At 39.4% G+C, this 72,089-nt stretch overlaps 1 protein-coding gene across 1 annotated transcript; it reads right to left on the bottom strand.

The window, feature by feature from the left end:
- Positions 1-3,963: 3,963 nt before the first annotated feature.
- On the bottom strand, positions 3,964-54,573 carry LOC126195232 (leucine-rich repeat-containing protein 9-like). Its single transcript, XM_049933757.1, has 8 exons — positions 54,482-54,573; positions 35,273-35,527; positions 28,821-28,961; positions 28,610-28,744; positions 28,325-28,504; positions 18,778-18,933; positions 4,217-4,354; positions 3,964-4,122 (listed from the first exon to the last, which is right to left on the bottom strand). Exons 1-8 carry the CDS (start codon positions 54,509-54,511, stop codon positions 3,964-3,966), a joined length of 1,194 nt encoding a protein of 397 aa, XP_049789714.1. The 5' UTR covers positions 54,512-54,573.
- Between the last annotated feature and the right edge of the window lie 17,516 nt (positions 54,574-72,089).

A 72,089-nucleotide genomic window follows, 5' to 3' on the forward strand; every position in this document is an offset into this window, starting at 1 on the left:
TGCTCTCAAGTACATATGGTAAGGATGCTATTAGTGAAAGAACATGTCATGAGCAGTTTCAATGCTTCAAGAATGGTGATTTTAACATCATAAACTGGCATCGTGGTGGAAGAGAGAATGTTTTCGAAGATGCAGAATTGGAGACATTCCTGAGTGAAGACTCATGTCAAACTCAAGAAGAATTGGCACAATTACTGGGAGTGACACAGTAAGCCATTTAAAAATGTCTCAAGTCTATGGGCATGATTCAGAAAGAAGTAACTTGGGTACTGTGTGAGCTGAAACCAAGAGACATTGAACGGCATTTTTATGTTTGTGAACAGTTGCTTAAGAGGCAAAAATGGAGGGATTTCTGCATTGCATTGTGACCGAGGATGAAAAATGGGTTCATTACAATAACCCTACACGTAAAAAATCATGGGGATATCCCAGCAATGCTTCCATGTTGACAGCCAAACCGAATATTCACAGCTCCCAGATCATGCTCTGCATTTGGTGGGACCAGCTTGGCTTGAAACAATCACAGCAGCTCATTATCGAATGCAATTAATACATTTGAGCAGAGCATTAAAAGACAAATGGCTGCAATACAGTGAGAGGTATGATAAAGTGAAAAGTGATTTTGCAGCATGACAACACTTGGCCCCACATTGCAAAAGAGGTCAAAACGTACTTGGAAACATTAAAATGGGAAGTCCTATCCCACTCACTGTATTCTTCAGACATTGCTCCATCTATCACCTGTTTACATTAATGGCGCATGGCCTGGCTGACCGACATTTCCAATCTCACGAAGAAGTCAAAAATTGGATCGATTCATCGATTGCTTCAAAAGATGAACAATTTTTTTGACACAGGATTCTTACACTGCGCAAAAGATGGGAGAAAGTAGTGGCCAGTGGTGGAAAATACTTTGAATGATACATGTGTAACCAATTTGTTTCATTAAAGCCTCAAATGTTGGGGAAAAAATGGCAGAAGCAAAGTTGTACTCATTGTATGATGACACAAAAGAAATTATTCAGATAGTTAAGGGAGATGAAAAGGAATGAAAGAGGAAGCTGCCTGGAAGAATTTTGCACAGAGCATGATTTAATTACTGCTTACACTTTGTTTAAGAATAATGAAAGAAGGTTGTACTTGCGGAGAGACTGGAGACACTGGAAGGTTTCAGATGGATTATATAATGGCGAGACAGAGATTTTGGAACCCAATTTTAAATTGTAAGATCTTCCAGGGGCAGATGTGGACTCTGATCACAATTTAATGGTTATGAACTGTAGATTAAAACTAAAGAAACTGTGAAAAGGTAGGAAATTGAGGACATGTGACCTGGATAAGTTGAAAGAATCAGAGGTTGCTGATAGTTTCAGAGAAAGCATTAACCAGTTGTTGACAAGAACAGGGGGAAGGAGTGAAGTACAAGAGGAATGGAATAGCGAAGGCAGCTGAGTATCAAATAGGCAAAAAGACAAGGCCTGGTATAAATCCTTGGATAACGCAAGAGATACTGCATTTAATTAATGAAAGGAGAAAATATAAAAATGCAGTGAATGAAGCAGGTTAAAGGGAATATAAATGCCTAAAATGTCACATTGATGGGAAGTGCAAAATGGCTGAACAGGAGTGGCTAGAGGACAAATGTAAGGATTTAGAAGTATGTTTCACTAGGGGAAACATGGACACTGCCTACAGGAAAATTAAAGAGGCCTTTTGAGAAAAGAGAAGCAGCTGTATGAATATCAAGAGCTCAGAGGGAAAGCCAGTCCTAAGCTTCAAAGGGAGAGCTGAAAGGTGGAAAGAGTATATGGAAGATCTATACAAGGTCCGTGAACCTGCACACAATATTACAGAAATGGAAGAGGATGTAGACAAAGATGAAATGGGAGATACAATAATGTGAGAAGAATTTGACAGAGTACTGAAAGACCTAAGTTGAAACAATTCCCTGTGGGTAGACGATATTCCATCAGAGCCACTAATAGCCTTAAGTTGTGAAAAGTCATCATTGCAAAATACTAACACAAATTTTCTACAGAAGAATGGAAAAACTTGTGGAAGATGACTTTGGGGAATATCAGTTTGGATATTGTAGAAATGTAGGAACATGCGAGGCAATACTGACCCTACAACTTATCTTAGAAGATAGGCTAATCCCTTAATGCCTGAATAAATGCCTAGATGAAAGATAAAAATCAAACATCATGGTACTTCAGAGGTACCTGAAACACTCAGGAGAGTACAGCACCTGTCAGAAACATTGGTAACTCCATGAGGAAATAGTGTCTACCAGTACTGGCGTTCAAAAACAGTTAACCTTCAAATTGTTTGCACAGCAGTAGTAAGATGTGAATGCACAACACTGGGCATTAAAGGGTTAAGGTAAGGCAGAGCTACATTTATAGCATTTGTAGACACAAAGAAAGCTTTTGACAATACTGACTGGAACATAGACTTTGAAATTCTGAAGGTAGCAGGGGTAAAACACAGAGAGTGAAAGATTACTTATGACTTGCACAGAAACCAGACAGCAGTTATAAGAGTTAAGAGGCATGAAAGGCAAGCTGTGGCTGAGAAGGGAGTGACATGGTGTTGTAGCCTATCCCTGATGTTAAATCTGTACACTGAGCAAGCAGTAAAGGAAACCAAAGAAAAATTTGGAGTAGGAATTAAAGTCCAGGGAGCAGAAATAAAAACTTTGAGGTTTACCAGATGAAGGTGAGGAACTTAGATTAGGAAACGAGACACTGAAAGTAGTAGATGAGTTTTATTGTATGGGCAGCAAAGTAACTGGTGATGGTCAAAGTAGGTAGGATATAAAATGTAGACTGGCAATTGCAAGAAAAGTATTTCTGAAGAAGAGAAATTTGTTAATGTCATATATAGACTTAAGTTCTAGGAAGTCTTTTCTGAAGGCATTTGTCTAGAGTGTAGCCATGTAGGATGTGAAATGCAGACAATAAACAGTTTAGACAAGAACAGAAGCTTTCGAAATGTTGTGCTACAGAAGAATACTGAAGATTAGATGGGTAGATCATTTAACTAAGGAGGAGGTACTGAATAGAAGTGGGAAGACAAGAAATTTGTGGTGCAATTTGACTAAAAGAAGGGATCAGTTGATAGGACACATTCTAAGACATAAAGGGATCTCCAATTTACTACTGAAGGGAAGTGTGTAGTGGAGGGAGAGGGTGGGCGGAGGGGGGACTAAAAATCATAGAGGGAGGCCAAGAAGTGAATACAGTAAGTGGATACAGAGGGATGTAGGTTGCAGTAGTTATTCAGAGATGAAAGGGCTTGCACAGAATAGAGGAACAAGGAGAGCTGCATCAAACCAGGCTTTGGACTGAAGATCACAGCAACAACAACAGCAGCAATAATTGGTTGTTAGCATACTACAAACAAGTTGCATCTAGTGGCTGATCTTATAAATAAATATGTAACTAAACTCTTTTATCATCCCTAAAGGTGCTCCTTCAACACGACATTTACAGAACACAATGTTTAAATGGATAATTCACAACATGGAAATGGTCCATTATGTTGCAAACCAAGAGTGTCCTGAAAAACAGTTTGTTACTTACATACCGATGGCATATGTGCCGAATGTTCACTAGAGCCACAGAAGGTCACACCATTTTTATTCATTTTGCTTATGTGGTTTCAGCACCTGTAAGCACTTGAAAATGATCTGGAATAATGGAAATTGTAACAAATAGTACAGTTGATGGTGAATATGATGTCATTTAATAACTTTAAAAACTGCATCCAAGTCAACGAACCATCCGTATTGTTTGACATTTTAATGTTAATGTTTATAACTCAAGCCAGAAGATGATCTGTCACTGTTCAAATATAAAACTTTGATTATTTCTTACTGTTATTTGGTTTTAATATCAGCAAGGATACTATCTAACAAGTCTTAAAGTTTCCTACTATAATGCATTGTGTTCTCGTTACGCACTACAATACTGTTAACTCTACAAACCTTTCAATGTGCGAACAGCAATATGAATTCATAATAGTATTAAAAATATCTACAATTTCAGTATCAGCCTCATATCCAATGAACTTCAAATTGTTTGCATTCTCCAGTTCATAATCCAGTTGAGTAAGTCTGATCTGTGAATCAAAGGAATGTTTACTTGGTGCAGAACAGTAATTTATATGTGTATGAACCTTCATTATTCTAAATTCTATCAAGTAGAGTGCTTACCTTTCTCATTGTTGAGAGAATGGCCATATACTCTGCAACTTCAGCATCCCAGTTTTTTACTTCAATAGATAAGTAGTCAAGTCTTGTCTTTATATCATCACGTTGCAAATTACATTTCGGTTCTTCACCTCTCTCAAGCTATAATATAATGAAGCTTTCAGTTTTGAGCCTTTCATTTAGAAAAAAAACATACAAAGGAAATAATAAGCACAACATTATTTTCTATTGATCTCCACTCCTAAATGTGAAGCACTATTACAACACAGCCAACAAACGTATGCATACATGTGGAAAGAGACCACTCAGAGGATACAGCATTGTTAATGTCTTCATACTTCTTGGGATACTCTTAAGACACTGTTGATGAAAAGTTATGGTTTTAAAACAATGAATATAACAATTAACTGATAGAAGGAAAAATTTACATTTTATGAAAGTATGATAGTCCTGGGTGGAATATGACCACAGAAAGAGTAAAGATAACCTCTACTCACTATATGGCCTGTACATTTGGAGCCCTGCACCTTGCTAAAACTGCAAATCTGTTAAATACATAATTATTAATATGACATGTTTACAATACTCGGTGTATAGATGAAGTACTGAAGAAGCTGCAGGTACCTTAAGAAGACTCAAATCATTGCCAAGCTTCTGGACAATATCCATAATATAACTAACAGACTAATAAAAACTTTCACAAGCAGGATTACATTTTCTGGATTGCAGGATAAGATTAATGGTTAGACAGACCAAACTAGAGTGTAGGAGCTGGAATGTGGAAATGGAGGATCAAGGACAGTGATGGGTGTATGGCAGGGTTAGTGCAGATTGAGACCAGGAGTGTCATGGGATCAAAGCACACGTTGTAAGGGCAGTTTCCATTTACACAACGCAGAGAAGTTAGTACTGGGGAAGAGGATCAAAATGGCATGGATCACACAACAGCCAATGAAATTGAGTATGTTGTGATCAGTAGCATGCTTTGCCACATGGTGGTCAACTCTCCTCCCACATCAATCCAATTTCTTACTTCATTATCATCTTACAATAGAGCAGTAACAATATCCTCCATTGGGGTTTCGATTATCTTTCACCGTGCCTAATAAAGGGACATCCTTTTGAAAAGTCTCTTAACCTCTTCCAAAATGTTCAATTCAATTCAATTCAATTTATTAGCGTGCTTGTAGTACATCATCGAAATGATATAGGACTTGTCAATAAACATTACAATTTAAAATACATATACATGAAAAATTTTAATTGAATTTACTTGTCACTTAGACATTAAAATTTTAATAGAACTTTTAGAACATTAACATAAAAATATACAAGTAGGATAACAACGTACAAAAAAAAAAAAAAAGAAAAGTTAGTGATTCTCACATCAAAGATTATTTACATTCTTACATTAACAGTTTCACACTTTCATAGAACTGCGCTTTTATTGTCAACGATTCACAAACTCTTCAATACTGTAAAAACTATTGCTCAATAACATGTTTTTTAATTCTCTTTTAAATATGTACAGTTTTGGTATTATTTTTAGTTCTTTGGGGAGAGCACTGTAGAGGATTTTGGGTTGGTATAGTACACTTTTGTGATACATAGCTGTTTTATGAATTTCTCTGTGGAAATCATTCCTATTCCTTGTTTCGTAGTTGTGAAATTCTCTGTTTAATGTAGAAAATTCCTCGTGTTCTTTTAAGAAACATATGCTTTCATGTATGTATAAAGATGGTAGTGTCATGATTTTTTAATTCTTTGAAAGCTTGCCTACAAGAGTCTCTATATCCTATACCTTTTATAATTCTGACTGCCTTCTTTTGTAGTCTAAATGAGTGTTTTGTTAGACTGATGTTCCCCCAAAACTGTACACCGTATCTTAATAAACTGTGCATGAATGAGAAATAAACACATAACACTGTTTTAATATTACATGAGCTTTCAAGCATTCTAAGTATATAACATGTTTGACTTAATTTTTTGTTCAATGATATTATATGCTTTTCCCATCTTAAGTGTTCATCAAACCATACTCCCAAGAATTTAGTGTGTGATGCTTGTTCAATCTTACACTTACTCAGTTCTACTGTAAGGTTAGATTTTATTTTATTTGTAATATGTCTGAAGTTGATCCACGTTGTTTTTTTGGCATTCACAATGAGTCTGTTTTCATTAAACCATCTGTCTGCTTTGTCTGTTGCTAATGTGACTTTTTCCTGTAAGTCAGCTTCACTATTTGCTTTAACAAACAAACTTGTATCATCAGCAAACAGTACTGCCTCTGCTTCAGATAGTTGACTTGGTAGGTCATTGATAAATATTAAAAACAGTAATGGCCCTAATACAGATCCCTGGGGTACTCCATACAAAACTCTCTCGAATCTTGATGAATATGTCCTATCTGCCTGGCTTATCTCCACCTTCTGATACCTGTCTGACAGATATGATTCAAACCATTTGTGGGCAACTCCACGTATCCCATAGGCATATAACTTCCTAAGCAGTAACTTATGGTCGATGACATCAAAGGCCTTTGATAAGTCTAAAAACAATCCACAATTTAATTCCTTTCTGTTTATGGAATTTAGAACAAGTTGCAAAAAATTGAAGATGGCTGTTTCGGTTAATTTATTTTTACGGAAACCATTTTGCGCATTAACCAATATTCTATTCTTAATAAGAAATTTGTATAGTCTCTGATACATTATCCTTTCTATTATTTTTGAGAAACCTGACAACATTGATAAAGGCCTAAAGTTACTAACATCATATTTATCACCATTCTTGTAAAGTGGCTTTACAGTAGACATTTTAAGTTTTGATGGGAACACCCCTGTCTTAAAAGATTCATTTATAATTTCCGTGAGATGCGAGGCTATGTTTCTTGCACTTTGCTTAATGACTTTGTCAGGAATCCCATCACACCCACATGACATTTTATTTTTTAACTTATTTATAGCATTTAGTACCTCTGAATCAGTTACTGGATAAAGGAACATTGTCATGTCATTCATGGGGATTTTTACCTTGCTATTGGAATTGCATTTAGTTTTAATTAAATTTATGGCTATATTTGTGAAATGTTCATTAAATATGTTGGCAATCTGAAGTGGGTCCTTAACAGTTTTACCCCCACTTTTAATGACAAAGCTGTGATCTTTTCTTTTGTGTCTACCTATATTTTTATTTATTACCTCCCAAGTTGACTTCATTTTGTTGTTACCTTTCTCAATATAGGTATCATTATCAAGCTTCTTAGCTGCAATTATTACTTTATTGTACAGGCTTCTATAACATTTCACATGTGCTTTCAGTACTACATTTTTCCTGGCTGATTTATTTAACTTTCTGAGAGTGTCTGATGACTTTCTAATCCCCTGTGTAACCCATGTTTTGGTTTTATGTTTAGTTTTGACTCTTTTTATAGGAAAGGCAACATCGAAGCAGTGTTTGTAGCTTTCAAGGAATGAGTCAAACTTTCTGTTGACACCACCACTTGATTCACTACCCCAGTTGTTATTTTCCAGAATGTAATTAAAAATTCTTATGCTGTCATCATTTATAAATCTCCTTTCTCTGTAATTGTTATTGATAACAGGGTCCTTGTAAGATGTGACATTTAAACTCAATTTGATACCCTTGTGATCCGAGAAACCAGTGTCAATTACTTCAGTGTTATATTCACACTTGTCCTTGTTTATAAATACTTGATCTATTATAATTTCAGACATATTTCCGCATCTGGTAACTTCATTTACAGTTGCCATCATATTATGACACAAAAACAGATTGCACAGTTGCTGTTGTTTACTACAATCATTCTTAAAGTTAACATTAAAATCACCAAGAACAATTACATTATGTTTAAGTTCTGTCATACTGGTACACACTCAGTCTATGAAATATTCTGGTCCCTCTTTATGTCACAACTAAATCCAACTACTTGCCACATGCATTATAACCCTGTGTAAACCAAACTGCACGATCTGTTCCATATGCTATCCTATCAGAGATCACAGTAATTTGTGAAAGCAATCATGTCACACTTGCACACTTCCTTTCAAATGAGTGTGATCACTGACCAGCTGTCCACACAAATGACTGACCACCACAAAATTGTACCCAGGAACAAAGTTGACCACCCACTCGCAAAGCATGCAACTGAGTGCAACATACTAAACTTCAACAGTTGCTTCACAGGTTCCACAAATACTGTTTCTCTGTATTGTGCAGTGTCTCCAAGATGGCCGCCGAGTAAGTGACGCCAGAAACCATTTCCAGAAAGTTAAGTGATTTAGACAGGAATATAATTTAGTTTAACGCCGACAACAAATTAAATACGTCCATTAGTGTATCGTTTAGTCTTGCCGTTAAAGGTTTGACTTTTCTTTGCGAATTTTTTCAGAAAACACGAAAAGATCGTAACTTTGCGAAGTCGCGCTTAAGCTTAAATTTTGTAAACGTGTTTGTTTCTTGTTTCACGGTAATTTAACTAGTTTCTCGGTAACAAATAAGTAAACTACCGTAAATAGCGTATAACTTCATTGTTTTAATACAGATTTCAGAAAAACAGCGTAACTTTATATCAGAAACCTGCTTATATACATTTTTTTTATAGGCCTAATTCTCGTAACGTTTTTGGAGAATCAAAGTTAAAGTATCTCGTTTAATTGTCCTTTTTTCATTCCATCGAGTGAAATATATAATAAATAGCGTATACCTTCATTGTTTTAATACAGATCTCAGAAAAACAGCGGAATTTTAAATCAGAAACCTGCTTATATATATTTGTGAATAGGCTTAATTCTTGTAACGTCTTTTTTGATTTTCGGTTATTTAATTGATTTATTCTAGCTAAAGCATTATTTTTGCCATGAGTGAGAAGTTCCTGACTTGCCGTAGAATCGTTAGTTCCGGGGTTTGGTGTGATGGATGCAGTAGTTTTTTTCACTGGGGGGACTGCAGTGGCGTGGGTGTCGGGGAAGTGGATCAGGCTCATCAGTGGTTATGTAGGATTTGCAGCAGAGATAGGAAGATAGTGGAACAGGAGAGGAAAATTGCTGCCCTTCAGGCTGAGCTAGATCAGGCTAGGGAAGATCTGGACAGGTTAAGGAGGGAGAAGGGCAAAGAGAGGTGGGAAGTGGCAACAGGTAGCAGAAGGAATAGGCCTAGAACTAAGTCTGACAGTTTTGTGGTGAATGTCAAAAATAAGTTTGACCTGTTGCTTCAGTTAGAAAGTGATGAGCCTCAAGCAGAGGTATGTGTAGACAGGACACAACAAACTTTCAATAGGAAATTGAAAAAGAATGTAGGAAAGTCATCAAAAAGGAAGAAAGTTTTGTTGTTAGGCAGTTCTCATGCCAGAGGTGTAGGCCAACTTCTGCAGGAGGAATTAGGACCAGAATACCAGGTCACAATTTTTTTCACACCAAGTGCTAGTCTGGATCAGGTGACAGAGGATTTAGGTTCACTCTGTAAAGCATTTACCAGGGAAGACACCGTGGTTATTGTGGGAGGGCCAGGGAACAGCATCGACAGAGATCCTGTTAAAGATTGCGTCGGCATCGAGACACACCAATGTTGAGTTTGTATCTGTCCTGAGACACCATGACCGACCTCATTTGAACTCTTCTGTTGGGAGAGTTAATTTGGAGTTGGAACGGCTGCTTGGGTCGGGTGCGGGGGCTCATATTGGTGTGGTTCCTGTTGATTCTCTCAATAGGTGGGACTATACCAGGCACAGCCTACATCTCAACAGGAAAGGGAAGGGGAAACTGGCTGGGGTAATAGCAGGAAATTTAAGGGGGGGAGGCACTGCCATGAATGGTAAAATACCAGTGGTTACAGGTGTTGGAGCAGCACCTTTTTTAGGATAGGTAAGACAGAAAGATGTCAAGTTCTAAGAGAGGTCAGGATTGAAACAAATCTTCAGTTTAGGAAAGAAACTAAACAGCACAATTCTAGCACATTGGATCACCAATCACAGCTGTCAATTATAAATTTTCACCAATCACCAGAAATTTTATCTCCACCAAGTTGTATCTCAGTCCTAGGTAATTGCATTGATGAATTAAAGTCACCCGACCCAGTTGACATAATCTGCCTCTCTGAACACCAAGTGACCACTGGTATAGCAACTAGGCCTAAGCACAATGAGAAACTCAGACAGGAGAGTACTGCAAATGTTAGAATAAGGAAAGGTTCTCATAAAAGTATAATTAAAAATAATGTAAGTATATTTCATCAAAATATTGGGAGTTTAAAGAATAAAATCGATGAGCTTCTGGTTTGTTTAGAAGATTTAGAAGCTGAGGATGAAATAGATATACTATGTCTGTCTGAGCATCACATTGTTACTGATATGGATAAGGTAAATGTAAGTGGATATAAGCTCTCTGCACATGTAATGAGAGAAAATATGGAGAAAGAGGGAGTTGCCATATATGTCAAAAGTTATCATTGTGCAAAAAGTATAGAAACAAAAAAGTTTTGTGTAGAGAAACATATAGAAGCATGCGCCTGTGAGCTTAAATTAAATAAAAGCACATTTATAATTGTAACTGTATATAGGTCCCCATCAGGAAATTTTCATCTATTCTGAAAAATTTGGACTCCTTGTTGTGCTATCTGTCAGACAGGGGGAAGCAAATTATTATTTGTGGGGACTTCAATGTAGATTCTCTGAAAGAGGGTAATAGGAAAAACGACCTTGAAGTATTACTCGGTTCTTTCAATTTGACACCCATTATTGATTTTCCTACTTGGGTGGTAAAAGATAGCAGCTCACTGATAGATAACTTCTTTATAGACCAAGATAAGTTTAACCAGATAAATGCTCAGCCTGTTGAGAATGGTCTTTCTGATCATGGTGCACAGCTAGTTACAATATATGACATAGCTCCATTCAGCAATACTAAACAGTCCTCCAAAGTAGTACATTCAGTCAACGATTTAACAATTGCAAATTTCAGGGAAAGCCTACAGCAGTTAGACTGGGATGAGGTGTACCGTGAACCTGATGCCAATTTAAATATAATTTATTTCATGACATTTTTGTAAATGCATTTGAAAACTGCTTCCCCAAGAAAATAGTTAAATATACTCGTAAGAAACCTTGTAACAAACCATGGCTTACTAAGGGTTTAAAAATATCTTGTAACCGGAAAAGGGAATGTATCTGACAGCAAGAAAGAGTAGTGACCCAGAAACTATCAAAAATTATAAAAACTACTGTGTTATATTAAGAAAAGTTATTAAAAAATCCAGGAGTATGTGTATCATGTCTGAAATCAGCAACTCTGATAATAAAATTAAAACAATTCGGAATATTATTAAAAGAGAAACAGGTCAACCAAGAGCAGAGGAAGACAGTATTACCATCAAATTGAATGAAAACTTTACGAACAAAAAGTCAGAAGTTGAAAATATTTTTAATAATCATTTTCTAAATGTTGTGGATATAAGTAGGATCCAGGTGTTCATTAGAAGATGCTAGGCTGTTAATGGAAGAGGCCATACCTATGCAATTTGATACAATTGAAATCTCACCCACTTCTCCCTCTGAAGTTAGGAAAATAATAAACTTGCTTAAAAGCAAAAACTCACATGGAATTGATGGCATTTCCAGCAAAATACTAAAAGCTTGTTCTCAACAGGTAAGTAAGATTCTCAGCCACCTGTGTAATAGCTCTCTGGAACAGGGCATTTTCCCTGATAGACTGAAATATGCTATTGTTATACCTTTGCATAAAAAGGGGGATAGATCTGATGTCAACAATTACCATCCAATCTCCCTTCTAACAGCTTTATTCAAAATTTTTGAGAAAGTAATGTATTTAAAAGTAGCTTCATATATCTGTAAAAATGAAGTACTAACAAAATGTCAGTTTGGTTTCCAGAAAGGTTTTTCAACAGAAAATGCCATATATGCTTTCACCAATCAAATTTTGAATCATCTGAATAACCGAACACCACCCATTGGGATTTTTTGTGATTTCTCAAAGGCTTTTGATTGTGTAAATCATAAAATTCTGCTAGACAAGCTCAAGTATTGTGGCATGAGTGGGACAGTGCACAAATGGTTTAATTCGTACCGAACTGGAAGAGTGCAGAAAGTAGAAATAAGTAGTTCTCATAACATGCAAAGATCAGCACATTCCTCAAACTGGGGAACTATCAAGAATGGGGTTCCACAAGGGTCAGTCTTGGGTTCTTTGTTGTTCTTAATATATATTAATGACTTGCCATTCTATATTCATGAAGAGGCAAAGTTAGTTCTCTTTGCTGATGACACAAGTATAGTAATCACACCTGACAAACAAGAATTAACTGATGAAATTGTCAATACTGGTTTTCAGAAAATTACTAAGTGGTTCCTTGTAAACGGACTCTCACTGAATTTTGATAAGACACAGTACATACAGTTCTGTACAGTGAATGGTATGACGCCATTAATAAATATAGACCTTAATCAGAAGCATATAGCTAAGGTAGAATATTCCAAATTTTTAGGTGTGTCCATTGATGAGAGATTAAACTGGAAGAAACACATTGATGATCTGCTGAAACGTTTGAGTTCAGCTACTTATGCAATAAGGGTCATTGCAAATTTTGGTGATAAACATCTTAGTAAATTATCTTACTACACCTATTTTCACTCATTGCTTTCATATGGCATCATATTTTGGGGTAATTCATCACTGAGGAATAACGTATTTATTGCACAAAAGTGTGTAATCAGAATAATAGCTGGAATCCACCCAAGATCATCCGGCAGACATTTATTTAAGGATCTAGGGATATTCACAGTAGCTTCTCAGTATATATACTCTCTTATGAAATTTGTTATTAACAACCAAACCCAATTCAAAAGTAATAGCAGTGTGCATAACTACAATACTAGGAGAAAGGATGATCTTCACTACTCAAGATTAAATCTAACTTTGGCAGAGAAAGAGGTGAATTATACTGGCACTAAAGTCTTTGGTCACTTACCAAATAGTATCAAAAGTCTGACAGATAACCAACAAGTATTTAAGAAGAAATTAAAAGAATTTCTGAATGACAACTCCTTCTACTCCATAGAGGAATTTTTAGATATAAATTAAGAAAAAAAAAAAAAACAAAAAATATTTAAAAAATAAAAAACAAAAAATTAAAAAAGTTGCTATATTAACTTAAGTATGTTGTTAAATTAACTTAATTATGTCACGTATTGGAAAATTTGACTCGTTCCACATCATTATGAAATATCGTATTCATGATCCATGGAACTAGTATTAATCTAATCTAATCTGTCGCTTTCCTTACAATACACCAGTCAATTTTATAACCCTTCTGGCCTCAACCTCTGCTAAGTGCCTTCTGAATGATGGGTAAGGAAACACAAAAAGTACAGGGCATTTTCTTCTAGCATAGACCTACATGTAAAGTACTTGTGGATAGCTAAAGGCACTGATAACTTCATACATTACTTTTGAAATACAGAAAGAAGCTCAGAGTTTAACATGTTAACAACAGTACGATCATTAGAGTTGGAGAGCTAGCTTGTTGTTTTGTTTTGTTCTTTCTCTTCAGTCAGTCAAAAATATATTTATGATTGTAGACTATATAAGTAAGACAAATATTTGTGATCATAATCTGTTCTGCTTAACAGATATTGTCAAACAATGGAGTGTTGCTATCTTCCAGGTGACCATGTCACCCCTCATCAACAAGGAAAAGACCAAAAAACATAACATCTACAACAGAAATGCCCAGTGTCTTCAAACGAGAACAGTAAGTTTTCATGTACTTAGATACTTTCATAAGTACCAAAGTAAACTGATTGAGAACAATTTTAAATAAAATGTGTATTTCTATACAACTTTAACCCATTAGCACTCTTTTTTGTTGATTGAGGACAGTCCACTCTTCCGTCAGTATTACAATTTATGCTACTCTCAACCAACAATGGGCTTTTGCTGTTGTAAAGTAAGCTTTCCGTCAACAATGGGTACCACTGTTATCACTCTGTTACAGTTATTCAGTTGAAGACTGTTAACAGAAGTGGAGGGGTTTGCAGAGCCTGGTGGTTATTCCTATTTTCATTTCTGTAGCTGCACTTAAGGTAAGGATCGCTGTCATTTTCTGGCTGCTGTGTAATATAATACTGTGATATTTTTTGGTACTCATGAAAGTGAAAATAGTTTATTAAATTTGGTGTCTAAGTACATGAAAACTTACTGTTCTCGTTTGAAGACACTGTTGTAGATGTTATGTTTTTTGGTCTTTTCAGATATCTTTGTCATGGCTTGCCATGTTTCGAAAACTGTTGAACAGGCAGTAGAACACTTATTTTCTGAAGAAATAGAAGCAGATATAGTAGCTCTTCCTTCAGCTGTGGATGTGCAGATTGATGAGGAAAATATTGAAAGTGACTTGTTAGAAAATACATATGTAAGCAATATTGCAGGGACTAATGAAATTTTACATGAGATAGACAATGAAGACATTCCTCCTGTGTCTTCTAAAAAAGTCTGTAAAGAAGAAGTTAACCCTTTAACTGCTCTGGACGTGTTAACGTGCGCGCCTTTGTACCTGTCCCTGTGTGTTCTGAACATGTTTACACACTCCACCAGTCCTTCTACCTGGTACTCTGAACATGTCTACATTTACTGGGTTCTTGATGTTTACTGACTATCATAAGTTGTCCAGTGAAAGAGATTACTGGTCTGGGGATGATGATCTTCATGTTCTCATAGTGAAAGATGCAATGATTATAATGTGCAATAAGCTCTTTGGACCATGTATATTCTCAAATTTATGATCTTAGCCTTTTTTCGGTCTTATTTGAAATGTTTTAAACTGCAACTGTATAATATGTCATGCTAACTCGATTCACCACTGTAAAAATCATAAAATTACTGTACTATGAAATGATGTATTGTTGTTTATGTGAATATACAAGGGTTGTTTCAAAAATAAGGTTCCCACATTTTTTAGACACAAAGAATATTTTATTTAAAAAAAAAGATCACACAATTGGAAACATTGATCTTTAAGCTATTTCTGTTGAGTAATCCACTTTTTCGTTCCCACCTAAAAGAAGTCCGCCGCCAACCCATTGAGAAACATGGAAACTTCTTCTTGCAACTCCTCGTCCGTCTGGAATCGTAGACCGCCTAGGTGCTCCTTCAATTTCAGAAACAGATGGAAATTGCTGGGTGCCAAATCAGGGCTCTAAGGGGGGTGGTCAATGACATCCCAGCCAAATTTCTCAATTAACTCCTTCGTTTGTTGCGACACAAGTGGACGGGCATTGTCGTGGTGCAGCGTTACGCCTTTGCTGAGTTTTCCCCTACGACAGTTTTGGATTGTCCATTGAGCTTTTTCAAGGTCTTGCAATAACCTGTTGAGTTTATGGTGGTCCATCTAGGCATAAAATCAATGAGCAATACATCACGCTGGTCCCAAACCACCGATGCCATGATTTTTCCTGCTGACAGCTGCTGCTTAAACTTCTGTGGTGGTGGCAATCCGGTGTGTTTCCATTGGTGCGATTGTTGTTTTGTTTCCAGAGTAATGTAATGGCACCATGATTCATCCCCCGTAACAATGGAAACAAGGAAGACTTCCTTATTCTCATTGCATTCACTCCAGAACTTCCGAGTACAGTCGATGTGCTGCTGTTTATGGACTTCTGAAAGCATGTGCAGTACCCAGCATGCGAACACCTTGTGGAAGCCTAGCTTTTCATTCAATATCCTGTCAATTGAAGCTTCAGAAGCCTGCCAGTTGCTGGATGGCGATTTGCTGATCTTTGAGCAGGATTTGCTCAACTTTCGCCACTACTTCGTCAGAGATCAACGGCCTCCCACTTCGTTGTTTGTCGTGGGCATCTGTACAGCTGTTGGCAAACTCCCTACACCATTTGAAGACGTGCTGAATGCTTCTACACATTTCCCCATACACTTCACTCAATTGCCGATGAATTGCTACAGGTTGTAACTTTCTTGGGTGCAAAAATCAGATGACCTCACGAATTTCACACTTGGCAGTTACGGCGATGACGGCTCCATCGCTTATGGCTGTCAGGCCAGTACTGACCATTGCAGAGTCACACTGGTTGTTGGAATCGGTGGTGGGGGATCCGGCAAACATGGTAGTGTTGCCAGATTTCGCATTGCAGCATGCACAGTAAGGGAACAGAGCTGGGAACCTTACTTTTGAAACAACTCTCATATGTTATCATAATTGTTCTATTGTGCTGTTGAGTGAATTCCATTTTTTGTAAATTATTTTTGATTTAATGTTCTCTGTTTCGATTTTAGTATGACTATATCTTTTCTGATGTACATTGTAAGGATGTTAACTGGGTGAGCTGGGATGTTTTGTTGTTTGGGAGGAAGGAGAGATGTAAAGTTTTTCTGGAGCTGCATACAAATGGAATGTATTTCGCTGAGTGAATACTGTAATTGATGGCAGCAAGGCATCGAGGACTATTAAAAATCAAAATTACATATGAAACAGTTTGTCGTCTATTTTATTTCAAGGAACACATCAACCTAGAGGGCTTCAAGATCTATAAGAGAATATGGGTTCTAGACATAAGACATTCAAGCAATGGATTGATGGAGATCCTTAAAAAACAAGATGAGTATTTTTTCTTTAAAACTACCACTAGACTCACTCAATATTTTTTACTCCATGAACATTTATTACAATTAATGGTCATCCAATTGTATGAAACAAAGGAGGTCGTTCAAGTGGTACCATTGTGACCAGGATACTTGTATGTTTGGATTTTTGACAGTATTTTTGTTTCAGGTGATCAAAAAGCATATAATTGTGTAACAAAGTGGAACAATTTTAAACCAAATATAGTTTGACTTAGTACATGTGGAGGAGTTTTGGAATGACCCAACACTATGGACATACATGGTTGTAGAATGTTGAACCATTATTACCAAAGTTGACGCCACGTACCCAATCCAGGAAAATAATAAGCTAAGTACCAAGCAAAGAATTTATTTTTGTATTTTCTCAGTGCAGTGTTGTGTGAACATTTTGACCAGTTTTTTAGCATTGATAATTTATGAACAAATTTACAAAAAATAGATCATGATCAGAACAATGAAAGAAATATGCTGAACCTACCAGCTTAAACTAGTGTCTTTTAACAAGACATAGCCAATAAAAACATGTTTCAGGATGTATTAGTCAATAGTCAACCAAAACAGTTAAATGAAATCAGCTGGACATTAGCATGTTAGATTCGAGCCCAGACCGTGGGAAACAAGAACAGTTGCTTGTAAGTGAAACAATGCTGAGTGAAAAATCCAAACAGTTAAATTTACAAGACATGTTTACTGCATTAATATCATCAAGGGAAAAAATAGTGAAAACTTGAAAAAAAAATAGTGAAACACTTGAAAAACTGTCATCAATGGAAAAAATTTGTGAAAAACATGAAAAGTCAATAGTCTCATAATGTAATATCACTAGAGCTGAACTTAATGCACCAATTTCTAATGTTAAAAAAGACTTGGTTGGTGCTTTTTCTACAAGCTGTAACCTTTACAAATAAGCTAAATGAAAAAAACAGACAGTGTTGCCTCAGATGTAGATGGAAAGGTTCAGAAGATAGCTGAGATAATAGTCTCAAATTTGTCAAACTTACATAGTGATGTCACTATTATCAAAAAACAAGTACAATAGTTAAAATATGGAGCTTACCTAAAAACATTCTGTAATGTAAGACACCCAAGCTATCTTACTATGCCACTAAATTGTTTCCCTGGTGACAAGCATATTCATCCAGTCGATTTTATACAACAGTGACATTATAACTATTCTGGATTAAATCTCACTTTGGCACAGAAAGGGGTGAATTATGCTGCTACAAAAATCTTTGGTCATTTGCCAAATAGTATTAAAGTCTGACAGATAGCCTACCAACATTTAAAAGCAAATTAAAAGAATTTCCGAATGACAACGCCTTCTACTCAATAGATGAATTCTTAGAGTTGAGGTAGTAACTGTAAAAAAATAAATAAATAAAAATAAAAAAATTATTTTGTGTGAAGAAAACTTATTTTAAAGTGGCACATTCCACATCATTACGAAACGTCGTATTCATGATCTATGGAACAACGATTAGTGTGTGTGTGTGTGTGTGTGTGTGTAGGGGGGGGGGGGGGGGCGGTCGCGGTCGCGTTTGTGCTTGTGTGAGAGGTGAATAATATCCAGCACTATTTTTCATTGTGCCTCTGGCACTCAACACCCCTTTGATCTGGTAATTGTATCCTTTCATATTGTTGTTATTCCATCCAGGATTTTCCATTGGTTGAATGTGTACCGTATTAGAACTGTAAGAGATTTCATTCAAACATTTAGCAGTGTTCTCTGTCTTGTTTATATGCCTACCAACAACTGCCTAACTATATGGTGAGTTGTCACCATCTCTCCTTCCAATTTATATTCAAGAAAATTTTGTAGTGTTTGTGTGTTGCATAAGATGTTCTAGAAAAACAATAAGGTGTCAAATAGTATGAGTAACTGTAGAGCAGATAACAAACCTGAGCAGCTAATGACATATAAATCTGGTACCATTTTCTGAATCTTGCTAATGCATCTCTATTTTCTTCTTGCTTTATCCAGATCTCTTTATAATAATCACCCAGGAGTTTGTACTTCAATATGCGGAACTGAAGAAGTAGGTTACTATAAAACAGCTGAAAATAAAAAAAAATGTTTTCAGCAGAGAAGGAAAGAACACAACATTAAAAAATGTACATGATTTTTAAATTTAACCATTTGTATACAATAACGTCTTCCAAAGAGGAATGTCTGCTTCAGTTAAAAGCTAACACTTCATTCAGATGTTAGATACATTAATTTTAGATCAGCTGAAGTTATAACAAAAAGATATATGTTTTCATCTCTCACTGTATTTATTGAGAAGTGTGCATCTGTTCTCTAAATATTAATAAATTTAAGCTTCTTGTCTGAACTGATCATCATCCAGTTTCACTTTCAGAGAAGGCTACACTCAAGACAAGTACCTTCAGAAAAGACATCCTAATACTTAAGTTTATATCAAAAAATTCCTCTTCTTCAGAAACGCTTTCCTTATTACAGCCGGTCTACATTTTATATCCCCCTTATTTTGCTCCCCAAATAGCAGAACTCATTTACTACTTCTGGTGACTCATTTTCTAATCTACTCCCACTACATTTCCTAGTTTAATTCAAGTACATTCAATTACCCTTGTCTTACTTTTATTGATTGTCATCTTACAATATGTTTTCTGGACACTATTCATTTCATTCAACTGCTCTTCCAAGTCCTTGCTTTACCTTATTAAGTTCCACAGGGAATAGACTACAACCTCTCTCCACTGTAGCATTCTGATCATGTTCTCTGAGTCTTATAGCTTCACTTTGGTTTCTGTATAAGTTTGTAGGTCTTCTGTGCAGGAAATGTACTGAATGAAACACTAACACCATAAGGTACATATATACATGTTTTATTACTATCACAAGTACTACAGAAACACATTTATACAACATAGAAGTCAGCAACAGACTAACTCATTCCAGAGGGAGTACACCTACCTTCACACATTGCAAAAGAACAAAGGTGTTATTACTGTCAATGACCGTACTTTATGGCATATTCCACATCTCCAATGGGTGGCGTCCCCATGGAGGCCTTCCTCCTAGTAGTGCAGAGCACCAAAGGAGGAGGTGTATCTTCTTTCCCTGGTTGAAGATGTAATCACCAACGTGTGGTGGTGGTTGATGGGTGTGGCCATAAGAGGATCATGGAGTGACATCCAGAGGGATGTGAGGAAAATGGGCCAGGGGTTTTAATGGCAGTTGCTAGATGTTTCCAAAGAGGTATATGTAAGATAAAAAAGGAAGCAATGCACTGTAGCAGAGATGCTGTTAGATGAGAGAGATGTAACTGTCACTTCTTTTTTAAGTCAACAAAAAGAGTGGAACCTGTACTTTGTCTGGATGAAGAGAGTACGTGAACATTTTGGTGCTCTTCTTATTGTTACAGTTTTGTTAATAAATCAAAGTTAAATGTCATAAAACATTTCTAATTCAAAACTTCAATTCATTATCCAGTCAGTAAAAAAAAAATGCTTATAATACAAGGTGTTGCATGCAGCAGCTCTACTTGGCAAGGCATTTTGGTTTGCCACTGTGTGTAGACAGTTTAACATGAAGTGTGGGCATCCTGAGCATGGTATCACCTTTAGGATCCAAGCAGGTTTAAGACTGAGCACCGATACTGTTATGGGTTTCTCATGGAGAAGTATGTGAAAGGTGTTGTCTCCTCTCTACAGGACCTTGTTGGGACTGGAGTATGGAGGCTGGGCAGACACCCATATGATGTCATCATGCATTATGACAAACTCACAATTTGCCAGGGCCTTGGGTATGAAGAGCTTGGAGGATCTGTGAGGTTGTGGCAGTGGTGTTCTAATGCATAAAATGTGCTGTTTCACTTGCCTGATTAGGTCTGTCAGCTCCTTCAAGACCAACAGTTCTGTCAGTTTGATTAACTCGTCTGGAGGGTTCAGTGGATTGCCATACAAGATCTCAGCTAATGATGTCTGCAGGTCCTCCTTAAAAGCCCAATGTACACCCAATAACACCCATGGTTGGGATTGTGTCGACTGAACCTCATGACATAGTGCTGCTTTTAACGCATAGTGCCATCATCCTAACAGTCCATTGCTCTGTGGGTAGTAGTCACTGGTGCAGTAACATTTAACCCTGCAAACGTTGCACAACTCCAAGAACAGGGCTGACTTAAACTGGTAGCCTTGCTGATGGTAGCCAGACATCTGAAGTGCAAAATCCATAGCTGCACAAACATCCTCACTGAGGTCGCTGCAGTAATTTCTGTTAGGGACACTGCTTCAAACCACTATGTAACATGGTCAACTATGGAAAGTACATATCTGTTGCAACTGACTCTGATACCAGGCCAGCAGATCCAGATTCACATGTTGCAGCCTACCTGCAGAGTGTCAAACTGTGTGAGAGAGAGGCTGGCATGGCTGCCCATTTTGCAGCACCACCTTGCTTTGTAAGCCTGTGTCCGTTGTCTGCAATTTCGTTTCAAATATACCCAGACAAAACGATCAGTGAGTGTCTTGGTAGAAGATTGTGTCCCAGGGTGTGACGAGGAGTGAAGGCTGTCGAAGAAGTGTTTCTGCACTAGAAGTGGAACTAATGGGTGGATTCTGCCTTGTGACACATTGCATCAGATTGGTTTGTCCTAACTGGGAAGAGTGGGGCATTCAAATTTCAGGCTGGTTGATTCATCCCACAAGAGTTTACAGATTTGTGGATCTTGTGTGTGTGTGCGCGAGTGTATACATGTCCTTTTTTCCCCTCTAAGGTAAGTCTTTCCGCTCCCAGGACTGGAATGACTCCTTACCCTCTCCCTTAAAACCCACATCCTTTCATATTTTCCTCTCCTTCCCTCTTTCCTGATGAAGCAAACTTGGGTTGCGAAAGCTTGAAATTTGTGTGTGTGTTTGTGCGATTTTTATTGTGTCTATCTACCAGTGCTTTCCCATTTGGTAAGTCACAGCATCTTTGTTTTTATATATATTTAAATAGTTTCACACTTACATCATTCAGCTGGAACTGTTGCATATCAAGTCTCAATCATAAACATGGTGGCAGTATTCAAAATGTCTGCTGCTCTACCATGCTCCAAAGTGACTTGAGTAGTGATGTCGGTCTAGGCAGTCTCTGTGTCAGTTGTGTTGGTTGTTTGTTTTGGTTGCTCATAGTCTGGCCAATGCCAGTCTGTGTGCACTGTGGCAGACCTGGCATTGTATGAATTTTGTGCAGTGTCATGTCTAATGCCCAATGGTTTAAATGTTGCCTGCCTTGTCTGGGAAATGCAAGGGGCACACGGGGCACGAGGGGGGGGGGGGGGGAGGGGGATGCATGCACACTGTTAGCAAAGTTCACAGCACAGACCTGTTGTGGTGAATAATCTTGCAGAGCATTACATTCTGACTGTATGTTTGTGTCATTGCCGACATTAAGGTGCGTACTGTCACAATAGTTTCCTGGAGAGCAACCTGTGGATGTCACTGCAGACTGCCAGTGATACTGGGTACTGACACTCCACTACTGGTTTCCCTGAGAGTGTTCATGTGAAATGTGGGAAGACATGAAAATGATGGAGAAAATCCATGCATAAAGAACAGTTCTCAAACATCAGTAACCAAAACTTGCCATGTGGAAGTTCCATCATCATCAGAGGTCCACGAAGTGCATGACAGGTCCAAAAAGACTGGTATTGGTATTGCTTGTGGGAGTAGTTGGATGACCAGTGTTGTCAGCTCCATCGATGGGTTCTCCCTGGGGATGGTGCTTTCTTCTGACTCTGTGTTGATCAGGAAGTAATGATTCATTGAGTGGTCTAACACATCTAATCTATCTACTGCTGTCATGCAGAGATGGAGCAAAACTAGTTTGACCCATATGTCTGAGCAAATACAAAAGGGTAGGGGTCTATAGATTGTCTGCAGTCGCGGTGGATAATGGCACCCCTTAGGGACATGACAGCAAGGGTCAGGAAGGAACATCAGGTGCACTCGGTGTGTGTTCTTGGGGGCCTCGTTCAGTACGCTGAACTGCAGCAGCCATTGAGGGAAGAGGGTCAAGCCAGCTGCAGATTGTGGTGCACATTGGAACAAACAATGCCTATCATCTGGAATCCAAGATCTTACTTGGATCTTTCCAGGAACTGGCAGAGAAGATTGAGAAGACCAGCCTTGCACACAGAGTTTCAACAAAGCTCACAATTTGCAACACTGTCCCTAGAACTGATTGTCTCCTTCTGGTTCTGAGTTGAGTGGAAGGAAGTTTTGTTAGTGGTGGGCATGACAAGACATCCTGTAGAACAGTATTAGATGCCTTCTCTGAAAACTATCCAGAACAGATGCCTTGGAACTCCACTCATGAAGGAAATATATTATATCTAATTTCAATAAATAGATCTGAACTCTTTGAGGATGTCCACATTGAGACCATGAGGCAGTTGTGCCAACAATGATTGCCAAAGGTAGAACTAAAAGAAGTTTAAAGATCTGATGTTCAATAAACCAGGTAAAAAAGCTGTAGAGTCATATCTCGGTGAGGAATTTGAAACTTTCAGCACAGGACAGAAGCATGTAGTGGAACTGTTATGGCTCAAGTTCAAAAGAATAGTTGAAAATGCAGTGGATAGATAGATATCCAGCAGAGCATGTCATAATGGGAGGGGCCCTCTGTGGCATACAGTCACAGAAAATACACTTCTAAAAAAACAAAAACTAGTACGTAAGAGATGCAGAACAAAGCACAGGGCTGACTGAAATGCATTTGGCTATCAAGAGAGCAATGTGTCAAGCCTTCAATGACTACTGTAGCAGAATAGTGGCAAATGATATTTCACAAGACCCAAAGAAACTCTGGTTGTACATAAAGGTTGTTTGTACACCAAAGTTAGTGTCCACTGACTCACAAATGAGACAGGAAATGAAACTGAAGGTAGCAAAGCAAAAGCTGACGTGCTTAACCCAAATTTCAAATGTTCAAGTACAAAGAAAAACCCAGGACATTTTTGCCCCATTTAAATCCCCATACCACTGAAAAGGTAGCTGAGATCACTATTAGGGTCAGTACTGTTGAGAAACAGCTGAAATCATTAAAACTGGACGAAGCTACCGGGCCCAATGGAATCCCTTTCAGATCCTACCTTGAATTTGTGGCTTAGTTAGTCCCTTTTATAATTATAATCTCATAGATCCCTCGAACAAATAACTGTTCTCAGTAGTGGAAGAAAGTATAGGTAACACCTGACTACAAGAAGGGTAGCAGAAGTGATCCACAAAATTTCCATCCAATATCCTTGACAGTGATTTGTTGTAGGATCATAGTACATATCCTGGATTCAAAACTAATGAGATATCTCAAACAGGATGACCTCCTCCACGCCAACTAACATGGAATCCAAAAACATCTATCACGTGAAACCCAACTTACACTTTTCTCACAACATATTGAAAGCTATGAATCAAGGCAGCCTGGTATATGTGGTATTTCTTGATTTCCAAAAGGAATGTGGCTTAGTATCATACCTATGTGCACATATCTATGCGCAAACAACCTTAACTGAGGCAACCAGCTCTGTCAGAGAGCATTTTACAAGACATGGACTGCACAGAAATCGGCTAGGCAAGAAAGTGCTGGACAAAGAAATCCTCCAAGCAATAAAAGCAGTAGGGGTAGACATGCACAAAAAGCTTGGACTAACTGCAATAGGTTCATTGCCAATGACTAAACAAATAGAGAATGCACCAACAGCACATGAGGAAGAAACATCTCTGGCTACATCTCTAGAAGAAATTAGGCCTACATCAGCATCAGAATGGGAACCATCATTGTTACTGTTGGCATCATCAGGAGCAGTAGTAGAAAATGTATCAGCTACAGAAACACCTCCACAAACTGCAGCAGAAATTACACCAGCAACAGCAACTACCAAAAGGAGGGAAGATAACTACAGCATAAGAAGTAGAATAAAGTGTTGAGGTAAGCGGAAAACAGTGCCTCCTCTCCGTCTTTTTTTTTTTTTTTTTTTAGTGGAACACAGCAAGGCGAAGAAGCCCATAAAACAGGTAGTGTAAAAGATATTATAGCTCCTAACCAAACTGCTCATTTTTTAAGGCAATAACAATCTGATCTTAAAATTTGCTACCTGAATACTCAAGGAGTAAAAGACAAAGAATTTATTGTAAATAATTTTGGACTAGAGAACAAAATTGATATTTATTGTCTGAGTGAACAGTGGGCAACAGAGAGTGAACTTACAGCTATAAAATTTGATAACTATAAAGTAGCAAATGGTTACTGCAGAAAAGTGCATAAAAGGGGTGGTGTGGCATTGTATACTAACCAGTCACTCATCTGCTCCAATAATAGGTTGGATCTATACTATTTGTGTGATGAACAGAATTTTGAAGCCACTGGTATAATTAGTGACAATTTTAAGTTAGTGATAATAGCCTTATACAGATCACCTAAGGGTATCATTAGCGTATTTTTAGAAAAACTGGACATGCTGTTAGGTGTATTTAGAAAGACAAAATGGTTACATTATGACATTGTAATAGGTGGAGATTTGAATGCAGATTTTGATGTAACAACAGCCAAACATAGCGTCACTGATCTCAAAAATCTAAGACAGTACAAAAATGGTTGAAATGGCTCTGAGCACTATGGGACTTAACATCTGAGGTCATCAGTCGCTTAGAACTACTTAAACCTAAGGACATCACACACATCCATGCCCGAGGCAGAATTCGAATCTGCAACCACAGCGGTCACGCGGTTCCAGACTGAAGTGCCTAAGACAGCACAATCTGCACTTTATCAATAATAGACCCACAAGAGATGAAGCATGTCTTGACAATGTCTTTGTCAGTTTCAATAGTGCAGAAGAATCATGAGATGTGACAGTATTCCCACCCTCAGATCATGATGCTGTATCATTAAATTACATAAGTAGGTTCTGTGATGATAGGAGTAACATTAATAAGTCTGTCTGAAAAATGATAAAGTTGACAGGTTTTGTAAGTCCCTTACTAACAGAGACTGGTTTGGCCAATGGTCTGGTGACACAAATTATAGTATATGTAAAGATCTGTCAGCAAAACTAATATTCGAAAGGTTTTTGAAAGCATTTTTGACACAATTTAATTGCTGCATTCTGATAAAGAAATGCAAAGTAATCGACAAAGGCTCCAAAGGCAAGGGTATAAACACACAAAAGCCATGGTATACTCAACAACTACCAAATCTGAAAAATCAAGTTATGTTGTTGGATAGTACACATCAAAATCTGAAGACCAACCATGCCAGATCAGCCTATGTACAATGTAGGAATAAGTACAAAAAAGCCATTGTGGAAGCCAAAAGAGCACACAGCTTTGGCAGTATTGAGAATTCCATGAATAAATACAAAGCTGCATGGAAATTAATAAATACTGTTACTAAAGAAAAAATACTGTTACTAAAGAAAAAAAAATACTGTTACTAAAGAAAAAAATCAGTATATGCCCTCAGAAATTCAATGATTTCTTTATTGAATCAGTAGAAGAAGTAGGAAATGCTATCACAAAACCTGTCATTAGCTCATATCAGATTCTTTCAAAAACGTCTGTAAACCACTAGCAAATACAAGTATGTTTACCTTCTCTGAAGTCCCACCTAGTCTCGTCCTAAAAACCATTAAACATCTTAAATCATCTGAGAGTGTAGACATATATGACATTCTTGTAACACTCTAAAAAAAAGTAATAGATTGTACTGTGTACCCTTTAATAGCATACTGCATAAATAAGTGTATATCTGAGGGATATTTTCCTGATGAGCTTAAAGTGTCCAGGGTAGTCCCAATATATAAAAAAGGATATACTGACTCACCTTCAAGTTACAGATCAACTTCCATAGTCCCAGTTCTTTCTAAAGTGTTTTAATGTGTGATACACTAACAGTTATCCATGTAATTTGAAAATGCACGAATAATTAGCAAATCACAGTATGGTTTTAGGAAAAACTTGTCAACTGTTGATGCTATAGACTCAGTAGTCAAATACATACATCAAGTGTTTGAGGATAAAGGATTTGCTCAAGTCACCTTTTGTGATCTAAGTAAAGCTTTTGAGTGTGTAAAGCATAAAATACTTCTAGAAAAAATGGATTACTACAGCATTGTAGGTAACAGCCTTAAACTATTAAAATCATACCTACAGGATCACAAGCAAGCTGTTTGTGTAGGTAAAGAAAAGTCCAATAGTGACCTTGGACTTTTTGCAGATGATGCTGTTATCCATGATGGAGTACTGGCTGAAAGAAGCTGCATAAATATCCAGTCAGACCTTGATAGGATTTCAAACTGGTGCAAATATTGGCAGCTTGCTTTAAATGTTCAGAAATATAAAACCGTGCACTTCAGAAAACGAAATAATGTAGTGTACTATGACTATAATATCCTATGACTATAATATCAATGAGTCACAATTGGAATCAGTCAACTCATACAAATACCTGGGTGTAGCACTTTGCAGGGAAGTGAAATGGAATGATCACATAGGCTCAGTCAAGGGTGAAACAGGTAGCACACTTTTGTTTATTGCTAGAATACTATGTAAATGCAACTAGTCTACAAATGAGACTCCTTACAAATGACTAGTGCAACTGATTCGAGAATACTGCTAAATTGTGTGGGGGACATCCCAAAACAAATTAGCAGGGGATGTTGAACATATACAGAGAAGGGCAGCACGAATGGTCATAGGTTGGTTGATCCATGGGAGTGTGTCACTGAGGTGTTGAAAGAACTGACCAGCAGAATCTTGAAGATAGATGGAGACTATCTGGAAAAAGTCATAGATGTAGATGTACGTGAGTCTTGTTTGACACTGTTTCCAACTTTTGACCAAGTTAACATTCCAAGAGTGAAATATAGCATGGATTCAGTGATGATTTGGGCAGCCACATCATGGTATTCCATGGGCCCCATGCTTATTCTGCAAGGTCACCTTACTGCAAAAGCTTATGTGACCATTCTGGCAGATTAGGTCCATCCCGTGGTACAATGTTTGTTCCACTGTGGTGATGCTATGTTCCAAGACAACAGGGCTCCTGTTCACATGGCTTGCATAATCTAGGACTGATTTTGTGAAACAGAGGGTGTATTGTTGCCTCTCTCCTGGTCACCACAGTCATTAGATCTCAGTATTATCGAGGCTTTGTGGTCTACTTTGGAGATAATGGTACATGATAACTATTCACCTCCATCATTGGTACCTTAAATTGCCACTACTTTGCTGGAAGAATGCTATAACTATACAGGAAGTAGTCCAAAGATGAACACTAAAATATCACAAAATAATATTACCAATTATTAACCGATACAAATAAATATACATGTTGTTTGAATCTTCTAAAACTAGACAAATATCATGAGGAGGAGGATTCATCAAAAAACATAAAAGAAATTGTGTTAACAATATTTTGTTACTTTCAAGAAGTTACCGTCACTCTGCTTCTCTCTCTTTGATCAACTGGATATCCATCCAAGATTTCCAGCTTGTTTAAATGATAGATAATATATGAGCTGTAGTTCAAGAGTTCAGTCATTGGTTGCATGTCATGCTGAGAGTCTGCAAGTATTAGAGATGTGAGAGATGGAAGTTCTGCCAAACTGATTATTTCCTGAAAGACAAAAGATACATTACCTGCAGATTGACATAAAGAATTATATTAGCAGAATTGGTATGAATGATAAAATTAGATAATTTAAAGTAGACACAAAATTACCTTCAGGGAAAAGATTGGATTGGCAGCCAAATTCAAGGTATGTAAATTTTTGTTTTCCTTCAATGATGAGCCTATTTCCTTGATTTTATTATTATTTAGATACAGTTCACACAAATTCTTCTGAGATTCAAGATTCTGCAACAACTGAAAATTAGATGTGATCATATGCTAGGTTTACATAGGAAAATTAGGATTTCTTTTGAGTACTCACCTTAATACAGGAAATTTCATTTCCTGATAACCACAAAGTTTGCAATTTCTGCACGTGCTTAAGATCAGGTATTTCTTGGATCACATTGGAGTATAAGCACAGTTTCTCCAAATGATAGCACTCTTCCACAGCATTTACATTCTGGAAATGTATAGATGCAATAAAAAGAAAAAAAAAACATGATTTCAGAATACACTAGACAGTAACACGAGACTAGTAATATTTTTTTCAAACTATCTGAAAAGTTGATGTCGGTTTGAAGTCCACCACAAGAAGGATTTTAGGAAACAATTTGCTGTGGTCTGCTATTTTTGCACCCAAATAAACTGATTACACTGGTTTATATCAGTAATAATACTCATGCAAAATATACATGCAGTTGTTTTATGGCAAATATCGCTGTTGGTGAGTATATATCTTTTTATAAGCCCATTATTGAAAAAATAATCTGCTCTGATCATACTACATAATTTTACATCTTTCTTTATACTTATGCGAAATTTAAAGATGTTTTGACCATGCACAAGTTACCTTAATTTTTTTTAATAAGAAAAATAAGACTTCAGTAACACTGTTGAATTAAATAAATAGTGACACAATCTTACATTCAGCCTGAACAGTAATTCCAAAGGTGCAATACCATGAAGTTACAGTGTTGTCACAGTTCACTGTGACTTCACTCATGAGAAATGATGTGTAATTTGTGGCAATCTTACTAACAGTTATTAGCCGTATTGAGACTTACAATTATTAGTCCTTTCTTCAATATTCTCTGATAAATTATCTAGTATGGAAACAACAATTACTCAGCAGGAAACCATAAAGCACATTATTAATCTATTATTTTAAGATTTCATTAACATTGTGTTGATGAGCTGTTACAGACGTTTCACCAGCAACAATAGCAGCAACAGTAACAGTAACTACAGTACCACTAAAAAGAGAGAAGAGAGCTATAGTGGAAGAAGTAGTTTCAAGTGTTGTGGGTAAGCAGAAAATAGTCCCTCTTCTCTGTCTAAATGATTTTTAAGTGGAAGGCAGCAAGGTGAAGAAGCCCAAAAGATAAATACTGTAAAAGCTTTTATACCACTCACCAAAACGGTTCAGTCTAAAATAAATACCGGTAACAGTTATGATTTAAAAATTTGCTCCTGGTATCTGAACATTCAAGGAGTAAATGATAAAGAATTTTTTCTAAATAATTTTGGATTAGATAATAAATATGATTCTTTTAGGTTTCCATGCCTCAATCTGTAAAATCAACACAGAATCCTTGTAAGAGGGATTTGTTTTTCGGACTGTTTGTCTGTCTGACTGTTAAGCATCCTTGTTCTAAGGAACAGATAGACGTATCAAATTCAAATTTACCAATATTATGAGAAGGAAAGTTGCTACTCACCATATAGTGGAGATGCTGAGTCACGATATATGGTGAGTAGCAACTTTCCTTCTCATAACATTTTTACATTCCATCCTGGATTTTCCATCGTTTGAAATTCAAATTTATGTCACATATTAAGATCTATGTTGCCTTGGAGGTGTAAAAATTTTATGCTTCAATCTCATTTCAATCAAAGGATATGGCAATTTATGTCACACATTTTGATATTTGAAAACTCACTCATAAAAACTTATAATGTGATTCCTGTTGACTTAGAATCATGAAATTTGACAAGAACTTAGGTTTCACACTGCAAGTACAGGAAAAAAAATCCAAAAATCATTAATTTTTAATTGTATGATATGAAAAAAAAATTGTCGTTTTTCATCCATCTGGTGATGCAATCAAAAAATTATATTTTCACACTATCAAAGTCATTCACCAAACCCTTAGGGTACTTTCTGTTGACCTAGAATCATGAAATCTGTCTGTGGATGAACTATCTATATACATAATTAAGTTTGCATGGAAAACCTCAGTGCGCGAGTCGTACTTGCACTTGGCCAATTTCTTTTTGTTGTAGAGAACACTGTGCTACTGAGAATGATTTGTAGTTGTCAAATTTGGTAACTATAATATAGCAAACAGCTATTGTAGAAAACTGCATGTAGGAGGTGGTGTGGTAATCTATGTAAACCAGTCACTCAATTGTTCTGTTATTAGAGTGGATCTAGATTTTTTGTGGCTAGAACAGAACTCTGAAAATCCTTACACAGCTCACCTAAGGTGATATAGTTACTGACAATTTCAGATTAGTAATAATATCCTTGTACTAAGTGTATCATCAACATATTTCTAGGGAAATTGGACACACTGTTAGATGTATTCAGGGAGACTAGATGGGTGCATTATGACATTGTAATATGTGGAGGTCTGAATGCAGATTTTGATACATCAACATGTAGTGTCACTGAGCTGTAAAATTTTCTGAGACAGTGCAATTTACATTGTATCTGTAATAAGCCCACAATAGATCAAGCACATCCTGACACTAGTTTTATCAAATTTAAACCTACAGAAGAATTACGTGATGTGACAGTATTTTCATTTTCAGATAATAATTCAATATTTTTAAATTATATATGTAGATTCCATTCTGATAAGAGTAATATCCCAAAAGCTGTGATCACCTGAGCTGTCACTGATGAAAAAATTGTCTGGTTTTGAAAGTATCTTGTTGGTAGAGATTGGTTTAGCGAATGTTATTGTGACATACGTTATACTTTAAGTATGGTAATGATTTGTCAGGAAAGATAATATTGAATGTTTTTTATACAATTTGTGACAATTTAATGACAGCATTCTCATAAAGAAATGTAAAATAACTGTCGAAGATTTCAAAAACCAAGACTACAGACAGAAACTATGGTATACTAACTTCCTGGCAGATTACCACTCTGTGCCAGACCAGGACTCTCACCACGGACCTTTGCATTCTGTGGGCAAGTGCTCTACTGACTGAGTTACCCAGGCATGACTGATGACCCATACTCACAGCTTTTTTTTTCTTTTGCCATCACTCTGGCAAGAAAGGAGGGGAGTCAAGCCTTGAAGCTACGTCAAGTATTTGAGGACAAAGGCTCTGATCAAGTCAATTTTCAAGGTCTAAACACAGCCTCTGAGTGTGTAGGGCATACACTACTTGTAGAATGAATGGGGTTTTATGGCATTAGAGATAACAGCCTTAAACTATTAAACTCATAGCTACGGAACTGTAAGCACGTTGTCTGTCTTGGCAAAGAAATGTCAAGTATGGAACAAGGTAGGTAGGAGTTCCATGCCACTTTTTTCTTTTTGATTGTGACAATGATTAATGATCTGCCATCATTTAGTAAATAAAGTACAGTTCTATTTGCAAATGATATTAATTTTCTTTATAGTAGTCATGGTTACAGTAGCCTTAAAACTTGTGTTGCAAAGGCAATTGATCAAGCATCCAATTGGCTTAAGGCAAATGGAGTCTTGCTGAATGAAAACAAAATGTAGTGGATGGTTTTTAGTCTAAAAGATAAGCTTCCGCCAGATGATCAAAACTATATAAAGTTTTTGAAAATATATTTAAATGACAAATTAACTTGGGGTCAAAATCTACAGTATATTAGTGGTAAGTTGTCAAGAATAATTAATTAGTTAAAGCAACTTATTGACTATGTACAAGAAACGTATGTTGGAATCTCCTATTTTTCTTTCTTCCGAATCTTAATAACAAATACCATTACCCCACAAAGAAAAACCCCTCCTTCTTCCCCTCTGGAGCGCAGAGCAGTGGTAGAAGGAGGTCTCTGAATGTCACAGCTGCTGATGTCCTCCTTGCACAGTTTGCTTGACCAACCGAGCCATTGCTAGCTGCACAGCACAGCTGGGCCATTTTGTAGCAGAGTGGTTGGCCATTGGGATGAAGGGGGAAGCAGTAAGGTGTTGTCCATTTCTCTGTGTGCACTTGCTGGCAGCAGTCATTTCCAAGGAGCTCTGGTCATTACAAAACCATTGGCCCGTAGCTGTGACATCAACCTTGGGTAGTCTGTAGTGGTGACTGAGTTGTCTGGATATAAAACTGTGGTCAAACTGCTGTTTCTCCTGCTGTCCTTCAACCACAACATAGTTGTGTACCAGTCTCACACTTATGTCATTTGGCTGGGATTGTCGCACAGCAGATCTCACCCTGAGCATTGTGCCAGCACTCAAAGTGTCTGTTACTCTGCCATGTTCTGATATGCATGAGTAGTGATGTCAGTCCAGGCAGCTCTGTTGGTAGTTTTATCCACGTTTAGCCTGTTCTGTACCTGTCTGTGTGCATTGCAGCAAACTGACACATGACGTAGAACTTTTACAAAGTGTCACGTCTAATGCTTCACAGTTTAAATGTCATATGCATTGTCTGGGAAACATGGAGGATGCGCGCTCACTGTCAACAAAGTTCTCCTTACTGATCTCTTTCTGTAGTGAATTTTGCAGTTCAGTATGCCCTGACTGCAAGTCTATGTTGTCTGCTGATGTTTAGGCTGGTGGTGTCAGATTAGTTTCATCTGGATCCACCTCTTGATGTCATGGTAGACTGCCAGTGATACTGGGTACTGATCCTCCACTATTGGATTGTATAAGGATGCCTCACACCAGATCAGGGGAGAGATGAAAGCCATATAGAAAACTGATGCCTGAGATCAGTTCTGGTGCTCACTTCTGTGCTGGTGCTGATCTGGAATTATTGATTCATTGAGAAGTCTAACTAGTGTGACTCACAGACAGGGCAAAACTAGTTTGGGCCAAGTGTCTGATCTATGACTGACTTTGCTGAGCACTGCGATCCAAATTGCACATTGCATTTGGATGGTTGCAGGGCATGGAGTAGTTGTCTGCCTGGCTGTTGAAGTGAGCTTGAAACCAACATAGGCAAAGTCAAGTCGTCTTGCCTATGTGAAGATTGTTATTGTCAGCCATGGGCATAATTGGCGCAACTGGATGAAGGACAGAATCCTTGTGGCATGGGCTAGTCATATCACTCTTGTGAGTACACAAAATCGCTCAAATGCTAGCAGCTGTGGGCCACGTGTCCTCTATGACAGTGATCACTCTAGTCTGGTATATCCATATTGTTGTTGCTGGAGGACTGCAAGAAGACTATCAGCTAAGACTAATTTGTAATCCACTATTTTGGAAGGTCATTGGCATCTGTATCAGTGGTGGTAGTTTGATGAGCCAATGATCCATAGCATTCAAAGCATTATGTCTGGCATGAGAGACGAAGTAATGTAGGTACGAAGATGTCTTCAAAACTAACACGGTGTTCTGTTCCCAAAAGTGTCCCCATAAATCACTCGCAACTGTTGCTCTGATGTCTTTGCAAACATATGGTGCAACATCTCTTTGGCAGCAGCAAATTTTCCATAGGCTAGAGGTGCTAGTATGCCATCACTGATAATGTGAGCATGTTGTCCCATGTTGCTTAATAGGGCAACAAACTTGCAAGTGTCATCAAAGATGCTGTGGCTCCGTACAATGAAGTCTTTGCTTGCAAGCTATGTTGCTAGGTGTTCTGACTAGAACAGCAGTAGTTTGAGATTACAATATTATTGCATATATGACCCCAAAAATTTTGTTGTTGATGTTCTGAATCGTGTGCTCTGATAGTGGTGATGGACGAGATCCCTGGGATAACGCACAGTGTAGATAGCAAATCAAGAATATTCTCACATGGCCCAACTGGCTGGGCCCTGAAGGAGATTACGAGTGGAATCAATTTGTCTGTGACAGATGTGATAAGAGTAGTAAAATCAAAAGATGTGCTGCTTTGCAGGCTTGAAACAGTTGATGGAACACTGATTTCCTGGTGGGTGCGAAGAAAGAGTGAACTCATCACTGCAATCACTGAGGAAGTCAAAAGCCATTACACATAGTTTGTGCACATGTGAATCTTTATTGCAGTCAACAGCATGGCACTGAAGCATACAACTTTTACATTTTGCATATAACATAGACAGATCTGTGTAGTGAAAAATACTGTATGGAAGAACCATGAAAGAGAGACCTTTTTGGACCTGTTACCCATAAGGGCAGCAATCGTAGAATGGTTTCCATGTCAAAGTGTGCACAGTTCATCAAAGTAGACTTATTAAGTTGTCCTAAATGCTGCTGTTCATTGTGGGATCACCACTGGAAAGTTTCTTGATGGGAATGCTTCACTTACTGCTTACGAGTAGCACAGTCAATTTTCTGTCTTCATACATGCTTATCTCACAACCTAGTGGAGTCACTTTTCATAAACTGAGTACAGATGGAATCCAGATACATGTTCTACCACTGGGCCACTTGTGAACAAACATTAACATTAAGCAGACAATAGTCAATAACCAATATTAATTGTGCTATTGCTAAATACATAAAATAATTTAAAAATTTAAACTTCTCCATAATGGCATCTGAAGTGATTTCTAAATTAAGTAATGCTCTACCTAGTACTGACTCAAACACCATGTGCTGAAACATTAATATAGTAAAAGGAAAACAAGCTTACTCGCAGTTTACATTTCATAGCAAACAACTGTGTAAGATGTGGTAAATGTTGCACTCCATTCAGGGAATCAAGGGGTATCCCAGTAATGTACAAAGTAGTCAACTGTGGATACTGAGACTGAAAATCAGTCAGAGATTTTATTGAATCATAGAAATGTGACACCATTGTTAACATTTCATTATCTTTTCCTTCAGTCACTTCTTTCTTTTCTTCTCCATGACTGCTTAAATCTTCACTGCGCTGTTTGGCAACTGCCTGAAACAGAAACAAACAGGTAATTTTAAATTCAAAAATTTAGCTTTATTTATTACTTAATTTATTACTTAATTTATCATGTTTCTGTGAATATTGTTCTTCTATCTGAGATCCCTATTTTCAAATTTGACTTCATAAGTATGTAATGTAAGGAAAAAATACTTTTGTTACAAATTAAAACAATTCCAGCCCTCCGCCGTGAAAATGAAGCCTTTTTGACCTAGGTTTCGGCCAGCTCTGAGAGTGCTTTCATCAGAAATAAATCATTTAAAATTGGCATGTCATGTATAAAATAAATATGAAGCGATAGCGCTTTAGTCACAAAATATTAAAAATAGAAAACATAGAGGCAGGCCACTAAGGGCTGCACCACATGTCGAGCTGTGGTAGCATCAGACGTGACATGCCAGTTTTAAATGTTTTATTTCTGATGAAGGCACTCTTAGAAGTGGCTGAAACCTAGGCCAAAAAGACTTCATTTTCACGACTGAGGGCTGCAATTGTTTTAATTTTACCTTGTAATGGTCGCTGAAAATGCAGCCATGTTTAAAGCTTTACTTTTGGTACAGATTATGTAACTGATATGACACTTGACAATCAGTAGCAGCTGAATTGGAAAAAGTAGTTGTTTGTCGCAACTAGCGTTTTTTTCTGTAGAATACATGTAAATTTGATCTACAGGGAAAAGTTAAGTGGGCAAGAAGAAAAGATACATCAATATATGATCAGAAATGCCTATCAAATGAAGCAACAAGCTTGCTGTTTTAAATGTAGTTTATTTATTTCTACAAAGCATCAACAGTCCCCTAGAACTTAGAACTACTTAAACCTAACTAACCTAAGGACATCACACACATCCATGCCCGAGGCAGGATTCGAACCTGCGACCGTAGCAGTCGCACGGTTCCGGACTGCGCGCCTAGAACCGCGAGATACTGCGGCCGGCAGCTAAGAACTGACAAACTTATTTGTGCTCTGTAATACAGTTATTAAATTTAACTGATTTCAGTGGTGTTGCGTGTCATTTGTGGCGAAATAACGACTTAATAAACTTTTGCAATCGTTTGCTTGCTGTGTTTTGTAGAGTTTTCAGTGTGTTGAAGTCTTTCAGTAAATTTCGTGCTTTAGTTTTCAACTGACGTTTATTATTCTTTCTAGTGAAATATTTCAGTAAAATTTTCATTTAGTGTTTTAACTTCGCTTAGTGTTACAGTGGTCATTTTAATTTTTTGGTTTTAGCTAATAATTTTGTGAAGTTTTGCTGGTATTGGTATCGGCCGTGTTGTAGTAGTATTAATACAAGTAGCTGCTTTCTTAGTAGGCAGAGAATTTAGAGATCATTATTGTTAGTTCTTAAATAGTTCTACTGGTGTAACTGAACTTTGGTAATGTAGACGTATAGTTTTTTTCAGTAACTGTAAAATTTTACCATGAGTGAAAAGTGTGGGCTCTGTCGTAGGTTTGTGAGTAGTGGATTATGGTGTGGGATTTGTTCAAAGTATTTTCATTGGGGGAATGCAGTGGAGAAGCCAGTGGTCATTTTAGGGAGATCCTCTCCTGGGAATGTAGAATCTGTAGTAGAAACAAGTTAATAGAGGAGCAGGAGCGTAAGATCTGTGCCATTCAGGTGCAGTTACAATGCGCAACGGAGGGACTAGATAGGTTGAGGAGGGTGAAGGGTGGTGGGGAATGGGAACTGGCTGTTGGCAAGAAGGTAGTTAGGAAGAGGAGGTATTCAGACAGTTTTACTTTGCATACATGCAATAGATGTGACCAACTGTCAGAGTTGAGTGAAGAGGAGCCTCGTGTAGCTGTAGATGTAGGTAACTTGCAGCAGTCCTCAGCAATTAGGAGGCCTAGGTTAGTTGTAAAGTCTAGTAGAAAGAAGGTTCTGCTGCTAGGTAGTTCCCACGGTAGAGGTGTGGGCCAGCAGTTGCAGGAAGTGTTGGGGAGTGAGTACCAGGTCACCAGCATTGTGAAGCCTAGTGCAGGGTTGGCTCAGGTGACTGAAAGCACAGGGGAGTTTGAGTTATGTAAGAATCTTACGAAAGAGTATCAGGTAGTGATAGTGGGTGGAGCAGGGAACAGTCTCGATAGGGACGGGGAATATGATGTCAGTGGTGACTTGGTTAAGATAGCTACTCAAACTGGTGGCACTAATGTGCATTTCGTGCAACTGTTTCAGCGTCATGATCGGCCTCACCTTAATGCAGCTGTTAGGTGCAATGTGGGGCTGGGGAGGGCACTGATGGCGGAGGGCATGGATCACATCTCAGTGGTGCCAGTTGGGTCTATCAGTAGATGGTGTTTCACTAGGCATGGCTTGCACCTCAATAGGTATGGGAAGGGGAGGCTGGCTAAGTTTATAGGTGACACTGTAGTGGGGGGTGGTGGTGGTGGTGGTGGTATCACTCATGGAAAAATTCCTGTAGTAGTTGGTGTTAGAGCTGCACCTTTTTTAGACCGAAGTCAGCTGATAGGTATACCTGCTTAAAGAAAGTGCCTCTAACTAAGGGTCCACCTCCAGAGGATGTAATGTTTCCAAGTAGAGAAGGAATTAGCATATTTCATCAAAATATAAGAGGTATTAGAGATAAAGTTAGTGAACTGCTAATAGATGTTAACTCTGAAATTATTGGTATATCAGAGCACCACTTAAATAATTTGATAATTCAGAGGCTTCCTTTACCAGGCTACAGATTAGCTGGCTGTTTCTCAAGGAGTTCCTTGCGGGTTGGGGGAGTGGCTCTGTATGTAAAAAGCAGTATTTCATTTGAGTACATAGACGTATCACAACACTGCATTGAACAGATATTTGAAAGTTGTGCAGCATTAGTTGAATTTAGTGAAACTAAACTTCTAATTGCTGTTGTTTATAGGTCCCCTAACTCCGACTTCAGAGCATTTTTGCTTAAGCTAGAGAGGGTTCTTGATTCACTTTGTAGGAAGTACCAGAAAGTAGTTATATGTGGTGACTTAAATATTAATTTTGTACATGATTGTGAAAGAAAAAGGATGTTGGTAGATCTCCTAAATTCATATGATCTGATGCAAACTGTGTTTTTTCCAACTAGGGTGCAGGGGAACAGTAGCACAGTCATAGACAATATTTTTATTCATTCTTCATTACTAGATGGGCATTCTGTTAGTAAAAGCGTGAATGGCCTTTCAGACCATGATGCACAAATTTTGACACTAAAAGGTTTTTGTACTCAAACCAATGTCGTATATAATTACAAACTACGTAGGAAAGTTAATCCAACAGCAATAGAGAATTTTTCAAAACTTGTCAAGGAACAAGAGTGGCAAGATGTTTATAGTGCCGATAATATAGATGATAAATACAATGCTTTCCATAACACATTTCTCATGCTCTTTGAGAGTTGCTTTCCATTAGAACATTCTAAAAGTGGTACTAGCAGTAATGGACAGCCCGGTTGGCTGACTAGTGGGATAAGGATATCACGTAGAACAAAGCGGGAATTATATCAAAATGTTAGAAGTAGTCACAATCAAGCTACAGTAGCCCATTACAAACAGTATTGTAAGGTGCTTAAAAATGTTATTAGCAAGGCAAAAAGTATGTGGTATGCAAATGGAATAGCCTATTCACAGGATAAAATTAAAGCCATATGGTCAGTTGTGAAGGAAGTGTCTGGTCAGCAGCACAAGGTTGATGACATAAAGTCAGTTCGCAGTAATAATATTTCTGTTATTGATAAATCAGATATATGTACAGTATTTAACAACCATTTTCTGAGCATTGCTGGTGAATTAAATAAAAATTTAGTTTCTACAGGAAATCATATAAATTTCTTAGCAAATGCCTTTCCGAGATTGACATCTGAAATACTCCTCTGTGATACAGACAAGAGGGAGATTGAGTCAATAATTAAATCACTGAAGACTAAGGACTCTCAGGGTTATGATGGAGTGTCTAGTAGAATATTAAAATACTGTGCTGCACATGTTAACCCTGTATTTAGCCATATTTGTAATTTTTCCTTTAGGAATGGTCAGTTTCCTGAGCGATTAAAGTACTCAGTAGTAAAGCCCGTTTATAAAAAGGGAGAAAGGGATAATGTAGATAATTTTAGACCTATTTCTATGCAATCAGCGTTTGCAAAAGTTATAGAAAAGGTTAATTGATCATTTTATATCAAACTATTTGCTATCAAATGTACAGTTCGGCTTTAGAAGTCGTTTGACAACAGAAAATGCTGTATTCTCTTTTCTCTGTGAGGTACTGGATGGGCTAAACAAAAAGTTTCGAACGCTTGGCATATTTTTTGGTTTAACAAAGGCATTTGACTGTGTTGATCTCACAATATTGCTCCAGAATTGGACCATTACGAAATATGGGGAGTAGCTCACAATTGGTTCACCTCTTACTTTAGCAACAGGCAGCAAAAGGTCATTATTCACAATGTTGATAACGGCTGTGATGTGGGATCTGAGTGGGGTACTGTCAAGTGGGGGGTGCCCCAGGGATCAGTGTTGGGGCTGCTCCTGCTCCTTCCTTATTTATATAAATGATATGCCCTCTAGTATTATGGGTAACTCTAAAATATTTCTGTCTGCTGATGACACTAGCTTGGTAGTAAAGGATGTTGTGTGCAACATTGACTCTGTTTCAAGTAGTGCAGTACATGACCTCAGTTCATGGATTGTAGAAAATAAACTAACGTTAAATCACAGGAAGACTCAGTTTTTACAGTTTCTAACACACAATTCAACAAAACCTGACGTTTTAATCTCACAGAACAGGCATATGATTAGTGAAACTGAACAGTTCAAATTCCTAGGTGTTCAGATAGATAGTAAGCTGTCGTGGAAAGCCCATGTTCAGGATCTTGTTCAAAGACTTAATACTGCCATTTTCACTATTCGAACGGTATCAAAAGTAAGTGATACTTCGACACATAAATTAGTCTACTTTGCTTATTTTCATTCACTTATGTCGTATGGTATTATGTTTTGGGGTAACTCTTCCCATTCTAGAAGGATATTTTTGGCTCAGAAACGGGCGGTTCGGGCAATAAGTGGTGCGAGTTCACGAACCTCTTGTCGACCTCTGTTCAGGAGCCTGGGTATTTTGACATTGGCCTCTCAATATTTATATTCCTTATTGTCATTTCCTGTTACCAATATTAGTTTATTTCCAACAATACACAGCTTTCACTCGGTTAATACTCGGCAGAAATCAAACTGCCATTTGGATCGGACTTCCTTAACTCTTGTGCAAAAAGGTGTGCAGTATACTGCTGCATCCATTTTCAATAAGCTGCCCCTCGAATTCAAAAATCTTAGCGGTAATCCAAGCACTTTCAAATCGAAACTGCAGAGTTTCCTCATGGGTCACTCCTTCTATTCTGTCGAGGAGTTCCTTGAAAAATTAAGCTGATTCTCATTTTATTGCTGATAGTGTTTGCTTAAACTTATGGACTGATTTTCTTTCAGGTTCATGAACATTTATTTTTATCTGTTATTACTTTTATGTTGTAAGTTCATGTACTGACACGTTCCACGACCTTGGAGATTTGCTCCTCAATTTGGTCCTACGGAACTTGACATGTAAATAAATAAATAAATAAATAAATAAATAAATAAGACAGTGAATGAAGGACTTCAAAGCACATGCAAAGTTTGTCATCCCTACTGTGCACTGATGTTGACTGGCCATTGTCACCTGAATGTTTAAGGCATCACCAAAGCATCATCCCTTATATAACAAAGAGTTTGCTTTAGTGGCCACTGTGACATTAATTTTGTATCAGTGATGGATCCAGTGCTGTGCTAAGTTGGAACCCAGTATCTCTGTTCACAAGATTTGTCTAGGTGCAAATTTCCACTGCTTCTTAATTATGCTGTCCCAGTATGAAGACATTGATGAGAGAATTTTAGTATTTTTGCAATCCATATTGTGCCCTGTACTGAGACAATGCTCAGACACTGCAGATTTCTCTGCTTGGCGTAAATGCATGTGTTGTTCATGTTCTGTATTCCACAGTATGACAAGTTTGTCCAATGTATGACTTCCCACGGCTACAAGAAATTGTGTAAGCACGGAGCAACCACACATGAAGATTGTCCTTTGCTGATCCAAGAAGATCTACAAGTTTTGTTCACAGGAATATGACACATTTAACTTGTGGCATCTCTGATGCAAAGTGACACTTCATTGATTATTCTCTTTGGCTCCGCATTCTGTCTCTGTTCACTCCCGCCATGTTTGACATCCATTTCTGTATTCACTCTGTTCAGTGCCAAATTAATTCTTACTCTACAAGTGTGTTATTACAATTCTACGACACATAATATGCACAGTGGTGGCCCCGTCTTCAACATCATGCACTTGGGAATTATTTTGTGCTTACTTTCATCAGTAACGGACCCCGTGTATCAGCCCACATTGTCTTGAAAACAATGAATCTACCAGTTTCGTTTTGTGCAAGTCCGTTGCACCCTAGCAACTGTGCTTGTGTTTTTAATAGTGTTCCTAATGTACAGTTGGTTAAAAGTGAACTATTTTCTGGCCCCTGCTATGCCAGTGCCGACTTAACCGTTGCCTGCCCAACATGGCCACCATAAAATGCTACTACACAGCAGGAACTGCCACCCGGACAGTGCACGCTGCTCACCGACATGGTGAATGATAATCGTGTGAAGAACATTGTGTTTCACCCTCCGGTTAAGCAGTCGTCTTCCGGCTGGTTTGATGTGCAGACACAGTTCGAGAACTGTACTCCGAAAGCTCATAAACATGAAGTCGCACATCCTTACTTGCCTGACGTCGTCGCACCCCCCTCCCACCCTCCACCTGCACACGGTCTTGGCAACACCATTCCCCTCAGCCGCACTGGTTGCCACCACCATTGCCCTGTGGTCACATCAAGATCGCTTACTGCCCGCTCCTGTAATGGCACCAGCTGTTTCTTCCACGCCAGTTTTGGGATCAGTCCCCCCCCCCCCCCCCCCCCCCCCCAGCTGTATTGCAACCGCCTTCCGCCCACTGTTATACCGGCACCAGCTGTTATGGCTGTTCTGCACCTGCTTCCAGGCCTGCAGTTGGGACACACTGTGCCATCAGTTGCACCAGCCCACACCTCTTCGTGTGCTGCTTGTGGCTGTCTCCCCCCACGCAGACCTCCGGTGTTGCATAGCCCGCTGCTACTGCACTCCCGGCATCATAGGCTCCCTCAACTGCTGACACGGATCTTCGCCTGCCTGTGCTACAACAACATATGTTACCCGGCAGATTTCCTAAGCTGCCTGGGTTGCAAAAGGACAACCCTAAGGCATGGTTTATCCTGGTGGACCATCTACTGGATATCCACGGGATCTGGAAGGATGATCCACATTTCATCTACCTGGTGAGCCACCTCCACGACCACCCTGACCTAATCAGTGATGTGCTGCTCTCATTGCCCATTTCACCCAAGTATGCAATAGCGAAAACTTTGCTTATCGAGTGCCTTTCTCGCCCTCTGGCTGAGGCCATCCGCAACATCATCTGTGATGAGCATCTCAATGATCGCATGCCTTTGCAGCTCTGGTGGTGACTTCATACATTGATTGATGGCCAAGCACTACTCAACGCTGTGCTGTGGACTCTGTGGATGATCAAACTACCATCAGACCTACAGCTTCATCTGCTATTATACATTGCTGACCCTCTCAAGGTCCACCTACATGTGGCTGATTGGGCCTCCTGGCAGCCTACAGCCTACCTGTCCCCTCCCGACAGCAGCTGACCTCGCCCGAGCAGCAGCCCGTGCATTCTCGAGCTACGATGCAGCCAGCTGCGTCCCCCGCTTGCCCCACAACGCCACGCCTCCAAGCTTACCCACTTTGCTGGTACCTTGCAACCTACAGCAACCTACAGGTATGCCGCTCGCAACTTCTGTGAACCTTGTACGTAACCAAACAACTTCGGTGGGCATGTGTTAGGCGCCACGTTCCACCACGATCATCAACGGCACCTACCTTCTGACGCCGCACTGCTTGCACCAACGGCGCGGCGCCTCGACGTCATGGAGTTGTTGTCAGGCACGCGCTTTCTCGTCGACACCGGCGCTGATGTCAGCACTATCCCGGCTAAGCATGCAGGCAACACGATTTCTCCAGCTAATCTCGCACCGATTGCCACGAATCACTCTCATATCGCGATCCTAGGCTCCATCAAGATGTCACTTCGTCTGTCCCCGGTCGTGACATTTCATTGGACATTCCACATCGCCAATGTGGACGAACCTGTAATCAGGTTGGACTTTATACATCATTAAGAGCTTTCGCCAGACCTACAGGCTGCTACGCTATGCCACGTGTCTGGTTCTACCATACTGTGCTCGAACGGGTGCAGCACGTCCTCGCTCTCTGCGTCCTTTGCAACGCTTTCCACATGTGCTCCTCTGCTCAAAGATATTACGGCTTGCGTCTCTGATTCATCAGACGTCTGCAAGCAAATCTATGTACTACGCACTCATAACACAGAGTTACAATCCCGGATTGCTACCGCCTCTGCTGAATTGACTCATGCACAGATTACCTTATGCTACCTCTCTGCAGAGTCACTCCTATCAACGCAGCCTCCATCTCCTACGGTTTCTTCGCTCTGCCCCACTCCTGTGTCGAGCTGCACCTTTCCTGCAGCCGGTTCTGTGCAGATGCAGTTGGATCAACAGGATGCAAGCACCCCCACTTTGTGGAATCTTTCACAACTTGCGGCTATCGCGCTGTTCCCATAGTCGCTGTCTCCCGCCGAGGCCCCGCCCAAGTCACTCTGGCAGGGCTCGGATGTCCATGTTCCCGCTTCGTGGGATTGCTCACCTTCTGTGGCTACCGCACCACATGCTCAGCCATCACCCCATTTCGTATTCGTCATCCCGGCACTCCAAGGTCAGTCAACCACTACCGCTCATGCCCCCCCCCCCTCCCCTCTTGCCCCACCACGCATGCCTCCCTTCACGGGTCTCAGCAATCAGCAATGGCACCTGCCACCGAATCCACCTGCACGTCACATTGCTCGATGTCTTAACGCTTCAAAATTGTTATGAGTGAAAGAGATAGCTCAGGATTTACTGGCTTCGGGTGTGCTCCAACCTTCTGACAGCAACTGGTCGTCCCCCATCCACCTGGTGCTTAAGAAAAATGGTTCGCTCTGCATGTGTGGCGACTACAGGTCCCTTAATTCCAGAATTATTATAGAGACAACTATTCAATTTCTCATATACAGGATTTCACACAGTTTCTGCATGCCTTGAAGTTCTTTTGTCTTGGACTGGTCTAAGGCATATAACCAATTCCAATGCACCAACCGAACATCCCGAAAACAGCAATCATTACACCTGACAGCCTTTTCGAATACTGTTTCATGCTCTATGGTTTAACAAACGCTGCACAGAAGTGGCAACGTTTCATTGATTCAATTTTGCTACCACTTCCTTTCGCTTTTGCGTATTTGGATGACGTACTTATCTTTCCCTCGTCTGTGGAGGAACACCAATTTCACCTTGACGCAGTTCATGCAGTTCTTGCAGCCAATGGCGTGGTTATTAATGACGACAAATCGCAGCTCTGTTCCGCATATGTTACTTTCCTTGGCCATACGGTCCCGGCCAACAGCATCTGCCCTACTGACTCACGAATCGCAAACATCCTCGCTCTGCCTCTCCCCGAGGATTATGCACAACTACGCCGTTTCCTAGGGATGGTGAACTTTTATCGGTGACATGTACCTTGGGCTGCCTCCGTCCAGTCGGCTCTAACTGACACCTCTCCGGTAAAAATACAACCGGAAAGCGTAAACTGGACTGGACTAGACCCCATGCTGGACGCTTTCGACAATTTGAAATCTGCCATCGCGCAGGCTATCACTCCCGCACACCCCGACCCGGAGGTGGGGATTTCTATCACTACTGACACTAGCAAGTCAGTGGGAGGTGCTGTCCTCCACCAGCATATTGTAGACTCAACGCAGCTGCTGCGTTTCTTCTCAAAAAAGCTTATGAGGAGTCAGTGTAAATGGTCAGCTTTCGACAGTGATCTCCTTGCAGTAATGAGGCAGTCAAACATTTCAGGAGCGACATCAAAGGACTCACTTTCACCATCTATTCTGATCATAATCCTCTTGTTGACACAATTCACAACCCGGCAAAAGATCTCCCACCATGCTGCTTCCGGCACAATGACTTTATTTGCCAACATTCTTCGGACGCTCATTACAACTGCGGTGCGGGAAACGTAGTTGCCGACTACCTTTCCTGAATTTTGATGATCTCCACCCCATTGAACTTAGAGGAACTGGTACGGCTTCAGGCCGAAGAAGCGGACACACAATGTCTACCCTCGGTCGATGGTTCTTTGTTCATCATCAAACCTACTGCCCTGCACGGGTCGTAAAATTCTGTCATCTGTGACGTTTCTACTGGTTTGTCCCGCCCCTTTGTGCCTCCCCCCCTTCGGCGCAGGATTTTCAACATGTTACATAATCTTGCTCACCCCGGAACGTGGCAACAACATGCCTCGTATCCGAATCTTTTGTCTGGCCAGGCGTGCAGTACGATTGCTGTTCGTGGTAATGCACTTGCATTCCTTGTCAACAGAGCAAGGTGAGCACACATGTGCAACCACCTTTAGGTCAAGGGGCTGTCTGCGCCATGTGCACATTGTCATGGTCAGTCCTCTTCCCCCTTTCGAGGGATACAAATACATCCTTTCCACAATCGACCACATCACCTATTGGGTTGAGGCAGTTCCCCTGGTGGACATTATGGCTGACACAATTGCTCGCGCATTCATTTCGGCGTGGGTGGCTGGATTCGGTTGTCCCTTGTCACTTACCAAGGGTCACGGCGACCAGCTCGGGTCGTCACTTTTTGCTCGCCTGTGTGAGTTGTGCGGGGTGGTGAAATTTCACACAACTGCATACCATCCACAGGCCAATGGACTAGTGGAGCGATGGCACAGAACACTAAAAGCTGCACTCATGTGCCATGGCGGGCTTTGGTCTGAGGCTCTGCTGTGGGTATTGCTGGGAATCCGCACCACGCACAAGGAGGACCTCAATGCTTTGTTGGCTGTGGTCCTGTATGGTGAACCGCTCATCCTGCCTGCAGAATTCACCGAGCCCACTTCTCCGACATACACCACCAACCAGCCAACCCCCATCGAACAAATGCGTGCTTACGTGGCCCGCCTTCGCGCACACATGTTTTAAAAAACATGACACCTATGTAAGTCTGAGCATTTATTAGAACATTGTGATTAAAAAATAAGAAAACTATATACTACATACTTTTGTTATGTGTACGTGTATATGTCCAAGTTGCAGCAAAAATATAAGTTACAGTTTAAATACATTGTCAACAGTCCTTTGTTTTCAAATGGAACCTAATTTTTTTCCAGCAATGTTGTGCCAACTTCTAAGAAGCATGGTGTCAGTCAATCAATCTCTTTATTCATCCGTTAACAATATACATTGTATGGATGTAGTCAATTACAGTATAGTTTCTTATCTTTAATTTGTTTCAAAAACTTGGATAATAAATGCAAATATTTTATATCAGTATATATACATAATATTACTTTTCCATATTCAGATATTCTTCAATGCTATAAAAACTATGTGTTAGTAGAAATTGTTTAAGATTTATCTTGAATTTATGAAATTCTTTAATTTTCTTTATTGTAGAAGGAAATGCACTAAAAATATTTTGGGCTGGTAGTTTACACTTTTTTGGTAGAGTGCTCCTTTGTGGGTGTCTGTGAAAATCATCCCTGTTCCTTGTTACATGGTTACGAACCTGATTATTTAATATTGAAAATTCCTGGTGAGTTTTCAGAAAGCATACACATTCATAGATGTGTAAGCTAGGAAGAATCATTACTTTAAATTCTTTGAATATTTCCCTGCATGACACTCTGCAGGGAACCCCTTTCATTATTCTAATAGCCCTTTTTTGAAGTTTGAAATGTTTTGCCTTACCTGCATTTCCCCAGAAGATTACACCATATCTAAGCAAACTGTTCATATAATTATAATAGGCACACAGCAATGATTCAGTGTTGCAGCATTCCAGAAGCATTCTTAGCACATAGCAGCATTTACTTAATTTTTTACTCAAAACTTCTAGATGCTTTTCCCACCTCAAGTGCTCATCCACCCATATACCGAGGAATTTTGTGTATGGAGCTTGTCCAATAACATAGTTCCCTAACTCAGCTTTTACTCTTCTTCTAGCTTTACTTTTAATATTACTGAAATTCATCAGTACCGTTTTATCCTTATGATCAAAGCATTATCACTAAACCATTTTCCTGTCTCATTTGTTGTCCTAGAGACACTCTGCTATAGATCATCCTCAGTGTATCCTTTTATAAAAATGCTAGTGTCATCAGCGATCACCGTTTCTGCAACTGTCAGATGGTTTGGCAAATTGTTTATGTACACCAAGAACAACAGAGGGCCTAACAAGGAACCCCGGGGCACTCCATAGCTAGTTTTTTTGAAATCTGAAAGATACTCTTTGCCTTCATGACATATTTATACTTTCTGTTGCCTATCAGAGAGATACAACTTTAACCACTTGAAGGCAAGTCCACAGACCCCATATAAGATTCTAGTTTCATAAACAATAAGTCATGGCTGATTAAATCAAATGCTTTAGATAAATCTAAGAATATTCCACAGCTTAATTCGTTCTTATCCAAGGCATTTGGAACCATTTTCATGAATTGGAAGACTGCCGTTTCCATGGATCTGTTCTTTCTAAACCCATTTTGAGCATTAGTCAGTATTTTATTTTTATTCAGGAAGTCAGCTAGCCTTTCATACATTGCTCTTTCAATTACTTTAGAGAAACCCGACAATAATGACACTGGCCTATAATTATTTATGTCAGCTGTATTATCCTTTTAGTGAAGTGGCTTTACTATGGAGAGTTTTAGTTTTCTACATCTACATCTATATCCACACTCCACACGCCACCTGACGGTGTGTGGCGGAGGGTACCTTGAGTACCTCTATCGGTTCTCCCTTCTATTCCAGTCTCGTATTGTTCATGGAAAGAAAGATTGTTGGTATGCCTCTGTGTGGGCTCTAATCTCTCTGATTTTATCCTCATGGTCTCTTCGCGAGATATACGTAGGAGGGAGCAATATACTGCTTGACTCCTTGGTGAAGGTATGTTCTCAAAACTTCAACAAAAGCCCGTACCGAGCTACTGAGCGTCTCTCCTGCAAAGTCTTCCACTGGGGTTTATCTATCATCTCTGTAACGCTTTTGCTATTACTAAATTATCCTGTAACGAAGCGTGCTGCTCTCGGTTGGATCTTCTCTACCTCTTATCAACCCTATCTGGTACGGATCCCACACTGGTGAGCAATATTCAAGCAGTGGGCGAACAAGTATACTGTAACCTACTTCCTTTGTTTTCGGATTGCATTTCCTTAGGATTCTTCCAATGAATCTCAGTCTGGCATCTGCTTTACTGACGATCAACTTTATATGATCATTCCATTTTAAATCACTCCTAATGCCTACTCCCAGACAATTTATGGAATTAACTGCTTCCAGTTGCTGACCTGCTATACTGTAGCTAAATGATAAAGGATATTTCTTTCTATGTATTTGAAGCACATTACACTTGTCTACATTGAGATTCAAAAGCCATTCCCTGCAACATGCGTCAATTTGTTGCAGATCCTACTGCATTTCAGTACAGTTTTCCATTGTTACAACCTCTCGATATACCACAGCATCATCCGCAAAAAGCCTCAGTGAACTTCCGATGTTATCCACAAGGTCATTTACGTATATTGTGAATAGCAACGGTCCTACGATACTCCCCTGCAGCACACCTGAAATCACACTTACTTTGGAAGACTTCTCTCCATTGAGAATGACATGCTGTGTTCTGTTATCGAGGAACTCTTCAATCCAATCACACAATTGGTCTGATAGTCCACATGCTCTTACTTAGTTCATTAAATGACTGTGGGGAACTGTATCGAACGCCTTGCAGAAGTCAAGAAACACGGCATCTACCTGAGAACCTGTGTCTATGGCCCTTTGAGTCTCGTGTACGAATAGCGTAAGCTGTGTTTCACACGATCGTCTTATTTGAAACCCATGCTGATTCCTACAGAGTTGATTTCTAGTCTCCAGTTTTGATGGGAACACCCCTGTCCTGAAAGAAGTATTAATAATGTCAGTTAGGTGAGTATCTATACTGGTAGAACTATGTTTGATTACCTTGTCTGGAATTCCATCAATACCACAAGACATTTTATTTTTTAGTTTATTAATAGCATTTGTAACTTCACATTCTGTTACTGGGTACAGAAACATTGTCTTTTAATTAGGTTTGATGCTATGTTCACATAATGTTCATTGAATATATTGCCTACCTGTTGAGCATCTTCTATAACTTTGCCCTCACTTTTAATTTTGAAATTATGGGTCTTGGTTTTACATTTTCCTATGCTACTGTTTATAACCTTCCAAATCGATTTTGATTTATTGCTATGTTCACATAATGTTCATTGAATATATTGCCTACCTGTTGAGCATCTTCTATAACTTCGCCCTCACTTTTAATTTTGAAATTATGGGTCTTGGTTTTACATTTTCCTATGCTACTGTTTATAACCTTCCAAATCGATTTTGATTTATTGCTATGTTCACATAATGTTCATTGAATATATTGCCTACCTGTTGAGCATCTTCTATAACTTTGCCCTCACTTTTAATTTTGAAATTATGGGTCTTGGTTTTACATTTTCCTATGCTACTGTTTATAACCTTCCAAATCGATTTTGATTTATTGCTTCCATTATTAATGTATGAATCATTGCTTAGCCTTTTTGCTGCCTGTAAAACTTTCCTATAGACCGTTCTATATTTCTTATAGTATGGTTCTACTGTTGTATTTATTTTAGCATGTTAGCATAGGTTTCTAAGGGTGGTTGCTGATTTTTTAATCCCTTGTGTTACCCATGTGTTTGTCTTCTCACTGACTTTAATTCTTTTGAACGGGAATGCTACATCGTAACAATATTTATAATCAGTGAGAAAACTGTCATACTTTTTGTCTGCATCATCAGTTTGTTCTATGCCCCATTGCACACTTTTTAGCATACTATGAAATACCCTTATGTTGTTTGCATTAATAAGTCTTCTTTATACATATTTTTCAGTGACTGTGTATTTCTTATTGTTCTCATTCCTTATCATTTTTAAAGCCATATGGTAAGAAAAGCCTGTATCTGTTACTTTAACACTGTATTCACAGTTTTGTTTGTTGGTAAATATCTGATCAAGTGTTGTTTCAGTCCCATCCCCATATCTGGTAATTTCTCGCACTGTAGGTTGCATGTTGTATGTGTTAAACAGATTTAATAATTGTACCTTGTTCTTATTATTTTTGTTAAAATTAATGTTAAAGTCACCAAGAACTATTGTGCATTTTGACCTGCCTCTCAATTCATTTAAAAGATCATCTATATAATAAAAGAATAGGGTAAAGTCACCTGATGGGGACCTATAGATGCAAGCAATGATAGTCTGAATAGCTTCCGCTTGCTGCTCAATGTAACACAATGCCACATCTAGTGCTGCCAAACCCCCAGTGTGAGTGATCACTAGTACAGTTTCTTCAGGTAGTTACTTATCATCTCTCTCTTCAGTGGGTTCACTAACCATTTCAAGAATTGCAAGATCAGTCACTTCAAACTGTTCATCCATTCTGAAATATCACTTACATTTGCACTTTCACAGCTAGCAAGCTTTTTCATCAGTTCTGCCAATGGTAGGTCATCTGTCTTTATTGTAGCTATCTGTTTCATTCTGTAAAATTTGGTTCCAAGAGACTATGACTTGGGCAATTTGTGTGTAATTTGTGTTTGGTTTTTGGCAATTTTAGAGTCTGAATCCACCCTCCCCCTGCAGAAAAAAATTTCTGTCGATGCTCGTGGCTCTGGATACACCTGCTAATAATCAGTATCAAGTAAATGTTCTTTGTTTCTCCAAATGATAATGATTTAATACGGCTGTCTGTCTGGTGGTGAAGAATGTGAGTTCGGTTGGGGAATAGTTTTGAGATGGAAGAGAGATCAGTCGCAGCCTCTTTCGGCAAGACTACGTGTTAAAAATGTAATGGATTGTTGAGGAAAATCTTTGGCCTTCTACTGTAGTCATTTCTGACAGCGAATTCCATCTTGGCATTCAAACACATAGCAGGCAACTGAGATCCACAGCTTTAAAAATGTTCATTAATTCAGTCATTTGATAGTGGTGATCATCAAAGGAGCCTGTGTGGAAGTTAGCCTTTTTTTATTTCTTCGATAAATTTCTGACAGCTCACAGCTGCATGGTGTATGGCCAATCTGTTTGAGACCATAATCTGTATGCTATATGCTGTCCTATAACACGAAGAAACAGTTTTGTGTTTTATCCAAAAGCAGTATACAAGAGGAATAATATATTTCTGTGTGTGTGTGGGGGGAGGGGGGGGGGAGGGCTTCATACTTTGCAGTACAGAGAATGGAAATATGTCATTGCAATGTGAAATGAAGATCTTTGATGTAAACAGTATATACAAAACGATGGTACAGATCATCTCATTTGTTTGTTTCTGTTACAACACTGACATCCACAGGCCTAGGTTGTATAGTCTGCTTTGCACATAGACCATTACGTAATCAACAGCAACAGACTGAATGTGTATCATAATAATGGGTAACAGAACGAGGAGAAACACCCTCTCACAGTGCAATCAGTTTCGTACAAATTCAGCTGCTTTGTAGGATTTTGTCTTCTGTTTATTGTTCACCATTCGATTATCAAGTACAAAATATTAGTGCATGACTTTACAGCTAACTTCATATAGATCACATTGGCCACTTGCCTTCGTATTGCTACACTGGTCTACTCAACAAATGATACAGAAGCGCTAAAATAAATTTTACTCAACTGTATTACAAATTCCCTTAGTTATTCTGTTTAGGAACTTATACACAGACTGCACTAAATACATACTTCAGAGTGTTACCAGTAGAAACTGGTTGTATCTTCGCTAATGTGCGGAAATTCGATGTCTTTCGAGACACTTTCAAAGGCACTGGGTTACTATCAATTCGTTTTGCAATGCCATCACAGAAGAACGTATTAGAACAGATTCGGCCATACGGTGAAGTATCATATAAAAACCAAAAATAACTGTGGTTGTCCTATAAACAAAAAAGGGACTCTGAACTGTGAACGTATCGTAAAAAGCGAAATACCAGTTCTTAGTTCAAAACTAAGAGCCCAATTGACTCCAGGTACCAAATGCAAATTGCTGTGGCGTCTACAAAGCGCCTATACTAAATCCACAGCACTTACGAAGGGAATTTGTCTGTCCTAGCGGTGTAATGACATTCAAAATTTACAAGGAGCATAACAGACAAATCTACGCCGTCCTGAGATCACGTGACAGGATAGCGATGAATGTTGACAACACAAAATCTGTGCTGCGCATCTGAACACTTTTCGCATCTGAATGCTCACCCCAGACATTTCTACTCGATGGGTACGTCCTAGGATATGCGTTGGAATATGATAGACTAAAATATTGCATCACACAACTTCACTGAATGACCTAGATTTCCATTAGTCTTAATTCAGACAAGAAGCTGTCAGGTTTCGTATGTATTCTGGCTGTCCAGCTGTTTCGAATCAGGAGCTTACGCTGTTTGGTCCACGATTACATAAAAAACGGGTTTTGAGTGAGATATGTTAACAATATAAAGCAAACAGTGTCTTTCGACAATACATAGGATAACAATCCACAGCAGATCAGTGTGGGACGCACTATATATAGTAAGCAGATCAAAATCTTATAACTATTTGTAACTAATAGATGAAATGTGATCTAATGAGGTAGATGAAATGTGGACTAATGAAGTAAGATTCGAAAATACAGTATCACGTCAACGATCCATAATTTCCAGTGCTTTAAAGCACTACACAATCACGCTCACATAATTCTAAACAATATTATTAATTTCAATGCGAAACTGCTAACGGTTTATTTCCCCTTGAAAAATTGGGCAGTACGGCTAATTCTGACTACAGTATTGCATGGCAAAAATTGCTTTTCTTTAGTTTTAAGGGGGAAGATACGATTGTGACTTTCTCAGAGCTGAATATCGTACGAACTGACTGCGGCAGAGTGAGACAAGGCGATCAGTGTCTTCATGGAAACATGTCTGCAGCTGCCTATGGAACCACGATTGAACCCAGACGCGCACCTCTTTGTCCAAAGCAAATCGACGGCCAGGAATGTCTTCCTTCAGGACTCCAAAAACATGGAAAATGCATGGGGAGAGGCCCGGAACGTATGGAGGATGCGTGAGGGGTTTCAAGCAAGCCCTGGAGAAAGACAGTCGTGGCTGTCGATTTGCTTCGGACGAAGGAGTGCACGCCTGAGTACAATCGTGGTGCCTTAGGCAACCGCAAACATTTTTCTATGAAGGCACTGACCGCCTTGTCTCTGTGACAAATGTACTAACAATTACGACGATTCCTTTTGAAATAATAAACAGTTTAATCCACTTTTTTCACCATTTGCCCAGTATTCATTAGACTGCTCGTTATAGATAGTTGATTCATATGATCGTCTGATTCTATCTTCATTCCAGATTCTAAATAAAATTTTAAAAAAATAATTGAAAAAACAAAAAGGTTCCAGCGACGACACAAAATTGAATATTGGGTCAGTTTATCGTGACTGAACTAGGGCTGGCGTCATCAAGTGAATAAAATTAGAGGCCTTTATTATTGTGAAAGCATATTATCTTCGCTAAAATAGTAAGTCGAGTCGATGCAGCAATTTCCACTCTCTGATATTCTTCCCTACTAGAATAATATGAAGCAGCGAATGTTCCTCATAGATGTACTTAATAAGCATTTACCTGCAGTGGAAAATCAGTTTCTTCCGCCATGCGCAATTTAAATCGATGTTGATAACGCCAGGCAATTTGTTGTACAGCAACTATTGACAATTGACAACACGTAACCAATTTTACTCGATATTTAACTTTGGCCATAGATACATATAAAATCTACCACTGACGTGCTGAGCCAGTGATCTCTATGCCACCTGGATGTTGAATTTCGGCTGTTGGTCGCATGGAGGTATAAGGAGGGGAGATGTCATGACGTCACAAACTTGAAGCCGACAGAAACCGAGCTCCGCCATTGCAGTTTGGTCAGAAGACTCGTTTCCGATTGTGCTACTGTCTAGAGCTGCTGAAGGTTTTTTCATTTTAAAATGCCGGTTTGCGTTGTTTACGGGTGTACTAACCGTTGGAATAGTGCTACCAAGTTAAAAGGAATCACTTTCCATGCGTAAGTGGCCCCGTTCGTAAAATATTGTCGTTTATATTCGTGAGATGTGCGGCCTTGTTTACGTTTTGTGAAACTGTTTTCTTCTTATTTTATTTCAGATTTCCGATCAATGAGCTCTAGGGCTCTGTGGGTTCATATGCTTATTTTTCTTGACAAAGCACAAACGATGTTTGTATTTACAAATGAAATTTTGTTTAAGTGTGTAAACGAGTAAGAAATATCATCCGGTATGTAAACTAGCATAGCTTTCGGGTTCTGCTTTCAGTTTACATCGACACAAATACAGTAAAAGGTGATTTGAGTTTGAAAAGAGCTTTGTACACTGTTACTTTTCATCATTCGAAGTTCGTATCCAAAAGAAACACTTAAGTTAACGAGACCAAATCAGTTGTATTGCTGGGGCAAAAACGCATTAAAAACAAAACGAAAACACCTGAAAAAGCTATTCTGACGTTGTGTTATGCATGTAAACATTGTAACACTCATCATCTGAAATTATTTCGCAGACATAACGTTAAATATGAAGAACACGCAATTCTAACAAGAGCTCTGTCACTGTTTTGACCAATCAAACATGGCGGCCCACCGGCTTCAAACAGACGTACAGCAGGCGGCCATAGTGCCATCTCCCCTCCTTATACCTCCATGGTTGGTCGTGACAACCATAGATGCTCATAATTCGTTTCTTGCCGAACTACAACATGGTTGTTAGGAAATGCCACTACAACACAAAAAGAGAATACTTTCGACTCCGCTCCCACATCAGCCTTTTATATCACATGTTGACTTAAAAGTTAAAAACAAGAGAGCAGTCTACTGTTCTTTGTCATGTACAGACCGTTGGAAACTGGTTCGCCCAACTGCAACATGGTGAAACATGTGAAGCACATGAATCTGCAGACACGCTGCAGTTCTGTAGTCAGAGACCAGACTTTGTGGCTAAGCGCAGAGCGGGAATATCTATGGTGTGAGCATACAAATGCAGAGAACAGAATTTTTGTAACCAACTTATATCGACAATGTGCGGCATATGTTTGACCGTAAGCGCTCAGCAGATTATCAATATCATTACAACACTAGTCATCAGATACAGTTCAAAAGTGCTGTGGATTTAGTTTACAGGAAACAACTTCGTTTAAAACTTTGAAGAGAAAAACGCAAGGCCATTTCACTAGTTTCAGCTAGTGTCGCAGGTAACATGTTATTATTATTTTCTTTTCTTTTTGTTATAGGAAGAGAAAAGATAGCCACCGCTATTTTATAAGTTCTGTACTGAACTTTATTGTAGTGTCGAGTCTTTGTTTTAATAAATTATGATATGGTAGCACTGCGAAATGGCTTTCTAGTACGTACGTCAACTTTCCGAAAAAAACTTCGGACCTGAAAAAATGGCATGCAGAAAATTAGTTACTAATCACACACTGAAAAAATTTAGGAACTAAATTCTTTGTTTTTACTTTCTGTAACAATCTTTTTAATCACTGTTCATCCTTAGGTAACCGAAAATAACAATCGCATGTAAACATTCACCACGTCACAGAAAATTTGTGATTACCCTATAATAAGCGCAATGCGAGGGAATGAAGGAGACTATCATACATAATCTTATCTGAAGGTAACATTACTCAAAATGTGTATACATTCAACTGATTGAGTAGTAGCACTCAACCCCAATGCCGAATTTATTCAGCACTTATCTCATAAATACATGTCCGTACGATCACATTAAGTTAGCCCTACAATTTTATATCTTAACTACATCATGTCTCTATATTTTTCAATACATAAAGGGTCTCTAGTGATACGATAACCATAGAACTCCGTGGTAATTAATGTAGCGATGTGATATGTAACAGGAAGCATTTCGCCTTCACACTAAAAATACATGTGAAATATTTTATTGTAAAAAATGAACGCGTCTTATTTTTACACAAAATTGGCTTGTACATTTTATAGCTGATACTAAATCGAGTACAAATACTGTACTGGAACAATACGGAAGAATTCAAAATGAATATACAATTACAAAAGGGTATAAATATTTAATGAATAGCACTACATCTAAAAGAGTGACAGAGAATGAGAAAGTAAGCTCAAAATTTCGGTCGCAAGCGCAGTGAATCGGAAGCCAGCTCATGCGCGGTGATGCGTAAGTGAAAAGTTCCGTGTCATAAGTTAAAATGTCAGCATCCGTACAGAAGGCATTCTGGGTGTTAGAATTCAACTATTGTCGTTCTCTCATCACAGATAGGGAAGATTTTGTCTGCGACACATCAAGCACCTCCAGACTGGAGTATGGCAATAGTATTGTAACAAGGCCAGTTCTATTCCAAGCCGGTTCTATTCCAAAATACCGTTATCCATGATGGCGGCCGTGACGTCAGAGTCGTTATGAACTGTTTTCATAACACCGTCACCCTTCCAAAACATCGTTAGTCGAAGGTCGCACGCAATGTATCCGGCACGTGGTGCCTCTCTAATTGTTATTACCGTAGCGGGTTGTGACATAGAGAGAGTCCATTCCAAAGCATCGTTAGTAGACAACAACAAGGTCGCACGCAGTGTATCCGGCAAGTGGTGACTCTCTAGTCATTAGTACCGGCGCGGGGTTGTGACATAGAGAGAGAAACCCTTTCTGGAACTCGAACCCTACTCCTCCTGGGTGGAAAGGCCAAGTGCTCCCACCTAACACAATTAAACCACCAGACACACATCGAATTGATAGGAAATTAAAAAATGCCGGAGCCCTTTCTGGGACTCGAACCCTGATGCTCCTGGACGGAATGCTCAAGTGCACCCCCAACACATGAAACCTGTCTAGATGCGGGAGAGGAAGGTTAGGTTAGTGTACTTTATTTATTTTGGTCGAGAAACTGACGCAAAGATCGATCCTAATTGCGTAATTAATCACAAAGATAGGCCCTAATTACACAACTATATGCAAAGCACTACAGAAGGACGGCATAAAATCGCAATACGCCGCGAAAACTGACGATACCATACAACTGGTGTTATCCTGCCAAGAAAAAAATTCGCAGAACCACTCGAAACCAGCGACAGAAACATCGAAACTCTACCCTACACCTACAAGCTGCCAGAGTTGATATTAGCTAACTTTGAGAAGGGTGTATTTCCTGCTTTTCATGTATGCGTGTTTCTACTGCATTACAGAGAAGTTATTATCAGAGTTTTTTTTTTCTTTGTATACGTCTACGGCATTGCATGTTTCGAATTCTTTAAGTTCAAAGGGCTCCATGTACAATTAATCTTAAATAGAGTGATGGTAGAAATGCTGTCTGGACGCTTCCATACGAGGTCTACTTTTTTCGTATTTGATCTTCGTGGTCCTTATGCGCAATTAATGTTAGCTGCAGTAGAGTCGTTTGGTAGTTACCTTGAAATGAGGGTCTCTAAATTTTGTGTTTACAGTTCCTAGGAAAGAACACCGTCCTCCAAGGACTTCTGTTTGAGTTCTGAAAGCAGCTCCATGGCACTTACAGGTAACAAATCTAGAAGCCATTCGCCGAAATTCTTCAACATGACCTGGAACGGATCAATCCCACCAGTGAAGTAAGCATGACGATAGTAATACTTCACCTGAAAGTTACTGGTTTATTATTCCTACTCATCAGCATTAACTTGCATTTTTTGTGCATTTGAGGCTAGCGACCATTCATCACACCAAATGGAAATTTTGTCTAAATCGTCTTGTGTCCTCCTACAATCACTCAGCTTTGATGACTTATCGTAGACCGCTGCATCGTCGGCAGACTACTGACCCGCCAAATCATTTACGTATAAAGAGAACAGCAGCTATCCAATTGCACTGGGCTGCATATTGGATATAGCCACTCTCGTATCTCTGAGCCTGATACATATGCTCGTGCCCTCGTTAACGGGCTGCGATGGGAGATCGTGTCATATACCTTCCAGAAATCTAGAATATGTAATCCACCTGTTACCTTCCTTTATAGTTCTAGATATATCATGTGAAATAAAGGCATGCCGAGTTTTGAACGAATGATGCTTTCTAAAATCAGGCTGATTCATCAACATAAACAGCTTAGCCTCAAGAATCTTTATTATATTCGAACTGAGAATACGTACAAAGATTCGGGAGCAGTCCGAAGTTAGGGATATTGGTCTGTAATTTTGAGGTCTGTTCCTTCATCTTTCTTGTATACTGGAGTGACCAGCGCTTTCTTTCGTTCCTTTATACCATTCGTTTCGATCTTCGTATTGGACGAGAAAGAAAGAGAGAGAGAGAGAGGCGGGGTGATGGACCAATTCCCTGGAGTACTCCTTCTAAAATCTAACAGGAATGCCATCCGGACCAGATGATTTGTCTGTTTTTCAAATCTTGACGATGCTTTCTTATGTCAGTTATACATCTTCCATACGGGGGTCCGTCCGAAGGTCAAGAGACTGCATGTTTGTACGGTTTTCATGCTTGAACGATGTCTTAAACGTGAAATTTTAAACTTAGGTTTGGCTTTTGATATCTTCAAATGCTGCACCAGACTGGTCAACAAGGAACTGACTGGAATCCTTAGACTCGCTTACCGATTTTACACACGGTCTGAAAGTTCTCGGCTCCCTGCCAAATCTTTTGCTAAGTTGTGACGATGGCAGTTACGTGCTTCACGCATTAATATTTCGGCAGCCGGCTAATGGCTTACGAGACCTCGATTCAGTCTATTAAACGTGCTTGATTCGATTATTCTATTCCCTACAGCTTACAGCCATGAAATATCGATCAAATTATACATCATCTTCGTTTTCCATTAATGTCGATGGTACTTCATTCCTAAATATACGGCTTGCAAGTAGTATTGTTTAGTGCTCGTCGCAGTTATGAGTACCGGTAACGACAAGCGAGGTTCATTACAAAAGCGAATCATTACAAAAGCGATACTATCTGACTCGAAATAGCAAGGTATCTATGACAGGGTATGCTAACACACAGAAAATTCGGTGCATAACTGATTCTTTGTCTATGTGATGCACAAAACTAATTTCATTTTGTTTTGAGGTTACTTATTTATTTATTGATTTTAGTTTCAGAAGCTATCCCCGATAGCCCCGCATCGCCATCACTGTCAAGATGGTACTTACTTCCGGAGGAGGGGTATGGAAAAGATGATAATGATGACGATGATGATGATGTAATATTTCTCTGTGAAATAATAAATATCGAGTAAAAGCACTACATATTTTGGAACACAACCTACGAGCAGCTTAGAGACAGAAGTGATGACACTTTCTGCGGGACCTGACCATCATTTTGCAGAACAATGCTCAAGCACGTAGAGTGCAAACAAATCAGTAAATTTGTTTGACTGATGGGATTGCTGAGTGCTGTACCACCTACTGCGGTCCCCTGACGTAAGTCCTCGTGAGTTCAACTCGATTTCTGACTGAAGGAAACACTTCACAGCAATTGCTTGACGACTGCTGCAACTCATCGATTAACAGTCCGCGCCACTCGAACTGTCGACACATGTGACAACTGCTAAGAGCATCACTGGCAAGGGTTATACACTATGCTGGAGACTACTTTGAAGGTCAATAAAACTTTGAAAGACATATTTATTTTGTACGAGCTATAAATAAATAGGGTCCACTGTTAAATGTCCAATCCTCGTATATAAACTCTCTCCTAGTATCCACCATCTTCTGCAAGACGAGTCCCTTACAACAGAGTGTACCACAGAGGTGCATGTGTGGTTGATGCTTTAGAAATACGCAGTGTGTTGCCTCTACAGTTGCTAAATTCATCGTAGCATCCACAGTGAGTAAATGATACACTGTCACTGTTGCGGCCAAAGATAGAGATAGAATGTATTGTACTTAAACTGACAACAGCCTCGATTTTTACATCAGTCTATCGCACACACTTGTTCAATCTATTTCAGTAATGTCCAGCCTCGTACCTATCCATATATCCTCAATTTACACTATAACTTTGATGCCACTGACTGATCTCCATGACAGCAGCAATATCTCCCTCCCTGTAATACTATTACTTGGAGTGCAATAAGACTCTCTTCACCAACTGTTCGGTGTTGTAATCAAGGAAGAAATTAACCGCATATTTACCTTCTCAGAGGAATCGAAAGTATAGGACCACTCAGATTACGTTTCGCAGACTCATCCATCATTCAATTTGATTTCGTTTGGCTCCCATACAACTCAGCTGATGACGCCATTCTTACGTGCTCTCCGTCCCACACAGCAACTTGTGTGATGAAGACGCTCGATCTGCTCACCACACAACGAATTCAACCACTGGTGGTGTTAAAGATTAATATGTTTTAGAACAGTTAGTCTAATTCTGAAGACGACGCTAGTTTGACTGATTACGGCATTGGTCTTCCGCTCCTAGTCTGCTTCTGTCTGTAACGGCAGGCTCAATTCAACGTCATGCTTATCTGTTGAACAAAACAAGAGTTAGTTTTACACGTTACAACAAGTAAAAATCTTTGATAGTGGTCAAGGTTCATGGCTAGATCTTTTAGGTGATAACTTGCCATTTACATTTTCGATCAGACTTGTCATCGAAGCGTAACAGACGTCAGATGCGACAGAATTGTTTCTGTGACATTACAGGCAGGAAAAACAACTGTCTATTTCTGGATCCCATGGACTTTTTGTTGTTTCACATGCGATTTATACACACCAGCCAATAATAACAGAATTTTACATTTTTTGACCCTCATTTCGGTCACAATATTCTGAATATCATCATTCACAATAGCTTGAAAAGACGATATTATATTATATACTCTGGGTGTAGCTTTCTTGTTGGACCAGGGGTCAGTTTTATAATGTTCCCCTGGATGTTCCTTCTAGTCTGTAGAAACGTCCCACATAATATCAGTCTTCTGACTAAACCAGTCGTGTGTTGCCCTATGAGGTATCACTGTCCGAAGTGTCTTGTGATTTAGAGGTAGGATGAATGCTGTTTTAGCTCGTGTGATTTTCTTCTTCGTAAATATTTTCTTCAATGTCACATGCATTACTAACCCTTGCAAATGCTCGTCAGAAACAAACCATTTCGTCATGATGGCCAGCCACTCCACAATAGCTGCATCATACAGTTGACGAGAGGTTACTGGCAGCGATAATGCTTTGGTAATTTGAACGCAGTGTTGCCAACTTTAAAAAACCCGAGTCGCTAGATTCAATATCAAAAGTCGCTAGAAAGTCGCTGAAACTGATTTTACTAGGGGTGTACTGAAAATTTCGTGCTGTGAAAGGTGCAATAAGCCAGCGGGGGGGGGGGGGGGGGTAACAAAATATTAATAAAAATTGTCTCAAACGTAATTGCTATATTGTCTTAATTAAATGACGCATCGCTTGCAACAACATACATATAAAATACGCTGTTATCATAATTGACGCAACACATAAATTGTTGTTTGAATCACAGTAGTCAAATATACTAGAAATATACAGCTATATTTGTAACAAAAGAAAGCAAGAGCTCAAATTAGGTTACAAAATATATACATACCGGTATGTGAGCTATTCATCGTCGTCACTCAGAAGATCGAATAACTCTTACGTTTCATGCTCTGACAGAGCTGTAGTTGATATAGAGGGTTAAACGTCGCTCAAAAGATGATGTTGCAGTTCGACTGGTTTTGTCGCAAAAGAGTAACTTTTGTTCGTTCCAGTAAGCTCCATTTCGTCTGACAGTATGTCAAAAGATGCACAATCTTTATTTTGTTTCTTCAGCTGGTCTCTCAATATGATCAAAGCATTAATTGTCTTTAAAGATAATCTGTTACGTTGTTTAGTTTTTATAATGTTCATAGAACTGAATATTTTTTCCACTTCTGCATTTGAATGAGGTAGGCATAGAACAGTCATTGCTAGCTGTGAAATCAAAGAGAAAGGATTCTCCCCTGCGGCATTTTCATACTGCAAAACTGTGGTGTCACCGCCAGACACCACACTTGCTAGGTGGTAGCCTTTAAATCGGCCGCGGTCCGTTAGTATACGTCGGACCCGCGTGTCGCCACTGTCAGTGATTGCAGACCGAGCGCCACCACACGGCAGGTCTAGAGAGACTTCCTAGCGCTCGCCCAGTTGTGCGGCCGACTTTGCTGGCGATGCTACACTGACGAATGCGCTCTCATTTGCCGAGACGATGGTTGGCATAGCCTTCAGCTGCGTCATTTGCTGCGACCTGGCAAGGCGCCATTACCAATTTATATTGAGCTTCTTATTACTGTACTGTCAGACCGATGTTCTACAGTTGTGGATTGAAGTTATGTATTGCATCAACTACGTACTTTATTTGCTACTACAAATTCCCTTAACTGTTCCAGACCTCGCGCCAGTCTGCGTGTAATTAAACGCTTGCATTTCGGCCTCCTCTAGCAACACGGTGTTGGCTCTTCTGCCAACACAGCAAAAACCTTACTCCAAAATCGAACAGTGTTAGAAGTGTTATTCCACCTAATGAAATTATGCCATTCTTGCAACATACCGTCTATGAAATCGCCACTAAAACCCAATTCTTTGGCTACATCCGCTACACCATCATTTTTATTCACTTTTGGTGTTTCTTCAACATTCATCATTGACATATTTTTCAGGATCGTAACGTTACTTGGCGGAATTTATTGAATTTTTTTTACGAGTTTCAGACTAAACAGAATGCATCTCTCCTTCAAATAAACTTTATTTTCTTCAGACAAACTTGACTCAGACAATTTCTGTTCAAACATAAAGCCCAGGTTCGGATTTTGCGTACATACATTCGCTTGAACCATGGACCTTGCCGTTGGTGGGGAGGCTTGCGTGCCTCAGCGATACAGATAGCCGTACCGTAGGTGCAACCACAACGGAGGGGTATCTGTTGAGAGGCCAGACAAACGTGTGGTTCCTGAAGAGGGGCAGCAGCCTTTTCAGTAATTGCAAGGGCAACAGTCTGGATGATTGACTGATCTGGCCTTGTAACAATAACCAAAACGGCCTTGCTGTGCTGGTACTGCGAACGGCTGAAAGCAAGGGGAAACTACGGCCGTAATTTTTCCCGAGGGCATGCAGCTTTACTGTATGATTAAATGATGATGGCGTCCTCTTGGGTAAAATATTCCGGAGGTAAAATAGTCCCCCATTCGGATCTCCGGGCGGGGACTACTCAAGAGGATGTCGATCTCAGGAGAAAGAAAACTGGCGTTCTATGGATCGGAGCGTAGAATGTCAGATCTCGGTGGCAGGAGGAACAAGACTTCTGGTCAGGTGACTACAGGGTTATAAACACAAAATCAAATAGGGGTAATGCAGGAGTAGGTTTAATAATGAATAGGAAAATAGGAATGCGGGTAAGCTACTACAAACAGCATAGTGAAAGCATTATTGTGGCCAAGATAGATACGAAGTCCACGTCTACTACAGTAGTACAAGTTTATATGCCAACTAGCTCTGCAAATGATGAAGAAATTGAAGAAATGTATGAGGAAATAAAAGAAATTATTCAGATAGTGAAGGGAGACGAAAATTTAATAGTCATGGGTGACTGGAATTCGAGTGTAGGAAAAGGGAGAGAAGGAAACATAGTAGGTGAATATGGATTGGGGCTAAGAAATGAAAGAGGAAGCCACCTGGTAGAATTTTGCACAGAGCACAAATTAATCATAGCTAACACTTGGTTTAAGAATCATGATAGAAGGTTGTATACATGGAAGAACCCTGGAGATCCTAAAAGGTATCCAATAGATTATATAATGGTAAGACAGAGATTTAGGAACCAGGTTTTAAATTGTAAGACATTTCCAGGGGCAGATGTGGACTCTGACCACAATCTATTGGTTATGACCTGTAGATTAAAACTGAAGAAACTGCAAAAAGGTGGGAATTTAAGGAGATGGGACCTGGATAAACTGAAAGAACCAGAGGTTGTTCAGAGTTTCAGGGAGAGCATAAGGGAACAATTGACAGGAATGGGGGAAAGAAATACAGTAGAAGAAGAATGGGTAGCTTTGAGGGATGAAGTAGTGAAGGCAGCAGAGGATCAAGTAGGTAAAAAGACGAGGGCTAGTAGAAATCCTTGGGTAACAGAAGATATATTGAATTTAATTGATGAAAGGAGAAAATATAAAAATGCAGTAAATGAAGCAGGCAAAAGGGAATACAAATGTCTCAAAAATGAGATCGACAGGAAGTGCAAAATGGCTAAGCAGGGATGGCTAGAGGACAAATGTAAGGATGTAGAGGCTTATCTCACTAGGGGTAAGATAGATACTGCCTACAGGAAAATTAAAGAGACCTTTGGAGATAAGAGAACCACTTGTATGAACATCAAGAGTTCAGATGGAAACCCAGTTCTAAGCAAAGAAGGGAAAGCAGAAAGGTGGAAGGAGTATATAGAGGGTCTATACAAGGGCGATATACTTGAGGACAATATTATGGAAATGGAAGAGGATGTAGATGAAGATGAAATGGGAGATACGATACTGTGTGAAGAGTTTGACAGAGCACTGAAAGACCTGAGTCGAAACAAGGCCCCGGGAGTAGACAACATTCCATTGGAACTACTGACGGCCTTGGGAGAGCCAGTCCTGAGAAAACTCTACCATCTGGTGAGCAAGATGTATGAAACAGGCGAAATACCCTCAGACTTCAAGAAGAATATAATAATTCCAATCCCAAAGAAAGCAGGTGTTGACAGATGTGAGAATTACCGAACAATCAGTTTAATAAGCCACAGCTGCAAAATACTAACACGAATTCTTTAAAGACGAATGGAAAAACTAGTAGAAGCCGACCTCGGGGAAGATCAGTTTGGATTCCGTAGAAATACTGGAACACGTGAGGCAATACTGACCTTACGACGTATCTTAGAAGAAAGATTAAGGAAAGGCAAACCTACGTTTCTAGCATTTGTGGACTTAGAGAAAGCTTTTGACAATGTTGACTGGAATACTCTCTTTCAAATTCTAAAGATGGCAGGGGTAAAATACAGTGAGCGAAAGGCTATTTACAATTTGTACAGAAACCAGATGGCAGTTATAAGAGTCGAGGGACATGAAAGGGAAGCAGTGGTTGGGAAGGGAGTAAGACAGGGTTGTAGCCTCTCCCCGATGTTATTCAATCTGTATATTGAGCAAGCAGTAAAGGAAACAAAAGAAAAATTCGGAGTAGGTATTAAAATTCATGGAGAAGAAGTAAAAACTTTGAGGTTCGCCGATGACATTGTAATTCTGTCAGAGACAGCAAAGGACTTGGAAGAGCAGTTGAACGGAATGGATGGTGTCTTGAAGGGAGGATATAAGATGAACATCAACAAAAGCAAAACGAGGATAATGTAATGTAGTCGTATTAAGTCGGGTGATGTTGAGGGTATTAGATTAGGAAATGAGACACTTAAAGTAGTAAAGGAGTTTTGCTATTTGGGGAGCAAAATAACTGATGATGGTCGAAGTAGAGAGGATATAAAATGTAGACTGGCAATGGCAAGGAAAGCGTTTCTGAAGAAGAGAAATTTGTTAACATCGAGTATATATTTAAGTGTCAGGAAGTCATTTCTGAAAGTATTTGTATGGAGTGTAGCCATGTGTGGAAGTGAAACATGGACGGTAAATAGTTTGGACAAGAAGAGAATAGAAGCTTTCGAAATGTGGTGCTACAGAAGAATGCTGAAGATTAGATGGGTAGATCACATAACTAATGAGGAGGTACTGAATGGGATTGGGGAGAAGAGGAGTTTGTGGCACAACTTGACCAGAAGAAGGGATCGGTTGGTAGGACATGTTCTGAGGAATCAAGGGATCACCAATTTAGTATTGGAGGGCAGCGTGGAGGGTAAAAATCGTAGGGGGAGACCAAGAGATGAATACACTAAGCAGATTCAGAAGGATGTAGGTTGCAGTAGGTACTGGGAGATGAAGAAGCTTGCACAGGATAGAGTAGCATGGAGAGCTGCATCAAACCAGTCTCAGGACTGAAGACCACAACAACAACAACATTCGCTTGGAACTGGTGTTGTCAACAAATCAGCAGTTGGATAAACTATGTTTTGTCCGAGTGACTGCATGAGAAATACAAGTGTATCTAGTAATTTAGTGGGGTCATTGTCTTCTCCTTCAAAAGCTTTTATTGCTATTTGTACGTCTTTTAAAGCATGTTTAAGGTAAAACATGTAAAGATGATTTGAGTCATCACAATACATCTTGTACAAAATATCGGCAGTATAACAATTGTCTTGAACCATGGCAAGTGAAAAATGTAGCTTTAGTTCTTCCCACTGCTCCAGAATTCTTCGTATTGCTGGTTCAATTGAAAGCCAACGTGTTATACAGACCTTCAAAATTTTTAGTGGCTGTTTTCCACAATTTACTGCCTCATAAACCTTTTTATATTCCTCTTGTCTTTTGGGTGAAATGGAGAACTAATTGTAGGTTTCCCGTACAATTCCTACCATATTAGCGATTGGAAGTTTGAGATCTTTCAAAGAATTCACAAGAACAGCAGCCAGACTTATTGCATCTGCAGTTTCTACTACAGCGAGTTTGAGAAATGCTGATCTAATGATTTGGTTGTTTACACTATAGTACCGTATAACGATACCTAGCATTTTAGATATTGATACATCTGTGGATTCATCTATTAGTACACTGTTTTTTTCGTTACCTATATCTTCAACCAATGATTGTGTAAAATATGGAGCCAAAACTTCGGTTATAATGTTAGTGCACTTTGTACGATGTAATTGCATGTTTTTAGCGCCCTCATCAACGGAAAACACCTTATTGCACAGTATTCCTAAATGATCTACAGCTAAAATAGAATAATGTTCAGCAATAAATAAAGAAAGGGCGCCTTCCGCTCTGCTTACTATTCTAACTGTAGTTTTCGGAACAATTTTCACAGGTAAGGTGGTTTGTGTTTCTTTTAAATCATTTTTTGTTTATGCTTAATAGTTTTCGAATGCTTTCTAATATCACACAATCTAGCATAAAACTCTGTTGCATATAATTGACATCTTGCCTTGGATAAGTCTCCAACGACTGGTTTCAGCCACCCATTGAATTCAGGTTCTGCTTCCCACGCATCCCGATATTTTTGAGCGTACTGCTTCTTCTTCTGCGGTAAATCCGTTATGTAAGCTACCGCAACATAAGTTTCACCAATTTATAATCACTGAAAATACATTAAAACTCAGGCGAACTAGAGGTCATGAAACAATCTACTCACTCGGTAACTCGATATCAGTCCTATTGTTCATTGTTTAAAACGTAATAATATCTGAGATACCCCCACCGAATTGTTCTTGCGTTACCACTGTGCATGTGGTAATAATTTGACTGCGACTTAACATTTCGAAAAATTAGAGGTTGCTGGACAGAAATGTATTTTATTGTACTTAATATTACGTTTGTTTATTGTCAATGCGAAAAATAAAGGGAGTTCAAAAGTTGAAGAGTTATAGATCGATACGCTATCGACGATAACAGGCTAGTGGGTAATGAATAATGAATTGTTCTATAGCCAAGGTTTTCTTACTCTATAGGCAATTCCCACATTCAGATTTACTACATGCTGAACAATGCTACATGATCTGCTAAGAACTTAATTTAACTTAGTAAATCTAGATAAAGTCAGTGTAGTACCCATTCTATAGTTAAAATCTTAGCTTTGTTAATGAAAATAGTTTTGATTTGTACTTCAAAAGTCGTCAGTACTCCAAAAGTCGCCAGATAAGTCGCTAAAGAATTTTTGTCGCTAAAAAGTTTTTTTTTGTCGCTAAGACGAAGGCAAAAGTCGCCATTTCTAGCGACAAAGTCGCTAAATTGGCAACACTGTTTGAACGTTATAAGCGACCTGCATTGTTGTGTAACTTCACACATTTCAACAATAAGCAAACAATGACCTGAATTGTTACAAAAAAGCTATTATTGACGTATCTCAGACACGGAGAATTAAAATTCTAGTAAAGTTTTTGCAGATGTGAATTTTTAAATACCCGTGTAATGTAGATGCATGGGACTCAAGGGTAACAAAGTAAGCTGTAACAAGAGGGAGAAAAACCCATTTTTCACTTGAGCCTTAAGCTATGTAGAATGTATAGAAAAACGGAGTCATTTAGTTTCAACCGCCAGCGTTCAAATTTAAAAACATTATAGAAGAACAAACTCCTTTCCGGGTCATACTGATCCGAAAGTAACAGCGTTTAAAGCCGGCCACGGTGGCCGCGCGGTTCTGGCGCTGCAGTCCGGAACCGCGGGACTGCTACGGTCGCAGGTTCGAATCCTGCCTCGGGCATGGGTGTGTGTGATGTCCTTAGGTTAGTTAGGTTTAAGTAGCTCTAAGTTCTAGGGGACTTATGACCTAAGATGTTGAGTCCCATAGTGCTCAGAGCCATTTGAACCATTTTGAACAGCGTTTAAGGTGGTGGCCCGTCGCGTCGAGCCGCCATACGCCTGTGTTTGCATCACACGGTAGAAGAGGCATGCAGGTGCACGCTTCTTTCTCGACACGAGGGCATGCGTGACAATTTACACCTTGACAGAAGCAAATACGCTGCTCCACTGATGAAGGATGTCTGCTTTTTAAACAGTAGTTGGTATATTTCGAAATGGAGGCGACATCGTAGAAAGGAATCGAAGTACTAGGATAGTTAATATCTTTTGCGTAACTTTTGTGTGAGCTGGTGGAACAGATAAAGATGGCAAGGAGTATTTCGTTATTGGACCAAACAGATGGAAGTCGGAGGGTAAGAGTGTGGCTTTGAACTTTTTCCTTGGAGGAGAGGCGACATGGCGCTATTCCACGGATTGCGCTTTTGTTTCCGGTTCGAATCCTTTTTTCATCGCCTGTGACACTGTTCGACAAAAAATTGTCACGATCAGCCTCGTAACGCTCAAGCAATGCCGTAGAGATGTTCCTGCATTGCTCTTTATGGTCTTCTGTTAGGCAGCGAGCACTCCAGCGGGCACACACCTTTGAGCACCCAACTGGTGGACGAGTGTGTCAACACGGCCACCAGAGACGTCCTTCCGCCGATCACTTCGAATGACAGTATCCGCACGTTCCAGCAATGCAGGAGGCATAGCACTGTGTGTGGCATGCCGGCGCGCGGGAGGTCGGTGATGACAGACGCCACGCCCAACGACTCGACGGGTTTTTGTTCACTGCCAGGTCTCCTAAGACATTCTCCAGGCTCCTATGAATATCTGCGATGCTCTGGTTTTCCGCTCAAAGAAACTCTAGGACAGCTCTCTGCTTGGAATGTAGCTCCGTTACAGACGCCAATTTGAAGCGCCGCTACCTGTCGAAACTGTGGGGGCTAAAGCGGGAATGTTCCACGTTGTCTCAAAACGTATTCTCATTTTTTTAAACAGAAGTGGCCCAGAAAAAAAATTATTGAAGGCCCCTCGTATAAACGTACTTTCTTTTGGCATTTCCATTTTTTCATTGCCCTTTCTCTTTAAAGGAATTAATTTATAGTATATGTCAGTCCATTATAATACACTACTGGCCATAAAAATTGCTACACCAAGACGAAATGCAGATGATAAACGGGTATTCATTGGACAAATATATTATACTAGAACTGACATGTGATTAAATTTTCACGCAATTTGGGTGCACTGATCCTGAGAAATCAGTGCCCAGAAAAACCACCTCTGGCCGTAATAACGGACTTGATACGCCTGGGCATTGTGTCAAACAGAGCTTGGATGGCGTGTACATGTACAGCTGCTCATGCAGCTTCAGCACGATACCACAGTCCATCAAGAGTAGTGACTGGCGTATTGTGACGAGCCAGTTGCTCGGCCACCATTGACCAGACGTTTCCAATTGGTGAGATATCTGAAGAATGTGTTGGCCAGGGCAGCAGTCGAACATTTTCTGTATTCAGAAAGGCTCGTACAGGACCTGCAACATGTGATCGTGCATTACCCTGCTGAAATGTAGGGTTTCCCAGGAATCGAATGAGGGGTAGAACCACGGGTCGTAACACATGTGAAATGTAACGTCCAATGTTCAAAGTGCCGCCAATGCGAACAAGAGGTGACCGAGAGGTGTAACCAATGGCACCCCATACCATCACGCCGGGTGATACGCCAGTATGGCGACGACGAATACACTCTTCCAATGTGCGTTCACGGCGGTGTCGCCAAACATGGATGCGACCATCATGATGCTGTAAACAGAACCTGGATTCATCCGAAAAAATGACGTTTTGCCATTCGTGCACCCAGGTTCGTCGTTGAGTACACCTTCGCAGGCGCTCCTGTCTGTGATGCAGCGTCAGGGGTAACCGCAGCCATGGTCTCCGAGCTGATAGTCCATGCTGCTGCAAACGTCGTCGAACTGTTCGTGCAGATGGTTGCTGTCTTGCAAACAACCCCATCTGTTGACTCACGGATCGAGACGTGGGTGCACGATCCGTTACAGCCATGCGGATAAGATGCCTGTCATCTCGACAGCTAGTGATACGAGGCCGTTGGGATCCAGCACGGCGTTCCGTATTACCCTCCTGAACTCACCGATTCTGCTAACAGTCATTGGATCTCGACTAACGCGAGCAGCAGTGGCGCGATACGACAATATGTAATCGCGATGGGCTACAATCCGGCCTTTATGAAAGTCGGAAACGCGATGGTACGCATTTCTCCTTCTTACACGATGCATCACAACAACGTTTCACCAGGCAACGCCGGTCAACTGCTGTTTGTGTATGAGAAATCGGTTGGAAACTTTCCTCATGTCAGCACGTTGTAGGTGTCACGCCGGTCAACTGCTGTTTGTGTATGAGAAATCGGTTGGAAATTTTCCTCATGTCAGCACGTTGTAGGTGTCACCACCGGCGCCAGCCTTGTGTGAATGCTCTGAAAAGCCAATCATTTGCATATCACAGCATCTTCTTCCTGTCGGTTAAATTTCGCGTCAGTAGCACGTCATCTTCGTGGTGTAGCAATTTCAATGGTCAGTAGTGTACATTTAATAGATTACACAAACAAAAGAAAAAATAATTTTATTGCAGTACTACGTTTTCATTTGCTTTTGCGTCGTTATTCGCCTAACACGACTTCCACAGCTGCCAAGGAAATTCTGTGTACGACGAATACACTGTTGTAGTACCATAAGTAGGAACGTTGGCAAAATTTTTAAAGTTGTTTCCAGTTGGCAGTAGTGTAGTCGTTACAGCCA

This window comes from Schistocerca nitens, chromosome 7 (genome assembly GCF_023898315.1).
Source record: "Schistocerca nitens isolate TAMUIC-IGC-003100 chromosome 7, iqSchNite1.1, whole genome shotgun sequence".
Taxonomy (NCBI): domain Eukaryota; kingdom Metazoa; phylum Arthropoda; class Insecta; order Orthoptera; family Acrididae; genus Schistocerca; species Schistocerca nitens.

Coding starts and splice junctions, on each gene's coding strand:
- LOC126195232 (XM_049933757.1), bottom strand. CDS start 54,511: ATGGCGGAAGAAACTGATTTTCCACTGCAG. Junction 28,962..35,272: donor CTATGAAATGTAAACTGCGA/GTAAGCTTGTTT, acceptor ATACATTTCCAG/AATGTAAATGCTGTGGAAGA. Junction 4,123..4,216: donor TTCTCTCAACAATGAGAAAG/GTAAGCACTCTA, acceptor TTTGATTCACAG/ATCAGACTTACTCAACTGGA.